Below are 72,089 nucleotides of genomic sequence, written 5' to 3' on the forward strand. Positions count from 1 at the left end.
GACAAGATGACGTTTTCAGCGGTACCATGGATATTTATATGCGTCTTTTTGATCTCGCGTTATTGCACTTTTTGTTTGGCGGTATGATAATAAATCATTATTTTTTGCTTCGTTTTTTATTTTTATTTTTTAAGGGGTTCGCTAAAGGGGTTAACTAATGGGACAGTTTTATAGGGCAGGTCGTTACGGACGCGGCGATACCAAATATGTGTACATTTATTGTTTGTTTTTTTTATTATTTTAAAAAAATGAATTTATTGGGGAATATTTTTTTTTTTTTTTACTAATTTATTTGGCGATTTTTTTTAATTTATTTTTACACTTTTTTTTAAATTTTTTTTTACTTTATTACATAGTCCCAGGTGGGACATCACTGTCCTGTGACAGATCGCTGATCTGTCACATCACAGATCACTGTGACAGATCAGCAATCTGTCACAGGCAGTGCACAAGGCTTCCTCATGCCTGCGCTTTGCAGGCACTGAGGAAGCCAGCTTCCCCAGGCCCCCGAAGGCCCCCGTCGCCATCTTGGATTCGGGGGCCTGGAGGATAGGAGTCCCCCGCAGCAGCGCTGCACATTGCGCTGCCGTGGGGGGCTCAGGGAAGCACGGAGGGAGCCCCCTCCCTGCCGATGCTTCCCTTTAACTCCCGGTACACCGCGATCGCGTTTGATCGCGGTGTGCAAGGGGTTAATGTGTCGGGGGCGGTCCGTGACCGCCCCTGACACATAGTGCCGGGTGTCAGCTGTGATAATCAGCTGACACCCGGCCGCGATCAGCGGCGCTCACCACGTAGGCGCCGCTGATCGCGGTAGACGTACTATCCCGTCCCCGGTCATACGGGCCCGGGTACCGTGGACGGGATAGTACGTCTCATGTCAGGAAGGGGTTAAACAAAGCACATGGACTGATCATGATCAAAAGGCCTAAAAATCTTAACTATCTACAGAAAACAAAATGTTAAAAATTTGAGAAACGGTAACTTTTTCCTTTTGAACACATGAATGTTTTTTAGTAATTTTTCCTCTATTTTGTTTTATTTCAGATTGACTTAGCTGTAAGAGGATTAAAAGGTAACCTGATAGCTGAAACAGACAGCACTTATCAGACACTAGCTGAATGATTATAGTCAGCTTGTTTGACTTTGAAACACTGAGGCATTACTGAGACAAATGTCCTTAAAAAATATGCTGTGGACAAAGTCAAAAAGGCAAAAAACACAAGCTCCACACAGGTCCGTCATCTTTAATTTGAAATATAGGAGGTTTCTACTTTAATGGTGAGACAAAGCATCTACATATTTGACATTGCTCCAGTGAGTAGAGCCCACTTAAAACTGTATGGGTTGCTTGTCTCTGCAAGCAAAAGCTGGGCACTAAACTGGCATACTTGCAATGCTGGATGGTTCAGAGTGAAAACACCTATAGGCTGACAATAGTAATTGCAGGTGTTGATTAACTCATTGTGCAAAATAATTTCTAAAATGTGGTCACTTTGGGAGATTTTCCGCTGTTTTGGTACTCTGCAAATTTCATCTGCAAGGTATTCCTGCAAAATCTGCATTGCAAAACCCAAATAGGGCTCTTCCTTTCAAAGCCCTGCTGTGTGGCCAAACAGTAGTTTCTGAAGAAATGTGGTGCATCACCGCATTTGTGAGAAATCTAACATTTCTAATATCCAAACAAAATAAATGGAGGTTTAAAAATTAATGCAGATGAAAAGTACGCAAATAAAAAATGTTATTTATTGACTTTTTTGGGGTGGTGTGACAAGTTAAGTTCCAGTTGCTTATCGAAGTCAGGACGGCCGAAAGGTCTAAGGCGCTGCGTTCAGGTCGCAGTCTCCCCTGGAGGCGTGGGTTCAAATTCCACTTCTGACATCAACATTTAATTTCAAGAAACTTTATCTTCATGTAATGTTGTTTTGAAAAATTTCCTGAGAGTCTTTGGAGTGAATCTGAATTTGTCCTCTCAAAAAAGAACTCTAGGAACATCAAACAGATTTTTTGTGCATATGTCTGTTGTTCTTTTGGCACTAGAAAAATCCTTTGGACAGTCAATGAGGAGGGACTATTTCACCTCTTTGTGTTCTCTGTCCCTATTAGGGTAGGGAATCAACCTTCTACAGTGCTGTCATGAAATATATCTAGAAACGGATTTGCTGGTAAGTCTACTTTCATAGTTTTCACCTCATACATCAATAGACCATAACGATACTTAATAAACAAAAACGTAACAAGTAGGTAATCATAGTTTAAAAAATGTGAAATGCCCATGTCATTCTGACATGTTTCAGCACATTTTGGGACAAATGGTCTCACTTTTAACATTAAAAATCAATAAAATATTTTCTCTAAATTTTTGTCTCTTTTTTGCTCCAATTGTTTGCATCTCATAAAAAATAAAACTTGATGTAACATTATGCATGCAAATTGTGTTTTATGTGCGACCATGACCTATTCTAGAAGCACAGGGTCAGAATTATACTGGTGCATGGAGACAAACTGAAAATGTAAAACTTCAATGGCAAAATTGCTGTCTTTTTCTACTCATTCACAAATAGTTAATGAATGTTATTAAATATGTACAGCTAAATGGAAGGTGTTTCAAATAGAAATCATGCTTCAAAAAACAGTCAAATGAAAAATTATAATATATCCCTCCAGGTGTGACACTTGACATTTGCAGAGTGTCAAACCCCCCAGAAAATGTATAGATATGGCTGAAATATCTCAGTTGGGAGAGCGTTAGACTGAAGATCTAAAGGTCCTTGGTCCAATCCCGGGTTTCGGCAAAATGCTTTTTCTTCACCGTTTACAAGTGGTTCAAATCCCACCTCTGACATCAACTTTTAATTTCAAGAAACTTTTTTCTTCATTTATTGATTAGATGAGGTCAAACAAAACTTAGTAATGTGGTTTTGAAAAATTTCCTGAGAGTCTTTGGAGTGAATCTGAATTTGTCCTCTCAAAAAAGAACTCTAGGAACATCAAACAGATTTTTTGTGCATATGTCTGTTGTTCTTTTGGCACTAGAAAAATCCTTTGGACAGTCAATGAGGAGGGACTATTTCACCTCTTTGTGTTCTCTGTCCCTATTAGGGTAGGGAATCAACCTTCTACAGTGCTGTCATGAAATATATCTAGAGACGGATTTGCTGGTAAGTCTACTTTCATAGTTTTCACCTCATACATCAATAGACCATAACGATACTTAATAAACAAAAACGTAACAAGTAGCTAATCATAGTTTAAAAAATGTGAAATGCCCATGTCATTCTGACATGTTTCAGCACATTTTGGGACAAATGGTCTCACTTTTAACATTAACAATCAATAAAATATTTTCTCTAAATTTTTGTCTCTTTTTTGATCCAATTGTTTGCATCTCATAAAAAATAAAACTTGATGTAACATTATGCATGCAAATTGTGTTTTATGTGCGACCATGACCTATTCTAGAAGCACGGGGTCAGAATTATACTGGTGCATGGAGACAAACTGAAAATGTAAAAATTCAATGGCAAAATTGCTGTCTTTTTCTACTCATTCACAAATAGTTAATGAATGTTATTAAATATGTGCAGCAAAATGGAAGGCGTTTCAAATAGAAATCATGCTTCAAAAAACAGTCAAATGAAAAATTATAATATATCCCTCCAGATGTGACACTTGACATTTGCAGAGTGTCAAACCCCTCAGAAAATGTATAGATATGGCCGAAATAGCTCAGTTGGGAGAGCGTTAGACTGAACATCTAAAGGTCCCTGGTCCAATCCCGGGTTTCGGCAAAATGCTTTTTCTTCACCGTTTACATTTTAAAGAGATATTAAACAAAGCACATGGACTGATCATGATCAAAAGGCCTAAAAATCTTAACTATCTACAGAAAACAAAATGTTAAAAATTTGAGAAACGGTAACTTTTTCCTTTTGAACACATGAATGTTTTTTAGTAATTTTTCCTCCATTTTGTTTTATTTCAGATTGACTTAGCTGTAAGAGGATTAAAAGGTAACCTGATAGCTGAAACAGTCAGCACTTATCAGACACTAGCTGAATGATTATAGTCAGCTTGTTTGACTTTGAAACACTGAGGCATTACTGAGACAAATGTCCTTAAAAAATATGCTGTGGACAAAGTCAAAAAGGCAAAAAACACAAGCTCCACAAAGGTCCGTCATCTTTAATTTGAAATATAGGAGGTTTCTACTTTAATGGTGAGACAAAGCATCTACATATTTGACATTGCTCCAGTGAGTAGAGCCCACTTAAAAATGTATGGGTTGCTTGTCTCTGCAAGCAAAAGCTGGGCACTAAACTGGCATACTTGCAATGCTGGATGGTTCAGAGTGAAAACACCTATAGGCTGACAATAGTAATTGCAGGTGTTGATTAACTCATTGTGCAAAATAATTTCTAAAATGTGGTCACTTTGGGAGGTTTTCTGCTGTTTTGGTACTCTGCAAATTTCATCTGCAAGGTATTCCTGCAAAATCTGCATTGCAAAACCCAAATAGGGCTCTTCCTTTCAAAGCCCTGCTGTGTGGCCAAACAGTAGTTTCTGAAGAAATGTGGCGCATCACCGCATTTGTGAGAAATCTAACATTTCTAATATCCAAACAAAATAAATGGAGATTTAAAAATTAATGCAGACGAAAAGTACGCATATAAAAAATGTTATTTATTGACTTTTTTGGGGTGGTGTGACAAGTTTTTAATCACAAGAAATGGTAACATTTCTGCTGACTAGCATGGAAGGAGTTAAGTTCCAATTGCATATCGAAGTCAGGATGGCCGAGCGGTCTAAGGCGCTGCGTTCAGGTTGCAGACTCCCACTTCTGACATCAACATTTAATTTCAAGAAACTTTATCTTCATTTATTGATTAGATGAGGTCAAACAAAACTTAGTAATGTGGTTTTGAAAAATTTCCTGAGAGTCTTTGGAGTGAATCTGAATTTGTCCTCTCAAAAAAGAACTCTAGGAACATCAAACAGACTTTTTGTGCATATGTCTGTTGTTCTTTTGGCACTAGAAAAATCCTTTGGACAGTCAATGAGGAGGGACTATTTCACCTCTTTGTGTTCTCTGTGCCTATTAGGGTAGGGAATCAACCTTCTACAGTGCTGTCATGAAATATATCTAGAAACGGATTTGCTGGTAAGTCTACTTTCATAGTTTTCACCTCATACATCAATAGACCATAACGATACTTAATAAACAAAAACTTAACAAGTAGGTAATCATAGTTTAAAAAATGTGAAATGCCCATGTCATTCTGACATGTTTCAGCACATTTTGGGACAAATGGTCTCACTTTTAACAATCAATAAAATATTTTCTCTAAATTTTTGTCTCTATTTTGCTCCAATTGTTTGCATCTCATAAAAAATAAAACTTGATGTAACATTATGCATGCAAATTGTGTTTTATGTGCGACCATGACCTATTTTAGAAGCACAGGATCAGAATTATACTGGTGCATGGAGACAAACTGAAAATGTAAAAATTCAATGGCAAAATTGCTGTCTTTTTCTACTCATTCACAAATAGTTAATGAATGTTATTAAATATGTACAGCAAAATGGAAGGTGTTTCAAATAGAAATCATGCTTCAAAAAACAGTCAAATGAAAAATTATAATATATCCCTCCAGGTGTGACACTTGACATTTGCAGAGTGTCAAACCCCCCAGAAAATGTATAGATATGGCCGAAATAGCGCAGTTGGGAGAGCGTTAGACTGAACATCTTAAAGGTCCCTGGTCCAATCCCGGGTTTCGGCAAAATGCTTTTTCTTCACCGTTTACAAGTGGTTCAAATCCCACCTCTGACATCAACTTTTAATTTCAAGAAACTTTTTTCTTCATTTATTGATTAGATGAGGTCAAACAAAACTTAGTAATGTGGTTTTGAAAAATTTCCTGAGAGTCTTTGGAGTGAATCTGAATTTGTCCTCTCAAAAAAGAACTCTAGGAACATCAAACAGATTTTTTGTGCATATGTCTGTTGTTCTTTTGGCACTAGAAAAATCCTTTGGACAGTCAATGAGGAGGGACTATTTCACCTCTTTGTGTTCTCTGTCCCTATTAGGGTAGGGAATCAACCTTCTACAGTGCTGTCATGAAATATATCTAGAAACGGATTTGCTGGTAAGTCTACTTTCATAGTTTTCACCTCATACATCAATAGACCATAACGATACTTAATAAACAAAAACGTAACAAGTAGCTAATCATAGTTTAAAAAATGTGAAATGCCCATGTCATTCTGACATGTTTCAGCACATTTTGGGACAAATGGTCTCACTTTTAACATTAACAATCAATATAATATTTTCTCTAAATTTTTGTCTCTTTTTTGCTCCAATTGTTTGCATCTCATAAAAAATAAAACTTGATGTAACATTATGCATGCAAATTGTGTTTTATGTGCGACCATGACCTATTCTAGAAGCACGGGGTCAGAATTATACTGGTGCATGGAGACAAACTGAAAATGTAAAAATTCAATGGCAAAATTGCTGTCTTTTTCTACTCATTCACAAATAGTTAATGAATGTTATTAAATATGTACAGCAAAATGGAAGGCGTTTCAAATAGAAATCATGCTTCAAAAAACAGTCAAATGAAAAATTATAATATATCCCTCCAGGTGTGACACTTGACATTTGCAGAGTGTCAAACCCCCAAGAAAATGTATAGATATGGCCGAAATAGCTCAGTTGGGAGAGCGTTAGACTGAAGATCTAAAGGTCCCTGGTCCAATCCTGGGTTTCGGCAAAATGCTTTTTCTTCACCGTTTACATTTTAAGGAGATATTAAACAAAGCACATGGACTGATCATGATCAAAAGGCCTAAAAATCTTAACTATTTACAGAAAACAAAATGTTAAAAATTTGAGAAACGGTAACTTTTTCCTTTTGAACACATGAATGTTTTTTAGTAATTTTTCCTCTATTTTGTTTTATTTCAGATTGACTTAGCTGTAAGAGGATTAAAAGGTAACCTGATAGCTGAAACAGACAGCACTTATCAGACACTAGCTGAATGATTATAGTCAGCTTGTTTGACTTTGAAACACTGAGGCATTACTGAGACAAATGTCCTTAAAAAATATGCTGTGGACAAAGTCAAAAAGGCAAAAAACACAAGCTCCACACAGGTCCGTCATCTTTAATTTGAAATATAGGAGGTTTCTACTTTAATGGTGAGACAAAGCATCTACATATTTGACATTGCTCCAGTGAGTAGAGCCCACTTAAAAATGTATGGGTTGCTTGTCTCTGCAAGCAAAAGCTGGGCACTAAACTGGCATACTTGCAATGCTGGATGGTTCAGAGTGAAAACACCTATAGGCTGACAATAGTAATTGCAGGTGTTGATTAACTCATTGTGCAAAATAATTTCTAAAATGTGGTCACTTTGGGAGGTTTTATGCTGTTTTGGTACTCTGCAAATTTCATCTGCAAGGTATTCCTGCAAAATCTGCATTGCAAAACCCAAATAGGGCTCTTCCTTTCAAAGCCCTGCTGTGTGGCCAAACAGTAGTTTCTGAAGAAATGTGGTGCATCACCCCATTTGTGAGAAATCTAACATTTCTAATATCCAAACAAAATAAATGGAGGTTTAAAAATTAATGCAGACGAAAAGTACGCATATAAAAAATGTTATTTATTGACTTTTTTGGGGTGGTGTGACAAGTTTGTAATCACAAAAAATGGTAACATTTCTGCTGACTAGCATGGAAGGAGTTAAGTTCCAATTGCATATCAAAGTCAGGATGGCCGAGCGGTCTAAGGCGCAGCGTTCAGGTCGGAGTCTCCCCTGGAGGCGTGGGTTCAAATCCCACTTCTTGACATCAACATTTAATTTTAAGAAACTTTATCTTCATTTATTGATTAGATGAGGTCAAACAAAACTTAGTAATGTGGTTTTGAAAAATTTCCTGAGAGTCTTTGGAGTGAATCTGAATTTGTCCTCTCAAAAAAGAACTCTAGGAACATCAAACAGATTTTTTGTGCATATGTCTGTTGTTCTTTTGGCACTAGAAAAATCCTTTGGACAGTCAATGAGGAGGGACTATTTCACCTCTTTGTGTTCTCTGTCCCTATTAGGGTAGGGAATCAACCTTCTACAGTGCTGTCATGAAATATATCTAGAAACGGATTTGCTGGTAAGTCTACTTTCATAGTTTTCACCTCATACATCAATAGACCATAACGATACTTAATAAACAAAAACTTAACAAGTAGGTAATCATAGTTTAAAAAATGTGAAATGCCCATGTCATTCTGACATGTTTCAGCACATTTTGGGACAAATGGTCTCACTTTTAACAATCAATAAAATATTTTCTCTAAATTTTTGTCTCTTTTTTGCTCCAATTGTTTGCATCTCATAAAAAATAAAACTTGATGTAACATTATGCATGCAAATTGTGTTTTATGTGCGACCATGACCTATTCTAGAAGCACAGGGTCAGAATTATACTGGTGCATGGAGACAAACTGAAAATGTAAAAATTCAATGGCAAAATTGCTGTCTTTTTCTACTCATTCACAAATAGTTAATGAATGTTATTAAATGTGTACAGCAAAATGGAAGGCGTTTCAAATAGAAATCATGCTTCAAAAAACAGTCAAATGAAAAATTATAATATATCCCTCCAGGTGTGACACTTGACATTTGCAGAGTGTCAAACCCCCCAGAAAATGTATAGCTATGGCCGAAATAGCTCAGTTGGGAGAGCGTTAAACTGAAGATCTAAAGGTCCCGGGTTTCGGCAAAATGCTTTTTCTTCACCATTTACATTTTAAGGAGATATTAAACAAAGCACATGGACTGATCATGATCAAAAGGCCTAAAAATCTTAACTATCTACAGAAAACAAAATGTTAAAAATTTGAGAAACGGTAACTTTTTCCTTTTGAACACATGAATGTTTTTTAGTAATTTTTCCTCTATTTTGTTTTATTTCAGATTGACTTAGCTGTAAGAGGATTAAAAGGTAACCTGATAGCTGAAACAGACAGCACTTATCAGACACTAGCTGAATGATTATAGTCAGCTTGTTTGACAATGAAACACTGAGGCATTACTGAGACAAATGTCCTTAAAAAATATGCTGTGGACAAAGTCAAAAAGGCAAAAAACACAAGCTCCACACAGGTCCGTCATCTTTAATTTGAAATATAGGAGGTTTCTACTTTAATGGTGAGACAAAGCATCTACATATTTGACATTGCTCCAGTGAGTAGAGCCCACTTAAAACTGTATGGGTTGCTTGTCTCTGCAAGCAAAAGCTGGGCACTAAACTGGCATACTTGCAATGCTGGATGGTTCAGAGTGAAAACACCTATAGGCTGACAATAGTAATTGCAGGTGTTGATTAACTCATTGTGCAAAATAATTTCTAAAATGTGGTCACTTTGGGAGATTTTCCGCTGTTTTGGTACTCTGCAAATTTCATCTGCAAGGTATTCCTGCAAAATCTGCATTGCAAAACCCAAATAGGGCTCTTCCTTTCAAAGCCCTGCTGTGTGGCCAAACAGTAGTTTCTGAAGAAATGTGGTGCATCACCGCATTTGTGAGAAATATAACATTTCTAATATCCAAACAAAATAAATGGAGGTTTAAAAATTAATGCAGATGAAAAGTACGCAAATAAAAAATGTTATTTATTGACTTTTTTGGGGTGGTGTGACAAGTTAAGTTCCAGTTGCTTATCGAAGTCAGGACGGCCGAAAGGTCTAAGGCGCTGCGTTCAGGTCGCAGTCTCCCCTGGAGGCGTGGGTTCAAATTCCACTTCTGACATCAACATTTAATTTCAAGAAACTTTATCTTCATGTAATGTTGTTTTGAAAAATTTCCTGAGAGTCTTTGGAGTGAATCTGAATTTGTCCTCTCAAAAAAGAACTCTAGGAACATCAAACAGATTTTTTGTGCATATGTCTGTTGTTCTTTTGGCACTAGAAAAATCCTTTGGACAGTCAATGAGGAGGGACTATTTCACCTCTTTGTGTTCTCTGTCCCTATTAGGGTAGGGAATCAACCTTCTACAGTGCTGTCATGAAATATATCTAGAAACGGATTTGCTGGTAAGTCTACTTTCATAGTTTTCACCTCATACATCAATAGACCATAACGATACTTAATAAACAAAAACGTAACAAGTAGGTAATCATAGTTTAAAAAATGTGAAATGCCCATGTCATTCTGACATGTTTCAGCACATTTTGGGACAAATGGTCTCACTTTTAACATTAAAAATCAATAAAATATTTTCTCTAAATTTTTGTCTCTTTTTTGCTCCAATTGTTTGCATCTCATAAAAAATAAAACTTGATGTAACATTATGCATGCAAATTGTGTTTTATGTGCGACCATGACCTATTCTAGAAGCACAGGGTCAGAATTATACTGGTGCATGGAGACAAACTGAAAATGTAAAACTTCAATGGCAAAATTGCTGTCTTTTTCTACTCATTCACAAATAGTTAATGAATGTTATTAAATATGTACAGCTAAATGGAAGGTGTTTCAAATAGAAATCATGCTTCAAAAAACAGTCAAATGAAAAATTATAATATATCCCTCCAGGTGTGACACTTGACATTTGCAGAGTGTCAAACCCCCCAGAAAATGTATAGATATGGCTGAAATATCTCAGTTGGGAGAGCGTTAGACTGAAGATCTAAAGGTCCTTGGTCCAATCCCGGGTTTCGGCAAAATGCTTTTTCTTCACCGTTTACAAGTGGTTCAAATCCCACCTCTGACATCAACTTTTAATTTCAAGAAACTTTTTTCTTCATTTATTGATTAGATGAGGTCAAACAAAACTTAGTAATGTGGTTTTGAAAAATTTCCTGAGAGTCTTTGGAGTGAATCTGAATTTGTCCTCTCAAAAAAGAACTCTAGGAACATCAAACAGATTTTTTGTGCATATGTCTGTTGTTCTTTTGGCACTAGAAAAATCCTTTGGACAGTCAATGAGGAGGGACTATTTCACCTCTTTGTGTTCTCTGTCCCTATTAGGGTAGGGAATCAACCTTCTACAGTGCTGTCATGAAATATATCTAGAAACGGATTTGCTGGTAAGTCTACTTTCATAGTTTTCACCTCATACATCAATAGACCATAACGATACTTAATAAACAAAAACGTAACAAGTAGGTAATCATAGTTTAAAAAATGTGAAATGCCCATGTCATTCTGACATGTTTCAGCACATTTTGGGACAAATGGTCTCACTTTTAACATTAAAAATCAATAAAATATTTTCTCTAAATTTTTGTCTCTTTTTTGCTCCAATTGTTTGCATCTCATAAAAAATAAAACTTGATGTAACATTATGCATGCAAATTGTGTTTTATGTGCGACCATGACCTATTCTAGAAGCACAGGGTCAGAATTATACTGGTGCATGGAGACAAACTGAAAATGTAAAAATTCAATGGCAAAATTGCTGTCTTTTTCTACTCATTCACAAATAGTTAATGAATGTTATTAAATATGTACAGCAAAATGGAAGGTGTTTCAAATAGAAATCATGCTTCAAAAAACAGTCAAATGAAAAATTATAATATATCCCTCCAGGTGTGACACTTGACATTTGCAGAGTGTCAAACCCCCCAGAAAATGTATAGATATGGCTGAAATAGCTCAGTTGGGAGAGCGTTAGACTGAAGATCTAAAGGTCCTTGGTCCAATCCCGGGTTTCGGCAAAATGCTTTTTCTTCAACGTTTACAAGTGGTTCAAATCCCACCTATGACATCAACTTTTAATTTCAAGAAACTTTTTTCTTCATTTATTGATTAGATGAGGTCAAACAAAACTTAGTAATGTGGTTTTGAAAAATTTCCTGAGAGTCTTTGGAGTGAATCTGAATTTGTCCTCTCAAAAAAGAACTCTAGGAACATCAAACAGATTTTTTGTGCATATGTCTGTTGTTCTTTTGGCACTAGAAAAATCCTTTGGACAGTCAATGAGGAGGGACTATTTCACCTCTTTGTGTTCTCTGTCCCTATTAGGGTAGGGAATCAACCTTCTACAGTGCTGTCATGAAATATATCTAGAAACGGATTTGCTGGTAAGTCTACTTTCATAGTTTTCACCTCATACATCAATAGACCATAACGATACTTAATAAACAAAAACGTAACAAGTAGCTAATCATAGTTTAAAAAATGTGAAATGCCCATGTCATTCTGACATGTTTCAGCACATTTTGGGACAAATGGTCTCACTTTTAACATTAACAATCAATAAAATATTTTCTCTAAATTTTTGTCTCTTTTTTGCTCCAATTGTTTGCATCTCATAAAAAATAAAACTTGATGTAACATTATGCATGCAAATTGTGTTTTATGTGCGACCATGACCTATTCTAGAAGCACGGGGTCAGAATTATACTGGTGCATGGAGACAAACTGAAAATGTAAAAATTCAATGGCAAAATTGCTGTCTTTTTCTACTCATTCACAAATAGTTAATGAATGTTATTAAATATGTGCAGCAAAATGGAAGGCGTTTCAAATAGAAATCATGCTTCAAAAAACAGTCAAATGAAAAATTATAATATATCCCTCCAGATGTGACACTTGACATTTGCAGAGTGTCAAACCCCTCAGAAAATGTATAGATACGGCCGAAATAGCTCAGTTGGGAGAGCGTTAGACTGAACATCTAAAGGTCCCTGGTCCAATCCCGGGTTTCGGCAAAATGCTTTTTCTTCACCGTTTACATTTTAAAGAGATATTAAACAAAGCACATGGACTGATCATGATCAAAAGGCCTAAAAATCTTAACTATCTACAGAAAACAAAATGTTAAAAATTTGAGAAACGGTAACTTTTTCCTTTTGAACACATGAATGTTTTTTAGTAATTTTTCCTCTATTTTGTTTTATTTCAGATTGACTTAGCTGTAAGAGGATTAAAAGGTAACCTGATAGCTGAAACAGTCAGCACTTATCAGACACTAGCTGAATGATTATAGTCAGCTTGTTTGACTTTGAAACACTGAGGCATTACTGAGACAAATGTCCTTAAAAAATATGCTGTGGACAAAGTCAAAAAGGCAAAAAACACAAGCTCCACAAAGGTCCGTCATCTTTAATTTGAAATATAGGAGGTTTCTACTTTAATGGTGAGACAAAGCATCTACATATTTGACATTGCTCCAGTGAGTAGAGCCCACTTAAAAATGTATGGGTTGCTTGTCTCTGCAAGCAAAAGCTGGGCACTAAACTGGCATACTTGCAATGCTGGATGGTTCAGAGTGAAAACACCTATAGGCTGACAATAGTAATTGCAGGTGTTGATTAACTCATTGTGCAAAATAATTTCTAAAATGTGGTCACTTTGGGAGGTTTTCTGCTGTTTTGGTACTCTGCAAATTTCATCTGCAAGGTATTCCTGCAAAATCTGCATTGCAAAACCCAAATAGGGCTCTTCCTTTCAAAGCCCTGCTGTGTGGCCAAACAGTAGTTTCTGAAGAAATGTGGCGCATCACCGCATTTGTGAGAAATCTAACATTTCTAATATCCAAACAAAATAAATGGAGATTTAAAAATTAATGCAGACGAAAAGTACGCATATAAAAAATGTTATTTATTGACTTTTTTGGGGTGGTGTGACAAGTTTTTAATCACAAGAAATGGTAACATTTCTGCTGACTAGCATGGAAGGAGTTAAGTTCCAATTGCATATCGAAGTCAGGATGGCCGAGCGGTCTAAGGCGCTGCGTTCAGGTTGCAGACTCCCACTTCTAACATCAACATTTAATTTCAAGAAACTTTATCTTCATTTATTGATTAGATGAGGTCAAACAAAACTTAGTAATGTGGTTTTGAAAAATTTCCTGAGAGTCTTTGGAGTGAATCTGAATTTGTCCTCTCAAAAAAGAACTCTAGGAACATCAAACAGACTTTTTGTGCATATGTCTGTTGTTCTTTTGGCACTAGAAAAATCCTTTGGACAGTCAATGAGGAGGGACTATTTCACCTCTTTGTGTTCTCTGTCCCTATTAGGGTAGGGAATCAACCTTCTACAGTGCTGTCATGAAATATATCTAGAAACGGATTTGCTGGTAAGTCTACTTTCATAGTTTTCACCTCATACATCAATAGACCATAACGATACTTAATAAACAAAAACTTAACAAGTAGGTAATCATAGTTTAAAAAATGTGAAATGCCCATGTCATTCTGACATGTTTCAGCACATTTTGGGACAAATGGTCTCACTTTTAACAATCAATAAAATATTTTCTCTAAATTTTTGTCTCTATTTTGCTCCAATTGTTTGCATCTCATAAAAAATAAAACTTGATGTAACATTATGCATGCAAATTGTGTTTTATGTGCGACCATGACCTATTTTAGAAGCACAGGATCAGAATTATACTGGTGCATGGAGACAAACTGAAAATGTAAAAATTCAATGGCAAAATTGCTGTCTTTTTCTACTCATTCACAAATAGTTAATGAATGTTATTAAATATGTACAGCAAAATGGAAGGTGTTTCAAATAGAAATCATGCTTCAAAAAACAGTCAAATGAAAAATTATAATATATCCCTCCAGGTGTGACACTTGACATTTGCAGAGTGTCAAACCCCCCAGAAAATGTATAGATATGGCCGAAATAGCGCAGTTGGGAGAGCGTTAGACTGAACATCTTAAAGGTCCCTGGTCCAATCCCGGGTTTCGGCAAAATGCTTTTTCTTCACCGTTTACAAGTGGTTCAAATCCCACCTCTGACATCAACTTTTAATTTCAAGAAACTTTTTTCTTCATTTATTGATTAGATGAGGTCAAACAAAACTTAGTAATGTGGTTTTGAAAAATTTCCTGAGAGTCTTTGGAGTGAATCTGAATTTGTCCTCTCAAAAAAGAACTCTAGGAACATCAAACAGATTTTTTGTGCATATGTCTGTTGTTCTTTTGGCACTAGAAAAATCCTTTGGACAGTCAATGAGGAGGGACTATTTCACCTCTTTGTGTTCTCTGTCCCTATTAGGGTAGGGAATCAACCTTCTACAGTGCTGTCATGAAATATATCTAGAAACGGATTTGCTGGTAAGTCTACTTTCATAGTTTTCACCTCATACATCAATAGACCATAACGATACTTAATAAACAAAAACGTAACAAGTAGCTAATCATAGTTTAAAAAATGTGAAATGCCCATGTCATTCTGACATGTTTCAGCACATTTTGGGACAAATGGTCTCACTTTTAACATTAACAATCAATATAATATTTTCTCTAAATTTTTGTCTCTTTTTTGCTCCAATTGTTTGCATCTCATAAAAAATAAAACTTGATGTAACATTATGCATGCAAATTGTGTTTTATGTGCGACCATGACCTATTCTAGAAGCACGGGGTCAGAATTATACTGGTGCATGGAGACAAACTGAAAATGTAAAAATTCAATGGCAAAATTGCTGTCTTTTTCTACTCATTCACAAATAGTTAATGAATGTTATTAAATATGTACAGCAAAATGGAAGGCGTTTCAAATAGAAATCATGCTTCAAAAAACAGTCAAATGAAAAATTATAATATATCCCTCCAGGTGTGACACTTGACATTTGCAGAGTGTCAAACCCCCCAGAAAATGTATAGATATGGCAGAAATAGCTCAGTTGGGAGAGCGTTAGACTGAAGATCTAAAGGTCCCTGGTTTCGGCAAAATGCTTTTTCTTCACCATTTACATTTTAAGGAGATATTAAACAAAGCACATGGACTGATCATGATCAAAAGGCCTAAAAATCTTAACTATCTACAGAAAACAAAATGTTAAAAATTTGAGAAACGGTAACTTTTTCCTTTTGAAAACATGAATGTTTTTTAGTAATTTTTCCTCTATTTTGTTTTATTTCAGATTGACTTAGCTGTAAGAGGATTAAAAGGTAACCTGATAGCTGAAACAGACAGCACTTATCAGACACTAGCTGAATGATTATAGTCAGCTTGTTTGACTTTGAAACACTGAGGCATTACTGAGACAAATGTCCTTAAAAAATATGCTGTGGACAAAGTCAAAAAGGCAAAAAACACAAGCTCCACACAGGTCCGTCATCTTTAATTTGAAATATAGGAGGTTTCTACTTTAATGGTGAGACAAAGCATCTACATATTTGACATTGCTCCAGTGAGTAGAGCCCACTTAAAAATGTATGGGTTGCTTGTCTCTGCAAGCAAAAGCTGGGCACTAAACTGGCATACTTGCAATGCTGGATGGTTCAGAGTGAAAACACCTATAGGCTGACAATAGTAATTGCAGGTGTTGATTAACTCATTGTGCAAAATAATTTCTAAAATGTGGTCACTTTGGGAGGTTTTCTGCTGTTTTGGTACTCTGCAAATTTCATCTGCAAGGTATTCCTGCAAAATCTGCATTGCAAAACCCAAATAGGGCTCTTCCATTCAAAGCCCTGCTGTGTGGCCAAACAGTAGTTTCTGAAGAAATGTGGTGCATCACCGCATTTGTGAGAAATCTAACATTTCTAATATCCAAACAAAATAAATGGAGGTTTAAAAATTAATGCAGACGAAAAGTACGCATATAAAAAATGTTATTTATTGACTTTTTTGGGGTGGTGTGACAAGTTTTTAATCACAAGAAATGGTAACATTTCTGCTGACTAGCATGGAAGGAGTTAAGTTCCAATTGCATATCGAAGTCAAGATTGCCGAGCGGTCTAAGGCGCTGCGTTCAGGTCGCAGTCTCCCCTGGAGGTGTGGTTTCAAATCCCACTTCTGACATCAACATTTAATTTCAAGAAACTTTATCTTCATGTAATGTGGTTTTGAAAAATTTCCTGAGAGTCTTTGGAGTGAATCTGAATTTGTCCTCTCAAAAAAGAACTCTAGAAACATCAAACAGACTTTTTGTGCATATGTTTGTTGTTCTTTTGGCACTAGAAAAATCCTTTGGACAGTCAATGAGGAGGGACTATTTCACCTCTTTGTGTTCTCTGTCCCTATTAGGGTAGGTAATCAACCTTCTACAGTGCTGTCATGAAATATATCTAGAAACGGATTTGCTGGTAAGTCTACTTTCATAGTTTTCACCTCATACATCAATAGACCATAACGATACTTAATAAACAAAAACTTAACAAGTAGGTAATCATAGTTTAAAAAATGTGAAATGCCCATGTCATTCTGACATGTTTCAGCACATTTTGGGACAAATGGTCTCACTTTTAACAATCAATAAAATATTTTCTCTAAATTTTTGTCTCTTTTTTGCTCCAATTGTTTGCATCTCATAAAAAATAAATCTTGATGTAACATTATGCATGCAAATTGTGTTTTATGTGCGACCATGACCTATTCTAGAAGCACAGGGTCAGAATTATACTGGTGCATGGAGACAAACTGAAAATGTAAAAATTCAATGGCAAAATTGCTGTCTTTTTCTACTCATTCACAAATAGTCAATGAATGTTATTAAATATGTACAGCAAAATGGAAGGCGTTTCAAATAGAAATCATGCTTCAAAAAACAGTCAAATGAAAAATTATAATATATCCCTCCAGGTGTGACACTTGACATTTGCAGAGTGTCAAACCCCCCAGAAAATGTATAGATATGGCCGAAATAGCTCAGTTGGGAGAGCGTTAGACTGAAGATCTAAAGGTCCCTGGTCCAATCCCGGGTTTCGGCAAAATGCTTTTTCTTCACCGTTTACATTTTAAGGAGATATTAAACAAAGCACATGGACTGATCATGATCAAAAGGCCTAAAAATCTTAACTATCTACAGAAAACAAAATGTTAAAAATTTGAGAAACGGTAACTTTTTCCTTTTGAACACATGAATGTTTTTTAGTAATTTTTCCTCTATTTTGTTTTATTTCAGATTGACTTAGCTGTAAGAGGATTAAAAGGTAACCTGATAGCTGAAACAGACAGCACTTATCAGACACTAGCTGAATGATTATAGTCAGCTTGTTTGACTTTGAAACACTGAGGCATTACTGAGACAAATGTCCTTAAAAAATATGCTGTGGACAAAGTCAAAAAGGCAAAAAACACAAGCTCCACACAGGTCCATCATCTTTAATTTGAAATATAGGAGGTTTCTACTTTAATGGTGAGACAAAGCATCTACATATTTGACATTGCTCCAGTGAGTAGAGCCCACTTAAAAATGTATGGGTTGCTTGCCTCTGCAAGCAAAAGCTGGGCACTAAACTGGCATACTTGCAATGCTGGATGGTTCAGAGTGAAAACACCTATAGGCTGACAATAGTAATTGCAGGTGTTGATTAACTCATTGTGCAAAATAATTTCTAAAATGTGGTCACTTTGGGAGGTTTTCTGCTGTTTTGGTACTCTGCAAATTTCATCTGCAAGGTATTCCTGCAAAATCTGCATTGCAAAACCCAAATAGGGCTCTTCCTTTCAAAGCCCTGCTGTGTGGCCAAACAGTAGTTTCTGAAGAAATGTGGTGCATCACCGTATTTGTGAGAAATCTAACATTTCTAATATCCAAACAAAATAAATGGAGGTTTAAAAATTAATGCAGACGAAAAGTACGCATATAAAAAATGTTATTTATTGACTTTTTTGGGGTGGTGTGACAAGTTTTTAATCACAAGAAATGGTAACATTTCTGCTGACTAGCATGGAAGGAGTTAAGTTCCAATTGCATATCGAAGTCAGGATGGCCGAGCGGTCTAAGGCGCTGCGTTCAGGTTGCAGACTCCCACTTCTGACATCAACATTTAATTTCAAGAAACTTTATCTTCATTTATTGATTAGATGAGGTCAAACAAAACTTAGTAATGTGGTTTTGAAAAATTTCCTGAGAGTCTTTGGAGTGAATCTGAATTTGTCCTCTCAAAAAAGAACTCTAGGAACATCAAACAGACTTTTTGTGCATATGTCTGTTGTTCTTTTGGCACTAGAAAAATCCTTTGGACAGTCAATGAGGAGGGACTATTTCACCTCTTTGTGTTCTCTGTCCCTATTAGGGTAGGGAATCAACCTTCTACAGTGCTGTCATGAAATATATCTAGAAACGGATTTGCTGGTAAGTCTACTTTCATAGTTTTCACCTCATACATCAATAGACCATAACGATACTTAATAAACAAAAACTTAACAAGTAGGTAATCATAGTTTAAAAAATGTGAAATGCCCATGTCATTCTGACATGTTTCAGCACATTTTGGGACAAATGGTCTCACTTTTAACAATCAATAAAATATTTTCTCTAAATTTTTGTCTCTATTTTGCTCCAATTGTTTGCATCTCATAAAAAATAAAACTTGATGTAACATTATGCATGCAAATTGTGTTTTATGTGCGACCATGACCTATTTTAGAAGCACAGGATCAGAATTATACTGGTGCATGGAGACAAACTGAAAATGTAAAAATTCAATGGCAAAATTGCTGTCTTTTTCTACTCATTCACAAATAGTTAATGAATGTTATTAAATATGTACAGCAAAATGGAAGGTGTTTCAAATAGAAATCATGCTTCAAAAAACAGTCAAATGAAAAATTATAATATATCCCTCCAGGTGTGACACTTGACATTTGCAGAGTGTCAAACCCCCCAGAAAATGTATAGATATGGCCGAAATAGCGCAGTTGGGAGAGCGTTAGACTGAACATCTTAAAGGTCCCTGGTCCAATCCCGGGTTTCGGCAAAATGCTTTTTCTTCACCGTTTACAAGTGGTTCAAATCCCACCTCTGACATCAACTTTTAATTTCAAGAAACTTTTTTCTTCATTTATTGATTAGATGAGGTCAAACAAAACTTAGTAATGTGGTTTTGAAAAATTTCCTGAGAGTCTTTGGAGTGAATCTGAATTTGTCCTCTCAAAAAAGAACTCTAGGAACATCAAACAGATTTTTTGTGCATATGTCTGTTGTTCTTTTGGCACTAGAAAAATCCTTTGGACAGTCAATGAGGAGGGACTATTTCACCTCTTTGTGTTCTCTGTCCCTATTAGGGTAGGGAATCAACCTTCTACAGTGCTGTCATGAAATATATCTAGAAACGGATTTGCTGGTAAGTCTACTTTCATAGTTTTCACCTCATACATCAATAGACCATAACGATACTTAATAAACAAAAACGTAACAAGTAGCTAATCATAGTTTAAAAAATGTGAAATGCCCATGTCATTCTGACATGTTTCAGCACATTTTGGGACAAATGGTCTCACTTTTAACATTAACAATCAATATAATATTTTCTCTAAATTTTTGTCTCTTTTTTGCTCCAATTGTTTGCATCTCATAAAAAATAAAACTTGATGTAACATTATGCATGCAAATTGTGTTTTATGTGCGACCATGACCTATTCTAGAAGCACGGGGTCAGAATTATACTGGTGCATGGAGACAAACTGAAAATGTAAAAATTCAATGGCAAAATTGCTGTCTTTTTCTACTCATTCACAAATAGTTAATGAATGTTATTAAATATGTACAGCAAAATGGAAGGCGTTTCAAATAGAAATCATGCTTCAAAAAACAGTCAAATGAAAAATTATAATATATCCCTCCAGGTGTGACACTTGACATTTGCAGAGTGTCAAACCCCCCAGAAAATGTATAGATATGGCAGAAATAGCTCAGTTGGGAGAGCGTTAGACTGAAGATCTAAAGGTCCCTGGTTTCGGCAAAATGCTTTTTCTTCACCATTTACATTTTAAGGAGATATTAAACAAAGCACATGGACTGATCATGATCAAAAGGCCTAAAAATCTTAACTATCTACAGAAAACAAAATGTTAAAAATTTGAGAAACGGTAACTTTTTCCTTTTGAAAACATGAATGTTTTTTAGTAATTTTTCCTCTATTTTGTTTTATTTCAGATTGACTTAGCTGTAAGAGGATTAAAAGGTAACCTGATAGCTGAAACAGACAGCACTTATCAGACACTAGCTGAATGATTATAGTCAGCTTGTTTGACTTTGAAACACTGAGGCATTACTGAGACAAATGTCCTTAAAAAATATGCTGTGGACAAAGTCAAAAAGGCAAAAAACACAAGCTCCACACAGGTCCGTCATCTTTAATTTGAAATATAGGAGGTTTCTACTTTAATGGTGAGACAAAGCATCTACATATTTGACATTGCTCCAGTGAGTAGAGCCCACTTAAAAATGTATGGGTTGCTTGTCTCTGCAAGCAAAAGCTGGGCACTAAACTGGCATACTTGCAATGCTGGATGGTTCAGAGTGAAAACACCTATAGGCTGACAATAGTAATTGCAGGTGTTGATTAACTCATTGTGCAAAATAATTTCTAAAATGTGGTCACTTTGGGAGGTTTTCTGCTGTTTTGGTACTCTGCAAATTTCATCTGCAAGGTATTCCTGCAAAATCTGCATTGCAAAACCCAAATAGGGCTCTTCCATTCAAAGCCCTGCTGTGTGGCCAAACAGTAGTTTCTGAAGAAATGTGGTGCATCACCGCATTTGTGAGAAATCTAACATTTCTAATATCCAAACAAAATAAATGGAGGTTTAAAAATTAATGCAGACGAAAAGTACGCATATAAAAAATGTTATTTATTGACTTTTTTGGGGTGGTGTGACAAGTTTTTAATCACAAGAAATGGTAACATTTCTGCTGACTAGCATGGAAGGAGTTAAGTTCCAATTGCATATCGAAGTCAAGATTGCCGAGCGGTCTAAGGCGCTGCGTTCAGGTCGCAGTCTCCCCTTGAGGTGTGGTTTCAAATCCCACTTCTGACATCAACATTTAATTTCAAGAAACTTTATCTTCATGTAATGTGGTTTTGAAAAATTTCCTGAGAGTCTTTGGAGTGAATCTGAATTTGTCCTCTCAAAAAAGAACTCTAGAAACATCAAACAGACTTTTTGTGCATATGTTTGTTGTTCTTTTGGCACTAGAAAAATCCTTTGGACAGTCAATGAGGAGGGACTATTTCACCTCTTTGTGTTCTCTGTCCCTATTAGGGTAGGTAATCAACCTTCTACAGTGCTGTCATGAAATATATCTAGAAACGGATTTGCTGGTAAGTCTACTTTCATAGTTTTCACCTCATACATCAATAGACCATAACGATACTTAATAAACAAAAACTTAACAAGTAGGTAATCATAGTTTAAAAAATGTGAAATGCCCATGTCATTCTGACATGTTTCAGCACATTTTGGGACAAATGGTCTCACTTTTAACAATCAATAAAATATTTTCTCTAAATTTTTGTCTCTTTTTTGCTCCAATTGTTTGCATCTCATAAAAAATAAATCTTGATGTAACATTATGCATGCAAATTGTGTTTTATGTGCGACCATGACCTATTCTAGAAGCACAGGGTCAGAATTATACTGGTGCATGGAGACAAACTGAAAATGTAAAAATTCAATGGCAAAATTGCTGTCTTTTTCTACTCATTCACAAATAGTCAATGAATGTTATTAAATATGTACAGCAAAATGGAAGGCGTTTCAAATAGAAATCATGCTTCAAAAAACAGTCAAATGAAAAATTATAATATATCCCTCCAGGTGTGACACTTGACATTTGCAGAGTGTCAAACCCCCCAGAAAATGTATAGATATGGCCGAAATAGCTCAGTTGGGAGAGCGTTAGACTGAAGATCTAAAGGTCCCTGGTCCAATCCCGGGTTTCGGCAAAATGCTTTTTCTTCACCGTTTACATTTTAAGGAGATATTAAACAAAGCACATGGACTGATCATGATCAAAAGGCCTAAAAATCTTAACTATCTACAGAAAACAAAATGTTAAAAATTTGAGAAACGGTAACTTTTTCCTTTTGAACACATGAATGTTTTTTAGTAATTTTTCCTCTATTTTGTTTTATTTCAGATTGACTTAGCTGTAAGAGGATTAAAAGGTAACCTGATAGCTGAAACAGACAGCACTTATCAGACACTAGCTGAATGATTATAGTCAGCTTGTTTGACTTTGAAACACTGAGGCATTACTGAGACAAATGTCCTTAAAAAATATGCTGTGGACAAAGTCAAAAAGGCAAAAAACACAAGCTCCACACAGGTCCATCATCTTTAATTTGAAATATAGGAGGTTTCTACTTTAATGGTGAGACAAAGCATCTACATATTTGACATTGCTCCAGTGAGTAGAGCCCACTTAAAAATGTATGGGTTGCTTGCCTCTGCAAGCAAAAGCTGGGCACTAAACTGGCATACTTGCAATGCTGGATGGTTCAGAGTGAAAACACCTATAGGCTGACAATAGTAATTGCAGGTGTTGATTAACTCATTGTGCAAAATAATTTCTAAAATGTGGTCACTTTGGGAGGTTTTCTGCTGTTTTGGTACTCTGCAAATTTCATCTGCAAGGTATTCCTGCAAAATCTGCATTGCAAAACCCAAATAGGGCTCTTCCTTTCAAAGCCCTGCTGTGTGGCCAAACAGTAGTTTCTGAAGAAATGTGGTGCATCACCGTATTTGTGAGAAATCTAACATTTCTAATATCCAAACAAAATAAATGGAGGTTTAAAAATTAATGCAGACGAAAAGTACGCATATAAAAAATGTTATTTATTGACTTTTTTGGGGTGGTGTGACAAGTTTTTAATCACAAGAAATGGTAACATTTCTGCTGACTAGCATGGAAGGAGTTAAGTTCCAATTGCATATCGAAGTCAGGATGGCCGAGCGGTCTAAGGCGCTGCGTTCAGGTTGCAGACTCCCACTTCTGACATCAACATTTAATTTCAAGAAACTTTATCTTCATTTATTGATTAGATGAGGTCAAACAAAACTTAGTAATGTGGTTTTGAAAAATTTCCTGAGAGTCTTTGGAGTGAATCTGAATTTGTCCTCTCAAAAAAGAACTCTAGGAACATCAAACAGACTTTTTGTGCATATGTCTGTTGTTCTTTTGGCACTAGAAAAATCCTTTGGACAGTCAATGAGGAGGGACTATTTCACCTCTTTGTGTTCTCTGTCCCTATTAGGGTAGGGAATCAACCTTCTACAGTGCTGTCATGAAATATATCTAGAAACGGATTTGCTGGTAAGTCTACTTTCATAGTTTTCACCTCATACATCAATAGACCATAACGATACTTAATAAACAAAAACTTAACAAGTAGGTAATCATAGTTTAAAAAATGTGAAATGCCCATGTCATTCTGACATGTTTCAGCACATTTTGGGACAAATGGTCTCACTTTTAACAATCAATAAAATATTTTCTCTAAATTTTTGTCTCTATTTTGCTCCAATTGTTTGCATCTCATAAAAAATAAAACTTGATGTAACATTATGCATGCAAATTGTGTTTTATGTGCGACCATGACCTATTTTAGAAGCACAGGATCAGAATTATACTGGTGCATGGAGACAAACTGAAAATGTAAAAATTCAATGGCAAAATTGCTGTCTTTTTCTACTCATTCACAAATAGTTAATGAATGTTATTAAATATGTACAGCAAAATGGAAGGTGTTTCAAATAGAAATCATGCTTCAAAAAACAGTCAAATGAAAAATTATAATATATCCCTCCAGGTGTGACACTTGACATTTGCAGAGTGTCAAACCCCCCAGAAAATGTATAGATATGGCCGAAATAGCGCAGTTGGGAGAGCGTTAGACTGAACATCTTAAAGGTCCCTGGTCCAATCCCGGGTTTCGGCAAAATGCTTTTTCTTCACCGTTTACAAGTGGTTCAAATCCCACCTCTGACATCAACTTTTAATTTCAAGAAACTTTTTTCTTCATTTATTGATTAGATGAGGTCAAACAAAACTTAGTAATGTGGTTTTGAAAAATTTCCTGAGAGTCTTTGGAGTGAATCTGAATTTGTCCTCTCAAAAAAGAACTCTAGGAACATCAAACAGATTTTTTGTGCATATGTCTGTTGTTCTTTTGGCACTAGAAAAATCCTTTGGACAGTCAATGAGGAGGGACTATTTCACCTCTTTGTGTTCTCTGTCCCTATTAGGGTAGGGAATCAACCTTCTACAGTGCTGTCATGAAATATATCTAGAAACGGATTTGCTGGTAAGTCTACTTTCATAGTTTTCACCTCATACATCAATAGACCATAACGATACTTAATAAACAAAAACGTAACAAGTAGCTAATCATAGTTTAAAAAATGTGAAATGCCCATGTCATTCTGACATGTTTCAGCACATTTTGGGACAAATGGTCTCACTTTTAACATTAACAATCAATATAATATTTTCTCTAAATTTTTGTCTCTTTTTTGCTCCAATTGTTTGCATCTCATAAAAAATAAAACTTGATGTAACATTATGCATGCAAATTGTGTTTTATGTGCGACCATGACCTATTCTAGAAGCACGGGGTCAGAATTATACTGGTGCATGGAGACAAACTGAAAATGTAAAAATTCAATGGCAAAATTGCTGTCTTTTTCTACTCATTCACAAATAGTTAATGAATGTTTTTAAATATGTACAGCAAAATGGAAGGCGTTTCAAATAGAAATCATGCTTCAAAAAACAGTCAAATGAAAAATTATAATATATCCCTCCAGGTGTGACACTTGACATTTGCAGAGTGTCAAACCCCCCAGAAAATGTATAGATATGGCAGAAATAGCTCAGTTGGGAGAGCGTTAGACTGAAGATCTAAAGGTCCCTGGTTTCGGCAAAATGCTTTTTCTTCACCATTTACATTTTAAGGAGATATTAAACAAAGCACATGGACTGATCATGATCAAAAGGCCTAAAAATCTTAACTATCTACAGAAAACAAAATGTTAAAAATTTGAGAAACGGTAACTTTTTCCTTTTGAAAACATGAATGTTTTTTAGTAATTTTTCCTCTATTTTGTTTTATTTCAGATTGACTTAGCTGTAAGAGGATTAAAAGGTAACCTGATAGCTGAAACAGACAGCACTTATCAGACACTAGCTGAATGATTATAGTCAGCTTGTTTGACTTTGAAACACTGAGGCATTACTGAGACAAATGTCCTTAAAAAATATGCTGTGGACAAAGTCAAAAAGGCAAAAAACACAAGCTCCACACAGGTCCGTCATCTTTAATTTGAAATATAGGAGGTTTCTACTTTAATGGTGAGACAAAGCATCTACATATTTGACATTGCTCCAGTGAGTAGAGCCCACTTAAAAATGTATGGGTTGCTTGTCTCTGCAAGCAAAAGCTGGGCACTAAACTGGCATACTTGCAATGCTGGATGGTTCAGAGTGAAAACACCTATAGGCTGACAATAGTAATTGCAGGTGTTGATTAACTCATTGTGCAAAATAATTTCTAAAATGTGGTCACTTTGGGAGGTTTTCTGCTGTTTTGGTACTCTGCAAATTTCATCTGCAAGGTATTCCTGCAAAATCTGCATTGCAAAACCCAAATAGGGCTCTTCCATTCAAAGCCCTGCTGTGTGGCCAAACAGTAGTTTCTGAAGAAATGTGGTGCATCACCGCATTTGTGAGAAATCTAACATTTCTAATATCCAAACAAAATAAATGGAGGTTTAAAAATTAATGCAGACGAAAAGTACGCATATAAAAAATGTTATTTATTGACTTTTTTGGGGTGGTGTGACAAGTTTTTAATCACAAGAAATGGTAACATTTCTGCTGACTAGCATGGAAGGAGTTAAGTTCCAATTGCATATCGAAGTCAAGATTGCCGAGCGGTCTAAGGCGCTGCGTTCAGGTCGCAGTCTCCCCTGGAGGTGTGGTTTCAAATCCCACTTCTGACATCAACATTTAATTTCAAGAAACTTTATCTTCATGTAATGTGGTTTTGAAAAATTTCCTGAGAGTCTTTGGAGTGAATCTGAATTTGTCCTCTCAAAAAAGAACTCTAGAAACATCAAACAGACTTTTTGTGCATATGTCTGTTGTTCTTTTGGCACTAGAAAAATCCTTTGGACAGTCAATGAGGAGGGACTATTTCACCTCTTTGTGTTCTCTGTCCCTATTAGGGTAGGTAATCAACCTTCTACAGTGCTGTCATGAAATATATCTAGAAACGGATTTGCTGGTAAGTCTACTTTCATAGTTTTCACCTCATACATCAATAGACCATAACGATACTTAATAAACAAAAACTTAACAAGTAGGTAATCATAGTTTAAAAAATGTGAAATGCCCATGTCATTCTGACATGTTTCAGCACATTTTGGGACAAATGGTCTCACTTTTAACAATCAATAAAATATTTTCTCTAAATTTTTGTCTCTTTTTTGCTCCAATTGTTTGCATCTCATAAAAAATAAATCTTGATGTAACATTATGCATGCAAATTGTGTTTTATGTGCGACCATGACCTATTCTAGAAGCACAGGGTCAGAATTATACTGGTGCATGGAGACAAACTGAAAATGTAAAAATTCAATGGCAAAATTGCTGTCTTTTTCTACTCATTCACAAATAGTCAATGAATGTTATTAAATATGTACAGCAAAATGGAAGGCGTTTCAAATAGAAATCATGCTTCAAAAAACAGTCAAATGAAAAATTATAATATATCCCTCCAGGTGTGACACTTGACATTTGCAGAGTGTCAAACCCCCCAGAAAATGTATAGATATGGCCGAAATAGCTCAGTTGGGAGAGCGTTAGACTGAAGATCTAAAGGTCCCTGGTCCAATCCCGGGTTTCGGCAAAATGCTTTTTCTTCACCGTTTACATTTTAAGGAGATATTAAACAAAGCACATGGACTGATCATGATCAAAAGGCCTAAAAATCTTAACTATCTACAGAAAACAAAATGTTAAAAATTTGAGAAACGGTAACTTTTTCCTTTTGAACACATGAATGTTTTTTAGTAATTTTTCCTCTATTTTGTTTTATTTCAGATTGACTTAGCTGTAAGAGGATTAAAAGGTAACCTGATAGCTGAAACAGACAGCACTTATCAGACACTAGCTGAATGATTATAGTCAGCTTGTTTGACTTTGAAACACTGAGGCATTACTGAGACAAATGTCCTTAAAAAATATGCTGTGGACAAAGTCAAAAAGGCAAAAAACACAAGCTCCACACAGGTCCATCATCTTTAATTTGAAATATAGGAGGTTTCTACTTTAATGGTGAGACAAAGCATCTACATATTTGACATTGCTCCAGTGAGTAGAGCCCACTTAAAAATGTATGGGTTGCTTGCCTCTGCAAGCAAAAGCTGGGCACTAAACTGGCATACTTGCAATGCTGGATGGTTCAGAGTGAAAACACCTATAGGCTGACAATAGTAATTGCAGGTGTTGATTAACTCATTGTGCAAAATAATTTCTAAAATGTGGTCACTTTGGGAGGTTTTCTGCTGTTTTGGTACTCTGCAAATTTCATCTGCAAGGTATTCCTGCAAAATCTGCATTGCAAAACCCAAATAGGGCTCTTCCTTTCAAAGCCCTGCTGTGTGGCCAAACAGTAGTTTCTGAAGAAATGTGGTGCATCACCGTATTTGTGAGAAATCTAACATTTCTAATATCCAAACAAAATAAATGGAGGTTTAAAAATTAATGCAGACGAAAAGTACGCATATAAAAAATGTTATTTATTGACTTTTTTGGGGTGGTGTGACAAGTTTGTAATCACAAGGAATGGTAACATTTCTGCTGACTAGCATGGAAGGAGTTAAGTTCCAATTGCATATCGAAGTCAGGATGGCCGAGCGGTCTAAGGCGCAGCGTTCAGGTCGCAGTCTCCCCTGGAGTCGTGGGTTCAGATCCCACTTCTGACATCAACATTTAATTTCAAGAAACTTTATCTTCATTTATTGATTTGATGAGGTCAAACAAAACTTAGTAATGTGGTTTTGAAAAATTTCCTGAGAGTCTTTGGAGTGAATCTGAATTTGTCCTCTCAAAAAAGAACTCTAGGAACATCAAACAGATTTTTTGTGCATATGTCTGTTGTTCTTTTGGCACTAGAAAAATCCTTTGGACAGTCAATGAGGAGGGACTATTTCACCTCTTTGTGTTCTCTGTCCCTATTAGGGTAGGGAATCAACCTTCTACAGTGCTGTCATGAAATATATCTAGAAACGGATTTGCTGGTAAGTCTACTTTCATAGTTTTCACCTCATACATCAATAGACCATAACGATACTTAATAAACAAAAACTTAACAAGTAGGTAATCATAGTTTAAAAAATGTGAAATGCCCATGTCATTCTGACATGTTTCAGCACATTTTGGGACAAATGGTCTCACTTTTAACAATCAATAAAATATTTTCTCTAAATTTTTGTCTCTTTTTTGCTCCAATTGTTTGCATCTCATAAAAAATAAAACTTGATGTAACATTATGCATGCAAATTGTGTTTTATGTGCGACCATGACCTATTCTAGAAGCACAGGGTCAGAATTATACTGGTGCATGGAGACAAACTGAAAATGTAAAAATTCAATGGCAAAATTGCTGTCTTTTTCTACTCATTCACAAATAGTCAATGAATGTTATTAAATATGTACAGCAAAATGGAAGGCGTTTCAAATAGAAATCATGCTTCAAAAAACAGTCAAATGAAAAATTATAATATATCCCTCCAGGTGTGACACTTGACATTTGCAGAGTGTCAAACCCCCCAGAAAATGTATAGATATGGCTGAAATAGCTCAGTTGGGAGAGCGTTAGACTGAAGATCTAAAGGTCCCTAGTCCAATCCCGGGTTTCGGCAAAATCCTTTTTCTTCACCGTTTACATTTTAAGGAGATATTAAACAAAGCACATGGACTGATCATGATCAAAAGGCCTAAAAATCTTAACTATCTACAGAAAACAAAATGTTAAAAATTTGAGAAACGGTAACTGTTTCCTTTTGAACACATGAATGTTTTTTAGTAATTTTTCCTCTATTTTGTTTTATTTCAGATTGACTTAGCTGTAAGAGGATTAAAAGGTAACCTGATAGCTGAAACAGACAGCACTTATCAGACACTAGCTGAATGATTATAGTCAGCTTGTTTGACTTTGAAACACTGAGGCATTACTGAGACAAATGTCCTTAAAAAATATGCTGTGGACAAAGTCAAAAAGGCAAAAAACACAAGCTCCACACAGGTCCGTCATCTTTAATTTGAAATATAGGAGGTTTCTACTTTAATGGTGAGACAAAGCATCTACATATTTGACATTGCTCCAGTGAGTAGAGCCCACTTAAAAATGTATGGGTTGCTTGTCTCTGCAAAATGTATGGGTCGCTTGTCTCTGCAAGCAAAAGCTGGGCACTAAACTGGCATACTTGCAATGCTGGATGGTTCAGAGTGAAAACACCTATAGGCTGACAATAGTAATTGCAGGTGTTGATTAACTCATTGTGCAAAATAATTTCTAAAATGTGGTCACTTTGGGAGGTTTTCTGCTGTTTTGGTACTCTGCAAATTTCATCTGCAAGGTATTCCTGCAAAATCTGCATTGCAAAACCCAAATAGGGCTCTTCCTTTCAAAGCCCTGCTGTGTGGCCAAACAGTAGTTTCTGAAGAAATGTGGTGCATCACCGCATTTGTGAGAAATCTAACATTTCTAATATCCAAACAAAATAAATGGAGGTTTAAAAATTAATGCAGACGAAAAGTATGCATATAAAAAATGATATTTATTGACTTTTTTGGGGTGGTGTGACAAGTTTTTAATCACAAGGAATGGTAACATTTCTGCTGACTAGCATGGAAGTAGTTAAGTTCCAATTTCATATCGATGTCAGGATGGCCGAGCGGTCTAAGGCGCTGCGTTCAGGTCGCAGTCTCCCCTGGAGGCGTGTGCGTGTGTTCAAATCCCACTTCTGACATCAACATTTAATTTCAAGAAACTTTATCTTCATGTAATGTGGTTTTGAAAAATTTCCCGAGAGTCTTTGGAGTGAATCTTAATTTGTCCTCTCAAAAAAGAACTCAAAAAGGAACATCAAACAGATTTTTTGTGCATATGTCTGTTGTTCTTTTGGCACTAGAAAAATCCTTTGGACAGTCAATGAGGAGGGACTATTTCACCTCTTTGTGTTCTCTGTCCCTATTAGGGTAGGGAATCAACCTTCTACAGTGCTGTCATGAAACATATCTAGAAACGGATTTGCTGGTAAGTCTACTTTCATAGTTTTCACCTCATACATCAATAGACCATAACGATACTTAATAAACAAAAACTTAACAAGTAGGTAATCATAGTTTAAAAAATGTGAAATGCCCATGTCATTCTGACATGTTTCAGCACATTTTGGGACAAATGGTCTCACTTTTAACAATCAATAAAATATTTTCTCTAAATTTTTGTCTCTTTTTTGCTCTAATTGTTTGCATCTCATAAAAAATAAAACTTGATGTAACATTATGCATGCAAATTGTGTTTTATGTGCGACCATGACCTATTCTAGAAGCACAGGGTCAGAATTATACTGGTGCATGGAGACAAACTGAAAATGTAAAAATTCAATGGCAAAATTGCTGTCTTTTTCTACTCATTCACAAATAGTCAATGAATGTTATTAAATATGTACAGCAAAATGGAAGGCGTTTCAAATAGAAATCATGCTTCAAACAACAGTCAAATGAAAAATTATAATATATCCCTCCAGGTGTGACACTTGACATTTGCAGAGTGTCAAACCCCCCAGAAAATGTATAGATATGGCCGAAATATCTCAGTTGGGAGAGCGTTAGACTGAATATCTAAAGGTCCCTGGTCCAATCCCGGGTTTCGGCAGATTGCTTTTTCTTCACCGTTTACATTTTAAGGAGATATTAAACAAAGCACATGGACTGATCATGATCAAAAGGCCTAAAAATCTTAACTATCTACAGAAAACAAAATGTTAAAAATTTGAGAAACGGTAACTTTTTCCTTTTGAACACATGAATGTTTTTTAGTAATTTTTCCTCTATTTTGTTTTATTTCAGATTGACTTAGCTGTAAGAGGATTAAAAGGTAACCTGATAGCTGAAACAGACAGCACTTATCAGACACTAGCTGAATGATTATAGTCAGCTTGTTTGACTTTGAAACACTGAGGCATTACTGAGACAAATGTCCTTAAAAAATATGCTATGGACAAAGTCAAAAAGGCAAAAAAACACAAGCTCCACACAGGTCCGTCATCTTTAATTTGAAATATAGGAGGTTTCTACTTTAATGGTGAGACAAAGCATCTACATATTTGACATTGCTCCAGTGAGTAGAGCCCACTTAAAAATGTATGGGTTGCTTGTCTCTGCAAGCAAAAGCTGGGCACTAAACTGGCATACTTGCAATGCTGGATGGTTCAGAGTGAAAACACCTATAGGCTGACAATAGTAATTGCAGGTGTTGATTAACTCATTGTGCAAAATAATTTCTAAAATGTGGTCACTTTGGGAGGTTTTCTGCTGTTTTGGTACTCTGCAAATTTCATCTGCAAGGTATTCCTGAAAAATCTGCATTGCAAAACCCAAATAGGGCTCTTCCTTTCAAAGCCCTGCTGTGTGGCCAAACAGTAGTTTCTGAAGAAATGTGGTGCATCACCGCATTTGTGAGAAATCTAACATTTCTAATATCCAAACAAAATAAATGGAGGTTTAAAAATTAATGCAGATGAAAAGTACGCATATAAAAAATGTTATTTATTGACTTTTTTGGGGTGGTGTGACAAGTTTTTAATCACAAGGAATGGTAACATTTCTGCTGACTAGCATGGAAGGAGTTAAGTTCCAATTGCATATCAAAGTCAGGATGGCCGAGTGGTCTAAGGCGCTGTGTTCAGGTCGCAGTTTTGGGTTCAAATCCCACTTCTGACATCAACATTTAATTTCAAGAAACTTTATCTTCATTTATTGATTAGATGAGGTCAAACAAAACTTAGTAATGTGGTTTTGAAAAATTTCCTGAGAGTCTTTGGAGTGAATCTGAATTTGTCCTCTCAAAAAAGAACTCTAGGAACATGAAACAGATTTTTTGTGCATATGTCTGTTGTTCTTTTGGCACTAGAAAAATCCTTTGGACAGTCAATGAGGAGGGACTATTTCACCTCTTTGTGTTCTCTGTCCCTATTAGGGTAGGGAATCAACCTTCTACAGTGCTGTCATGAAATATATCTAGAAATGGATTTGCTGGTAAGTCTACTTTCATAGTTTTCACCTCATACATAAATAGACCATAACGATACTTAATAAACAAAAACTTAACAAGTAGGTAATCATAGTTTAAAAAATGTGAAATGCCCATGTCATTCTGACATGTTTCAGCACATTTTGGGACAAATGGTCTCACTTTTAACAATCAATAAAATATTTTCTCTAAATTTTTGTCTCTTTTTTGCTCCAATTGTTTGCATCTCATAAAAAATAAAACTTGATGTAACATTATGCATGCAAATTGTGTTTTATGTGCGACCATGACCTATTCTAGAAGCACAGGGTCAGAATTATACTGGTGCATGGAGACAAACTGAAAACGTAAAAATTCAATGGCAAAATTGCTGTCTTTTTCTACTCATTCACAAATAGTCAATGAATGTTATTAAATATGTACAGCAAAATGGAAGGCGTTTCAAATAGAAATCATGCTTCAAAAAACAGTCAAATGAAAAATTATAATATATCCCTCCAGGTGTGACACTTGACATTTGCAGAGTGTCAAACCCCCCAGAAAATGTATAGATATGGCCGAAATAGCTCCGTTGGGAGAGTGTTAGACTGAAAATCTAAAGGTCCCGAGTCCAATCCCGGGTTTCGGCAAAATGCTTTTTCTTCACCGTTTACATTTTAAGGAGATATTAAACAAAGCACATGGACTGATCATGATCAAAAGGCCTAAAAATATTAACTATCTACAGAAAACAAAATGTTAAAAATTTGAGAAACGGTAACTTTTTCCTTTTGAACACATGAATGTTTTTTAGTAATTTTTCCTCTATTTTGTTTTATTTCAGATTGACTTAGCTGTAAGAGGATTAAAAGGTAACCTGATAGCTGAAACAGACAGCACTTATCAGACACTAGCTGAATGATTATAGTCAGCTTGTTTGACTTTGAAACACTGAGGCATTACTGAGACAAATGTCCTTAAAAAATATGCTGTGGACAAAGTCAAAAAGGCAAAAAACACAAGCTCCACACAGGTCCATCATCTTTAATTTGAAATATAGGAGGTTTCTACTTTAATGGTGAGACAAAGCATCTACATATTTGACATTGCTCCAGTGAGTAGAGCCCACTTAAAAATGTATGGGTTGCTTGTCTCTGCAAGCAAAAGCTGGGCACTAAACTGGCATACTTGCAATGCTGGATGGTTCAGAGTGAAAACACCTATAGGCTGACAATAGTAATTGCAGGTGTTGATTAACTCATTGTGCAAAATAATTTCTAAAATGTGGTCACTTTGGGAGGTTTTCTGCTGTTTTGGTACTCTGCAAATTTCATCTGCAAGGTATTCCTGCAAAATCTGCATTGCAAAACCCAAATAGGGCTCTTCCTTTCAAAGCCCTGCTGTGTGGCCAAACAGTAGTTTCTGAAGAAATGTGGTGCATCACCGCATTTGTGAGAAATCTAACATTTCTAATATCCAAACAAAATAAATGGAGGTTTAAAAATTAATGCAGACGAAAAGTACGCATATAAAAAATGTTATTTATTGACTTTTTTGGGGTGGTGTGACAAGTTTTTAATCACAAGGAATGGTTACATTTCTGCTGACTAGCATGGAAGGAGTTAAGTTCCAATTGCATATCGAAGTCAAGATGGCCGAGTGGTCTAAGGTGCTGCGTTTAGGTTGCAGTTTCCCCTGGAGGCGTGGGTTCAAATCCCACTTCTGACATCAACATTTAATTTCAAGAAACTTTATCTTCATGTAATGTCGTTTTGAAAAATTTCCTGAGAGTCTTTGGAGTGAATCTGAATTTGTCCTCTCAAAAAAGAACTCTAGGAACATCAAACAGATTTTTTGTGCATATGTCTGTTGTTCTTTTGGCACTAGAAAAATCCTTTGGACAGTCAATGAGGAGGGACTATTTCACCTCTTTGTGTTCTCTGTCCCTATTAGGGTAGGGAATCAACCTTCTACAGTGCTGTCATGAAATATATCTAGAAACGGATATGCTGGTAAGTCTACTTTCATAGTTTTCACCTCATACATCAATAGACCATAACGATATTTAATAAACAAAAACTTAACAAGTAGGTAATCATAGTTTAAAAAATGTGAAATGCCCATGTCATTCTGACATGTTTCAGCACATTTTGGGACAAATGGTCTCACTTTTAACAATCAATAAAATATTTTCTCTAAATTTTTGTCTCTTTTTTGCTCCAATTGTTTGCATCTCATAAAAAATAAAACTTGATGTAACATTATGCATGCAAATTGTGTTTTATGTGCGACCATGACCTATTCTAGAAGCACAGGGTCAGAATTATACTGGTGCATGGAGACAAACTGAAAATGTAAAAATTCAATGGCAAAATTGCTGTCTTTTTCTACTCATTCACAAATAGTTAATGAATGTTATTAAATATGTACAGCAAAATGGAAGGCGTTTCAAATAGAAATCATGCTTCAAAAAACAGTCAAATGAAAAATTATAATATATCCCTCCAGGTGTGACACTTGACATTTGCAGAGTGTCAAACCCCCCAGAAAATGTATAGATATGGCCAAAATAGCTCAGTTGGGAGAGCGTTAGACTGAAGATCTAAAGGTCCCTGGTCCAATCCCGGGTTTCGGCAAAATGCTTTTTCTTCACCGTTTACATTTTAAGGAGATATTAAACAAAGCACATGGACTGATCATGATCAAAAGGCCTAAAAATCTTAACTATCTACAGAAAACAAAATGTTAAAAATTTGAGAAACGGTAACTTTTTCCTTTTGAACACATGAATGTTTTTTAGTAATTTTTCCTCTATTTTGTTTTATTTCAGATTGACTTAGCTTTAAGAGGATTAAAAGGTAACCTGATAGCTGAAACAGACAGCACTTATCAGACACTAGCTGAATGATTATAGTCAGCTTGTTTGACTTTGAAACACTGAGGCATTACTGAGACAAATGTCCTTAAAAAATATGCTGTGGACAAAGTCAAAAAGGCAAAAAACACAAGCTCCACACAGGTCCGTCATCTTTAATTTGAAATATAGGAGGTTTCTACTTTAATGGTGAGACAAAGCATCTACATATTTGACATTGCTCCAGTGAGTAGAGCCCACTTAAAAATGTATGAGTTGCTTGTCTCTGCAAGCAAAAGCTGGGCACTAAACTGGCATACTTGCAATGCTGGATGGTTCAGAGTGAAAACACCTATAGGCTGACAATAGTAATTGCAGGTGTTGTTTAACTCATTGTGCAAAATAATTTCTAAAATGTGGTCACTTTGGGAGGTTTTCTGCTGTTTTGGTACTCTGCAAATTTCATCTGCAAGGTATTCCTGCAAAATCTGCATTGCAAAACCCAAATAGGGCTCTTCCTTTCAAAGCCCTGCTGTGTGGCCAAACAGTAGTTTCTGAAGAAATGTGGTGCATCACCGCATTTGTGAGAAATCTAACATTTCTAATATCCAAACAAAATAAATGGAGGTTTAAAAATTAATGCAGACGAAAAGTACGCATATAAAAAATGTTATTTATTGACTTTTTTGGGGTGTTGTGTTACAAGTTTTTAATCACAAGGAATGGTAACATTTCTGCTGACTAGCATGGAAGGAGTTAAGTTCCAATTGCATATCGAAGTCAAGATGGCAGAGTGGTCTAAGGTGCTGCGTTTAGGTTGCAGTTTCCCCTGGAGGGGTGGGTTCAAATCCCACTTCTGACATCAACATTTAATTTCAAGAAACTTTATCTTCATGTAATGTGGTTTTGAAAAATTTCCTGAGAGTCTTTGGAGTGAATCTGAATTTGTCCTCTCAAAAAAGAACTCTAGGAACATCAAACAGATTTTTGTGCATATGTCTGTTGTTCTTTTGGCACTAGAAAAATCCTTTGGACAGTCAATGAGGAGGGACTATTTCACCTCTTTGTGTTCTCTGTCCCTATTAGGGTAGGGAATCAACCTTCCACAGTGCTGTCATGAAATATATCTAGAAACGGATTTGCTGGTAAGTCTACTTTCATAGTTTTCACCTCATACATCAATAGACCATAACGATATTTAATAAACAAAAACTTAACAAGTAGGTAATCATAGTTTAAAAAATGTGAAATGCCCATGTCATTCTGACATGTTTCAGCACATTTTGGGACAAATGGTCTCACTTTTAACAATCAATAAAATATTTTCTCTAAATTTTTGTCTCTTTTTTGCTCCAATTGTTTGCATCTCATAAAAAATAAAACTTGATGTAACATTATGCATGCAAATTGTGTTTTATGTGCGACCATGACCTATTCTAGAAGCACAGGGTCAGAATTATACTGGTGCATGGAGACAAACTGAAAATGTAAAAATTCAATGGCAAAATTGCTGTCTTTTTCTACTCATTCACAAATAGTTAATGAATGTTATTAAATATGTACAGCAAAATGGAAGGCGTTTCAAATAGAAATCATGCTTCAAAAAACAGTCAAATGAAAAATTATAATATATCCCTCCAGGTGTGACACTTGACATTTGCAGAGTGTCAAACCCCCCAGAAAATGTATAGATATGGCCAAAATAGCAAAGTTGGGAGAGCGTTAGACTGAAGATCTAAAGGTCCCTGGTCCAATCCCGGGTTTCGGCAAAATGCTTTTTCTTCACCGTTTACATTTTAAGGAGATATTAAACAAAGCACATGGACTGATCATGATCAAAAGGCCTAAAAATCTTAACTATCTACAGAAAACAAAATGTTAAAAATTTGAGAAACGGTAACTTTTTCCTTTTGAACACATGAATGTTTTTTAGTAATTTTTCCTCTATTTTGTTTTATTTCAGATTGACTTAGCTGTAAGAGGATTAAAAGGTAACCTGATAGCTGAAACAGACAGCACTTATCAGACACTAGCTGAATGATTATAGTCAGCTTGTTTGACTTTGAAACACTGAGGCATTACTGAGACAAATGTCCTTAAAAAATATGCTGTGGACAAAGTCAAAAAGGCAAAAAACACAAGCTCCACACAGGTCCGTCATCTTTAATTTGAAATATAGGAGGTTTCTACTTTAATGGTGAGACAAAGCATCTACATATTTGACATTGCTCCAGTGAGTAGAGCCCACTTAAAAATGTATGGGTTGCTTGTCTCTGCAAGCAAAAGCTGGGCACTAAACTGGCATACTTGCAATGCTGGATGGTTCAGAGTGAAAACACCTATAGGCTGACAATAGTAATTGCAGATGTTGATTAACTCATTGTGCAAAATAATTTCTAAAATGTGGTCACTTTGGGAGGTTTTCTGCTGTTTTGGTACTCTGCAAATTTCATCTGCAAGGTATTCCTGCAAAATCTGCATTGCAAAACCCAAATAGGGCTCTTCCTTTCAAAGCCCTGCTGTGTGGCCAAACAGTAGTTTCTGAAGAAATGTGGTGCATCACCGCATTTGTGAGAAATCTAACATTTCTAATATCCAAACAAAATAAATGGAGGTTTAAAAATTAATGCAGACGAAAAGTATGCATATAAAAAATGTTATTTATTGACTTTTTTGGGGTGGTGTGACAAGTTTTTAATCACAAGGAATGGTAACATTTCTGCTGACTAGCATGGAAGGAGTTAAGTTCCAATTGCATTTCGAAGTCAGGATGGCTGAGTGGTCTAAGGCGCTGCGTTTAGGTTGCAGTTTCCCCTGTAGTTGTGGGTTCAAATCCCACTTCTGACATCAACATTTAATTTCAAGAAACTTTATCTTCATGTAATGTGGTTTTGAAAAATTTCCTGAGAGTCTTTGGAGTGAATCTGAATTTGTCCTCTCAAAAAAGAACTCTAGGAACATCAAACAGATTTTTTGTGCATATGTCTGTTGTTCTTTTGGCACTAGAAAAATCCTTTGGACAGTCAATGAGGAGGGACTATTTCACCTCTTTGTGTTCTCTGTCCCTATTAGGGTAGGGAATCAACCTTCTACAGTGCTGTCATGAAATATATCTAGAAATGGATTTGCTGGTAAGTCTACTTTCATAGATTTCACCTCATACATCAATAGACCATAACGATATTTAATAAACAAAAACTTAACAAGTAGGTAATCATAGTTTAAAAAATGTGAAATGCCCATGTCATTCTGACATGTTTCAGCACATTTTGGGACAAATGGTCTCACTTTTAACAATCAATAAAATATTTTCTCTAAATTTTTGTCTCTTTTTTGCTCCAATTGTTTGCATCTCATAAAAAATAAAACTTGATGTAACATTATGCATGCAAATTGTGTTTTATGTGCGACCATGACCTATTCTAGAAGCACAGGGTCAGAATTATACTGGTGCATGGAGACAAACTGAAAATGTAAAAATTCAATGGCAAAATTGCTGTCTTTTTCTACTCATTCACAAATAGTTAATGAATGTTATTAAATATGTACAGCAAAATGGAAGGCGTTTCAAATAGAAATCATGCTTCAAAAAACAGTCAAATGAAAAATTATAATATATCCCTCCAGGTGTGACACTTGACATTTGCAGAGTGTCAAACCCCCCAGAAAATGTATAGATATGGCCGAAATAGCTCAGTTGGGAGAGCGTTAGACTGAAGATCTAAAGGTCCCTGGTCCAATCCCGGGTTTCGGCAAAATGCTTTTTCTTCACCGTTTACATTTTAAGGAGATATTAAACAAAGCACATGGACTGATCATGATCAAAAGGCCTAAAAATCTTAACTATCTACAGAAAACAAAATGTTAAAAATTTGAGAAACGGTAACTTTTTCCTTTTGAACACATGAATGTTTTTTAGTAATTTTTCCTCTATTTTGTTTTATTTCAGATTGACTTAGCTGTAAGAGGATTAAAAGGTAACCTGATAGCTGAAACAGACAGCACTTATCAGACACTAGCTGAATGATTATAGTCAGCTTGTTTGACTTTGAAACACTGAGGCATTACTGAGACAAATGTCCTTAAAAAATATGCTGTGGACAAAGTCAAAAAGGCAAAAAACACAAGCTCCACACAGGTCCGTCATCTTTAATTTGAAATATAGGAGGTTTCTACTTTAATGGTGAGACAAAGCATCTACATATTTGACATTGCTCCAGTGAGTAGAGCCCACTTAAAAATGTATGGGTTGCTTGCCTCTGCAAGCAAAAGCTGGGCACTAAACTGGCATACTTGCAATGCTGGATGGTTCAGAGTGAAAACACCTATAGGCTGACAATAGTAATTGCAGGTGTTGATTAACTCATTGTGCAAAATAATTTCTAAAATGTGGTCACTTTGGGAGGTTTTCTGCTGTTTTGGTACTCTGCAAATTTCATCTGCAAGGTATTCCTGCAAAATCTGCATTGCAAAACCCAAAGAGGGCTCTTCCTTTCAAAGTCCTGCTGTGTGGCCAAACAGTAGTTTCTGAAGAAATGTGGTGCATCACCGCATTTGTGAGAAATCTAACATTTCTAATATCCAAACAAAATAAATGGAGGTTTAAAAATTAATGCAGACGAAAAGTACGCATATAAAAAATGTTATTTATTGACTTTTTTGGGGTGGTGTGACAAGTTTTTAATCACAAGGAATGGTAACATTTCTGCTGACTAGCATGGAAGGAGTTAAGTTCCAATTGCATATCAAAGTCAAGATGGCAGAGTGGTCTAAGGCGCTGCGTTTAGGTTGCAGTTTCCCCTGGAGGCGTGGGTTCAAATCCCACTTCTGACATCAACATTTAATTTCAAGAAACTTTATCTTCATGTAATGTGGTTTTGAAAAATTTCCTGAGAGTCTTTGGAGTGAATCTGAATTTGTCCTCTCAAAAAAGAACTCTAGGAACATCAAACAGATTTTTGTGCATATGTCTGTTGTTCTTTTGGCACTAGAAAAATCCTTTGGACAGTCAATGAGGAGGGACTATTTCACCTCTTTGTGTTCTCTGTCCCTATTAGGGTAGGGAATCAACCTTCTACAGTGCTGTCATGAAATATATCTAGAAACGGATTTGCTGGTAAGTCTACTTTCATAGTTTTCACCTCATACATCAATAGACCATAACGATACTTAATAAACAAAAACTTAACAAGTAGGTAATCATAGTTTAAAAAATGTGAAATGCCCATGTCATTCTGACATGTTTCAGCACATTTTGGGACAAATGGTCTCACTTTTAACAATCAATAAAATATTTTCTCTAAATTTTTGTCTCTTTTTTGCTCCAATTGTTTGCATCTCATAAAAAATAAAACTTGATGTAACATTATGCATGCAAATTGTGTTTTATGTGCGACCATGACCTATTCTAGAAGCACAGGGTCAGAATTATACTGGTGCATGGAGACAAACTGAAAATGTAAAAATTCAATGGCAAAATTGCTGTCTTTTTCTACTCATTCACAAATAGTTAATGAATGTTATTAAATATGTACAGCAAAATGGAAGGCGTTTCAAACAGAAATCATGCTTCAAAAAACAGTCAAATGAAAAATTATAATATATCCCTCCAGGTGTGACACTTGACATTTGCAGAGTGTCAAACCCCCGAGAAAATGTATAGATATGGCAGAAATAGCTCAGTTGGGAGAGCGTTAGACTGAAGATCTAAAGGTCCCTGGTCCAATCCCGGGTTTCGGCAAAATGCTTTTTCTTCACCGTTTACATTTTAAGGAGATATTAAACAAAGCACATGGACTGATCATGATCAAAAGGCCTAAAAATCTTAACTATCTACAGAAAACAAAATGTTAAAAATTTGAGAAACGGTAACTTTTTCCTTTTGAACACATGAATGTTTTTTAGTAATTTTTCCTCTATTTTGTTTTATTTCAGATTGACTTAGCTGTAAGAGGATTAAAAGGTAACCTGATAGCTGAAACAGACAGCACTTATCAGACACTAGCTGAATGATTATAGTCAGCTTGTTTGACTTTGAAACACTGAGGCATTACTGAGACAAATGTCCTTAAAAAATATGCTGTGGACAAAGTCAAAAAGGCAAAAAACACAAGTTGAACACAGGTCCGTCATCTTTAATTTGAAATATAGGAGGTTTCTACTTTAATGGTGAGACAAAGTATCTACATATTTGACATTGCTCCAGTGAGTAGAGCCCACTTAAAAATGTATGGGTTGCTTGTCTCTGCAAGCAAAAGCTGGGCACTAAACTGGCATACTTGCAATGCTGGATGGTTCAGAGTGAAAACACCTATAGGCTGACAATAGTAATTGCAGGTGTTGATTAACTCATTGTGCAAAATAATTTCTAAAATGTGGTCACTTTGGGAGGTTTTCTGCTGTTTTGGTACTCTGCAAATTTCATCTGCAAGGTATTCCTGCAAAATCTGCATTGCAAAACCCAAATAGGGCTCTTCCTTTCAAAGCCCTGCTGTGTGGCCAAACAGTAGTTTCTGAAGAAATGTGGTGCATCACCGCATTTGTGAGAAATCTAACATTTCTAATATCCAAACAAAATAAATGGAGGTTTAAAAATTAATGCAGACGAAAAGTACGCATATAAAAAATGTTATTTATTGACTTTTTTGGGGTGGTGTGACAAGTTTTTAATCACAAGGAATGGTAACATTTCTGCTGACTAGCATGGAAGGAGTTAAGTTCCAATTGCATATCGAAGCGGTCTAAGGCGAGCGGTCTAATACCGAGCCGTCTAAGGCGCTGCGTTCAGGTCGCAGTCTCCCCTGGAGGCGTGGGTTCAAATCCCACTTCTGACATCAATATTTAATTTCAAGAAACTTTATCTTCATTTATTGATTAGATGAGGTCAAACAAAACTTAGTAATGTGGTTTTGAAAAATTTCCTGAGAGTCTTTGGAGTGAATCTGAATTTGTCCTCTCAAAAAAGAACTCTAGGAACATCAAACAGATTTTTTGTGCATATGTCTGTTGTTCTTTTGGCACTAGAAAAATCCTTTGGACAGTCAATGAGGAGGGACTATTTCACCTCTTTGTGTTCTCTGTCCCTATTAGGGTAGGGAATCAACCTTCTACAGTGCTGTCATGAAATATATCTAGAAACGGATTTGCTGGTAAGTCTACTTTCATAGTTTTCACCTCATACATCAATAGACCATAACGATACTTAATAAACAAAAACTTAACAAGTAGGTAATCATAGTTTAAAAAATGTGAAATGCCCATGTCATTCTGACATGTTTCAGCACATTTTGGGACAAATGGTCTCACTTTTAACATTAACAATCAATAAAATATTTTCTCTAAATTTTTGTCTCTTTTTTGCTCCAATTGTTTGCATCTCATAAAAAATAAAACTTGATGTAACATTATGCATGCAAATTGTGTTTTATGTGCGACCATGACCTATTCTAGAAGCACAGGGTCAGAATTATACTGGTGCATGGAGACAAACTGAAAATGTAAAAATTCAATGGCAAAATTGCTGTCTTTTTCTACTCATTCACAAATAGTTAATGAATGTTATTAAATATGTACAGCAAAATGGAAGGCGTTTCAAATAGAAATCATGCTTCAAAAAACAGTCAAATGAAAAATTATAATATATCCCTCCAGGTGTGACACTTGACATTTGCAGAGTGTCAAACCCCCCAGAAAATGTATAGATAAGGCCGAAATAGCTCACTTGGGAGAGCGTTAGACTGAAGATCTAAAGGTCCCTGGTCCAATCCCGGGTTTCGGCAAAATGCTTTTTCTTCACCGTTTACATTTTAAGGAGATATTAAACAAAGCACATGGACTGATCATGATCAAAAGGCCTAAAAATCTTAACTATCTACAGAAAACAAAATGTTAAAAATTTGAGAAACGGTAACTTTTTCCTTTTGAACACATGAATTTTTTTTAGTAATTTTTCCTCTATTTTGTTTTATTTCATATTGACTTAGCTGTAAGAGGATTAAAAGGTAACCTGATAGCTGAAACAGACAGCACTTATCAGACACTAGCTGAATGATTATAGTCAGCTTGTTTGACTTTGAAACACTGAGGCATTACTGAGACAAATGTCCTTAAAAAATATGCTGTGGACAAAGTCAAAAAGGCAAAAAACACAAGCTCCACACAGGTCCGTCATCTTTAATTTGAAATATAGGAGGTTTCTACTTTAATGGTGAGACAAAGCATCTACATATTTGACATTGCTCCAGTGAGTAGAGCCCACTTAAAAATGTATGGGTTGCTTGTCTCTGCAAGCAAAAGCTGGGCACTAAACTGGCATACTTGCAATGCTGGATGGTTCAGAGTGAAAACACCTATAGGCTGACAATAGTAATTGCAGGTGTTGATTAACTCATTGTGCAAAATAATTTCTAAAATGTGGTCACTTTGGGAGGTTTTCTGCTGTTTTGGTACTCTGCAAATTTCATCTGCAAGGTATTCCTGCAAAATCTGCATTGCAAAACCCAAATAGGGCTCTTCCTTTCAAAGCCCTGCTGTGTGGCCAAACAGTAGTTTCTGAAGAAATGTGGTGCATCACCGCATTTGTGAGAAATCTAACATTTCTAATATCCAAACAAAATAAATGGAGGTTTAAAAATTAATGCAGACGAAAAGTACGCATATAAAAAATGTTATTTATTGACTTTTTTGGGGTGGTGTGACAAGTTTTTAATCACAAGGAATGGTAACATTTCTGCTGTCTAGCATGGAAGGAGTTAAGTTCCAATTGCATATCGAAGCGGTCTAAGGCGAGCGGTCTAATACCGAGCGGTCTAAGGTGCTGCGTTCAGGTCGCAGTCTCCCCTCGAGGCGTGGGTTCAAATCCCACTTCTGACATTTAATTTCAAGAAACTTTATCTTGATTTATTGATTAGATGAGGTCAAACAAAACTTAGTAATGTGGTTTTGAAAAATTTCCTGAGAGTCTTTGGAGTGAATCTGAATTTGTCCTCTCAAAAAAGAACTCTAGGAACATCAAACAGATTTTTTGTGCGTATGTCTGTTGTTCTTTTGGCACTAGAAAAATCCTTTGGACAGTCAATGAGGAGGGACTATTTCACCTCTTTGTGTTCTCTGTCCCTATTAGGGTAGGGAATCAACCTTCTACAGTGCTGTCATGAAATATATCTAGAAACGGATTTGCTGGTAAGTCTACTTTCATAGTTTTCACCTCATACATCAATAGACCATAACGATACTTAATAAACAAAAACTTAACAAGTAGGTAATCATAGTTTAAAAAATGTGAAATGCCCATGTCATTCTGACATGTTTCAGCACATTTTGGGACAAATGGTCTCACTTTTAACAATCAATAAAATATTTTCTCTAAATTTTTGTCTCTTTTTTGCTCCAATTGTTTGCATCTCATAAAAAATAAAACTTGATGTAACATTATGCATGCAAATTGTGTTTTATGTGCGACCATGACCTATTCTAGAAGCACAGGGTCAGAATTATACTGGTGCATGGAGACAAACTGAAAATGTAAAAATTCAATGGCAAAATTGCTGTCTTTTTCTACTCATTCACAAATAGTTAATGAATGTTATTAAATATGTACAGCAAAATGGAAGGCGTTTCAAATAGAAATCATGCTTCAAAAAACAGTCAAATGAAAAATTATAATATATCCCTCCAGGTGTGACACTTGACATTTGCAGAGTGTCAAACCCCCCAGAAAATGTATAGATATGGCAGAAATAGCTCAGTTGGGAGAGCGTTAGACTGAAGATCTAAAGGTCCCTGGTCCAATCCTGGGTTTCGGCAAAATGCTTTTTCTTCACCGTTTACATTTTAAGGAGATATTAAACAAAGCACATGGACTGATCATGATCAAAAGGCCTAAAAATCTTAACTATCTACAGAAAACAAAATGTTAAAAATTTGAGAAACTGTAACTTTTTCCTTTTGAACACATGAATGTTTTTTAGTAATTTTTCCTCTATTTTGTTTTATTTCAGATTGACTTAGCTGTAAGAGGATTAAAAGGTAACCTGATAGCTGAAACAGACAGCACTTATCAGACACTAGCTGAATGATTATAGTCAGCTTGTTTGACTTTGAAACACTGAGACATTACTGAGACAAATGTCCTTAAAAAATATGCTGTGGACAAAGTCAAAAAGGCAAAAAACACAAGCTCCACACAGGTCCGTCATCTTTAATTTGAAATATAGGAGGTTTCTACTTTAATGGTGAGACAAAGCATCTACATATTTGACATTGCTCCAGTGAGTAGAGCCCACTTAAAAATGTATGGGTTGCTTGTCTCTGCAAGCAAAAGCTGGCCACTAAACTGGCATACTTGCAATGCTGGATGGTTCAGAGTGAAAACACCTATAGGCTGACAATAGTAATTGCAGGTGTTGATTAACTCATTGTGCAAATAATTTCTAAAATGTGGTCACTTTGGGAGGTTTTCTGCTGTTTTGGTACTCTGCAAATTTCATCTGCAAGGTATTCCTGCAAAATCTGCATTGCAAAACCCAAATAGGGCTCTTCCTTTCAAAGCCCTGCTGTGTGGCCAAACAGTAGTTTCTGAAGAAATGTGGTGCATCACCGCATTTGTGAGAAATCTAACATTTCTAATATCCAAACAAAATAAATGGAGGTTTAAAAATTAATGCAGACGAAAAGTACGCATATAAAAAATGTTATTTATTGACTTTTTTGGGGTGGTGTGACAAGTTTTTAATCACAAGGAATGGTAACATTTCTGCTGACTAGCATGGAAGGAGTTAAGTTCCAATTGCATATCAAAGTCAAGATGGCAGAGTGGTCTAAGGCGCTGCGTTTAGGTTGCAGTTTCCCCTGGAGGCGTGGGTTCAAATCCCACTTCTGACATCAACATTTAATTTCAAGAAACTTTATCTTCATGTAATGTGGTTTTGAAAAATTTCCTGAGAGTCTTTGGAGTGAATCTGAATTTGTCCTCTCAAAAAAGAACTCTAGGAACATCAAACAGATTTTTGTGCATATGTCTGTTGTTCTTTTGGCACTAGAAAAATCCTTTGGACAGTCAATGAGGAGGGACTATTTCACCTCTTTGTGTTCTCTGTCCCTATTAGGGTAGGGAATCAACCTTCTACAGTGCTGTCATGAAATATATCTAGAAACGGATTTGCTGGTAAGTCTACTTTCATAGTTTTCACCTCATACATCAATAGACCATAACGATACTTAATAAACAAAAACTTAACAAGTAGGTAATCATAGTTTAAAAAATGTGAAATGCCCATGTCATTCTGACATGTTTCAGCACATTTTGGGACAAATGGTCTCACTTTTAACAATCAATAAAATATTTTCTCTAAATTTTTGTCTCTTTTTTGCTCCAATTGTTTGCATCTCATAAAAAATAAAACTTGATGTAACATTATGCATGCAAATTGTGTTTTATGTGCGACCATGACCTATTCTAGAAGCACAGGGTCAGAATTATACTGGTGCATGGAGACAAACTGAAAATGTAAAAATTCAATGGCAAAATTGCTGTCTTTTTCTACTCATTCACAAATAGTTAATGAATGTTATTAAATATGTACAGCAAAATGGAAGGCGTTTCAAACAGAAATCATGCTTCAAAAAACAGTCAAATGAAAAATTATAATATATCCCTCCAGGTGTGACACTTGACATTTGCAGAGTGTCAAACCCCCGAGAAAATGTATAGATATGGCAGAAATAGCTCAGTTGGGAGAGCGTTAGACTGAAGATCTAAAGGTCCCTGGTCCAATCCCGGGTTTCGGCAAAATGCTTTTTCTTCACCGTTTACATTTTAAGGAGATATTAAACAAAGCACATGGACTGATCATGATCAAAAGGCCTAAAAATCTTAACTATCTACAGAAAACAAAATGTTAAAAATTTGAGAAACGGTAACTTTTTCCTTTTGAACACATGAATGTTTTTTAGTAATTTTTCCTCTATTTTGTTTTATTTCAGATTGACTTAGCTGTAAGAGGATTAAAAGGTAACCTGATAGCTGAAACAGACAGCACTTATCAGACACTAGCTGAATGATTATAGTCAGCTTGTTTGACTTTGAAACACTGAGGCATTACTGAGACAAATGTCCTTAAAAAATATGCTGTGGACAAAGTCAAAAAGGCAAAAAACACAAGTTGAACACAGGTCCGTCATCTTTAATTTGAAATATAGGAGGTTTCTACTTTAATGGTGAGACAAAGTATCTACATATTTGACATTGCTCCAGTGAGTAGAGCCCACTTAAAAATGTATGGGTTGCTTGTCTCTGCAAGCAAAAGCTGGGCACTAAACTGGCATACTTGCAATGCTGGATGGTTCAGAGTGAAAACACCTATAGGCTGACAATAGTAATTGCAGGTGTTGATTAACTCATTGTGCAAAATAATTTCTAAAATGTGGTCACTTTGGGAGGTTTTCTGCTGTTTTGGTACTCTGCAAATTTCATCTGCAAGGTATTCCTGCAAAATCTGCATTGCAAAACCCAAATAGGGCTCTTCCTTTCAAAGCCCTGCTGTGTGGCCAAACAGTAGTTTCTGAAGAAATGTGGTGCATCACCGCATTTGTGAGAAATCTAACATTTCTAATATCCAAACAAAATAAATGGAGGTTTAAAAATTAATGCAGACGAAAAGTACGCATATAAAAAATGTTATTTATTGACTTTTTTGGGGTGGTGTGACAAGTTTTTAATCACAAGGAATGGTAACATTTCTGCTGACTAGCATGGAAGGAGTTAAGTTCCAATTGCATATCGAAGCGGTCTAAGGCGAGCGGTCTAATACCGAGCCGTCTAAGGCGCTGCGTTCAGGTCGCAGTCTCCCCTGGAGGCGTGGGTTCAAATCCCACTTCTGACATCAATATTTAATTTCAAGAAACTTTATCTTCATTTATTGATTAGATGAGGTCAAACAAAACTTAGTAATGTGGTTTTGAAAAATTTCCTGAGAGTCTTTGGAGTGAATCTGAATTTGTCCTCTCAAAAAAGAACTCTAGGAACATCAAACAGATTTTTTGTGCATATGTCTGTTGTTCTTTTGGCACTAGAAAAATCCTTTGGACAGTCAATGAGGAGGGACTATTTCACCTCTTTGTGTTCTCTGTCCCTATTAGGGTAGGGAATCAACCTTCTACAGTGCTGTCATGAAATATATCTAGAAACGGATTTGCTGGTAAGTCTACTTTCATAGTTTTCACCTCATACATCAATAGACCATAACGATACTTAATAAACAAAAACTTAACAAGTAGGTAATCATAGTTTAAAAAATGTGAAATGCCCATGTCATTCTGACATGTTTCAGCACATTTTGGGACAAATGGTCTCACTTTTAACATTAACAATCAATAAAATATTTTCTCTAAATTTTTGTCTCTTTTTTGCTCCAATTGTTTGCATCTCATAAAAAATAAAACTTGATGTAACATTATGCATGCAAATTGTGTTTTATGTGCGACCATGACCTATTCTAGAAGCACAGGGTCAGAATTATACTGGTGCATGGAGACAAACTGAAAATGTAAAAATTCAATGGCAAAATTGCTGTCTTTTTCTACTCATTCACAAATAGTTAATGAATGTTATTAAATATGTACAGCAAAATGGAAGGCGTTTCAAATAGAAATCATGCTTCAAAAAACAGTCAAATGAAAAATTATAATATATCCCTCCAGGTGTGACACTTGACATTTGCAGAGTGTCAAACCCCCCAGAAAATGTATAGATAAGGCCGAAATAGCTCACTTGGGAGAGCGTTAGACTGAAGATCTAAAGGTCCCTGGTCCAATCCCGGGTTTCGGCAAAATGCTTTTTCTTCACCGTTTACATTTTAAGGAGATATTAAACAAAGCACATGGACTGATCATGATCAAAAGGCCTAAAAATCTTAACTATCTACAGAAAACAAAATGTTAAAAATTTGAGAAACGGTAACTTTTTCCTTTTGAACACATGAATTTTTTTTAGTAATTTTTCCTCTATTTTGTTTTATTTCATATTGACTTAGCTGTAAGAGGATTAAAAGGTAACCTGATAGCTGAAACAGACAGCACTTATCAGACACTAGCTGAATGATTATAGTCAGCTTGTTTGACTTTGAAACACTGAGGCATTACTGAGACAAATGTCCTTAAAAAATATGCTGTGGACAAAGTCAAAAAGGCAAAAAACACAAGCTCCACACAGGTCCGTCATCTTTAATTTGAAATATAGGAGGTTTCTACTTTAATGGTGAGACAAAGCATCTACATATTTGACATTGCTCCAGTGAGTAGAGCCCACTTAAAAATGTATGGGTTGCTTGTCTCTGCAAGCAAAAGCTGGGCACTAAACTGGCATACTTGCAATGCTGGATGGTTCAGAGTGAAAACACCTATAGGCTGACAATAGTAATTGCAGGTGTTGATTAACTCATTGTGCAAAATAATTTCTAAAATGTGGTCACTTTGGGAGGTTTTCTGCTGTTTTGGTACTCTGCAAATTTCATCTGCAAGGTATTCCTGCAAAATCTGCATTGCAAAACCCAAATAGGGCTCTTCCTTTCAAAGCCCTGCTGTGTGGCCAAACAGTAGTTTCTGAAGAAATGTGGTGCATCACCGCATTTGTGAGAAATCTAACATTTCTAATATCCAAACAAAATAAATGGAGGTTTAAAAATTAATGCAGACGAAAAGTACGCATATAAAAAATGTTATTTATTGACTTTTTTGGGGTGGTGTGACAAGTTTTTAATCACAAGGAATGGTAACATTTCTGCTGTCTAGCATGGAAGGAGTTAAGTTCCAATTGCATATCGAAGCGGTCTAAGGCGAGCGGTCTAATACCGAGCGGTCTAAGGTGCTGCGTTCAGGTCGCAGTCTCCCCTCGAGGCGTGGGTTCAAATCCCACTTCTGACATTTAATTTCAAGAAACTTTATCTTCATTTATTGATTAGATGAGGTCAAACAAAACTTAGTAATGTGGTTTTGAAAAATTTCCTGAGAGTCTTTGGAGTGAATCTGAATTTGTCCTCTCAAAAAAGAACTCTAGGAACATCAAACAGATTTTTTGTGCGTATGTCTGTTGTTCTTTTGGCACTAGAAAAATCCTTTGGACAGTCAATGAGGAGGGACTATTTCACCTCTTTGTGTTCTCTGTCCCTATTAGGGTAGGGAATCAACCTTCTACAGTGCTGTCATGAAATATATCTAGAAACGGATTTGCTGGTAAGTCTACTTTCATAGTTTTCACCTCATACATCAATAGACCATAACGATACTTAATAAACAAAAACTTAACAAGTAGGTAATCATAGTTTAAAAAATGTGAAATGCCCATGTCATTCTGACATGTTTCAGCACATTTTGGGACAAATGGTCTCACTTTTAACAATCAATAAAATATTTTCTCTAAATTTTTGTCTCTTTTTTGCTCCAATTGTTTGCATCTCATAAAAAATAAAACTTGATGTAACATTATGCATGCAAATTGTGTTTTATGTGCGACCATGACCTATTCTAGAAGCACAGGGTCAGAATTATACTGGTGCATGGAGACAAACTGAAAATGTAAAAATTCAATGGCAAAATTGCTGTCTTTTTCTACTCATTCACAAATAGTTAATGAATGTTATTAAATATGTACAGCAAAATGGAAGGCGTTTCAAATAGAAATCATGCTTCAAAAAACAGTCAAATGAAAAATTATAATATATCCCTCCAGGTGTGACACTTGACATTTGCAGAGTGTCAAACCCCCCAGAAAATGTATAGATATGGCAGAAATAGCTCAGTTGGGAGAGCGTTAGACTGAAGATCTAAAGGTCCCTGGTCCAATCCTGGGTTTCGGCAAAATGCTTTTTCTTCACCGTTTACATTTTAAGGAGATATTAAACAAAGCACATGGACTGATCATGATCAAAAGGCCTAAAAATCTTAACTATCTACAGAAAACAAAATGTTAAAAATTTGAGAAACTGTAACTTTTTCCTTTTGAACACATGAATGTTTTTTAGTAATTTTTCCTCTATTTTGTTTTATTTCAGATTGACTTAGCTGTAAGAGGATTAAAAGGTAACCTGATAGCTGAAACAGACAGCACTTATCAGACACTAGCTGAATGATTATAGTCAGCTTGTTTGACTTTGAAACACTGAGACATTACTGAGACAAATGTCCTTAAAAAATATGCTGTGGACAAAGTCAAAAAGGCAAAAAACACAAGCTCCACACAGGTCCGTCATCTTTAATTTGAAATATAGGAGGTTTCTACTTTAATGGTGAGACAAAGCATCTACATATTTGACATTGCTCCAGTGAGTAGAGCCCACTTAAAAATGTATGGGTTGCTTGTCTCTGCAAGCAAAAGCTGGCCACTAAACTGGCATACTTGCAATGCTGGATGGTTCAGAGTGAAAACACCTATAGGCTGACAATAGTAATTGCAGGTGTTGATTAACTCATTGTGCAAATAATTTCTAAAATGTGGTCACTTTGGGAGGTTTTCTGCTGTTTTGGTACTCTGCAAATTTCATCTGCAAGGTATTCCTGCAAAATCTGCATTGCAAAACCCAAATAGGGCTCTTCCTTTCAAAGCCCTGCTGTGTGGCCAAACAGTAGTTTCTGAAGAAATGTGGTGCATCACCGCATTTGTGAGAAATCTAACATTTCTAATATCCAAACAAAATAAATGGAGGTTTAAAAATTAATGCAGACGAAAAGTACGCATATAAAAAATGTTATTTATTGACTTTTTTGGGGTGGTGTGACAAGTTTTTAATCACAAGGAATGGTAACATTTCTGCTGACTAGCATGGAAGGAGTTAAGTTCCAATTGCATATCGAAGCGGTCTAAGGCGAGCGGTCTAATACCGAGCGGTCTAAGGCGCTGCGTTCAGGTCGCAGTCTCCCCTGGAGGCGTGGGTTCAAATCCCACTTCTAACATCAACATTTAATTTCAAGTAACTTTATCTTCATTTATTGATTAGATGAGGTCAAACAAAACTTAGTAATGTGGTTTTGAAAAATTTCCTGAGAGTCTTTGGAGTGAATCTGAATTTGTCCTCTCAAAAAAGAACTCTAGGAACATCAAACATATTTTTTGTGCATATGTCTGTTGTTCTTTTGGCACTAGAAAAATCCTTTGGACAGTCAATGAGGAGGGACTATTTCACCTCTTTGTGTTCTCTGTCCCTATTAGGGTAGGGAATCAACCTTCTACAGTGCTGTCATGAAATATATCTAGAAACGGATTTGCTGGTAAGTCTACTTTCATAGTTTTCACCTCATACATCAATAGACCATAACGATACTTAATAAACAAAAACTTAACAAGTAGGTAATCATAGTTTAAAAAATGTGAAATGCCCATGTCATTCTGACATGTTTCAGCACATTTTGGGACAAATGGTCTCACTTTTAACATTAACAATCAATAAAATATTTTCTCTAAATTTTTGTCTCTTTTTAGCTCCAATTGTTTGCATCTCATAAAAAATAAAACTTGATGTAACATTATGCATGCAAATTGTGTTTTATGTGCGACCATGACCTATTCTAGAAGCACAGGGTCAGAATTATACTGGTGCATGGAGACAAACTGAAAATGTAAAAATTCAATGGCAAAATTGCTGTCTTTTTCTACTCATTCACAAATAGTTAATGAATGTTATTAAATATGTACAGCAAAATGGAAGGCGTTTCAAATAGAAATCATGCTTCAAAAAACAGTCAAATGAAAAATTATAATATATCCCTCCAGGTGTGACACTTGACATTTGCAGAGTGTCAAACCCCCCAGAAAATGTATAGATAAGGCAAAAATAACTCAGTTGGGAGAGCGTTAGACTGAAGATCTAAAGGTCCCTGGTCCAATCCCGGGTTTCGGCAAAATGCTTTTTCTTCACCGTTTACATTTTAAGGAGATATTAAACAAAGCACATGGACTGATCATGATCAAAAGGCCTAAAAATCTTAACTATCTACAGAAAACAAAATGTTAAAAATTTGAGAAACGGTAACTTTTTCCTTTTGAACACATGAATGTTTTTTAGTAATTTTTCCTCTATTTTGTTTTATTTCAGATTGACTTAGCTGTAAGAGGATTAAAAGGTAACCTGATAGCTGAAACAGACAGCACTTATCAGACACTAGCTGAATGATTATAGTCAGCTTGTTTGACTTTGAAACACTGAGGCATTACTGAGACAAATGTCCTTAAAAAATATGCTGTGGACAAAGTCAAAAAGGCAAAAAACACAAGCTGAACACAGGTCCGTCATCTTTAATTTGAAATATAGGAGGTTTCTACTTTAATGGTGAGACAAAGCATCTACATATTTGACATTGCTCCAGTGAGTAGAGCCCACTTAAAAATGTATGGGTTGCTTGTCTCTGCAAGCAAAAGCTGGGCACTAAACTGGCATACTTGCAATGCTGGATGGTTCAGAGTAAAAACACCTATAGGCTGACAATAGTAATTGCAGGTGTTGATTAACTCATTGTGCAAAATAATTTCTAAAATGTGGTCACTTTGGGAGGTTTTCTGCTGTTTTGGTACTCTGCAAATTTCATCTGCAAGGTATTCCTGCAAAATCTGCATTGCAAAACCCAAATAGGGCTCTTCCTTTCAAAGCCCTGCTGTGTGGCCAAACAGTAGTTTCTGAAGAAATGTGGTGCATCACCGCATTTGTGAGAAATCTAACATTTCTAATATCCAAACAAAATAAATGGAGGTTTAAAAATTAATGCAGACGAAAAGTACGCATATAAAAAATGTTATTTATTGACTTTTTTGGGGTGGTGTGACAAGTTTTTAATCACAAGGAATGGTAACATTTCTGCTGACTAGCATGGAAGGAGTTAAGTTCCAATTGCATATTGAAGCGGTCTAAGGCGAGCGGTCTAATACCAAGCGGTCTAAGGCGCTGCGTTCAGGTCGCAGTCTCCCCTGGAGGCGTGGGTTCAAATCCCACTTCTGACATCAACATTTAATTTCAAAAAACTTTATCTTCATTTATTGATTAGATGAGGTCAAACAAAACTTAGTAATGTGGTTTTTGAAAAATTTCCTGAGAGTCTTTGGAGTGAGTCTGAATTTGTCCTCTCAAAAAAGAACTCTAGGAACATCAAACAGGTTTTTTGTGCATATGTCTGTTGTTCTTTTGGCACTAGAAAAATCCTTTGGACAGTCAATGAGGAGGGACTATTTCACCTCTTTGTGTTCTCTGTCCCTATTAGGGTAGGGAATCAACCTTCTACAGTGCTGTCATGAAATATATCTAGAAACGGATTTGCTGGTAAGTCTACTTTCATAGTTTTCACCTCATACATCAATAGACCATAACGATACTTAATAAACAAAAACTTAACAAGTAGGTAATCATAGTTTAAAAAATGTGAAATGCCCATGTCATTCTGACATGTTTCAGCACATTTTGGGACAAATGGTCTCACTTTTAACAATCAATAAAATATTTTCTCTAAATTTTTGTCTCTTTTTTGCTCCAATTGTTTGCATCTCATAAAAAATAAAACTTGATGTAACATTATGCATGCAAATTGTGTTTTATGTGCGACCATGACCTATTCTAGAAGCACAGGGTCAGAATTATACTGGTGCATGGAGACAAACTGAAAATGTAAAAATTCAATGGCAAAATTGCTGTCTTTTTCTACTCATTCACAAATAGTTAATGAATGTTATTAAATATGTACAGCAAAATGGAAGGCGTTTCAAATAGAAATCATGCTTCAAAAAACAGTCAAATGAAAAATTATAATATATCCCTCCAGGTGTGACACTTGACATTTGCAGAGTGTCAAACCCCCCAGAAAATGTATAGAAATGGCCGAAATACCTCAGTTGGGAGAGCGTTAGACTGAAGATCTAAAGGTCCCTGGTCCAATCCCGGGTTTCGGCAAAATGCTTTTTCTTCACCGTTTACATTTTAAGGAGATATTAAACAAAGCACATGGACTGATAATGATCAAAAGGCCTAAAAATCTTAACTATCTACAGAAAACAAAATGTTAAAAATTTGAGAAACGGTAACTTTTTCCTTTTGAACACATGAATGTTTTTTAGTAATTTTTCCTCTATTTTGTTTTATTTCAGATTGACTTAGCTGTAAGAGGATTAAAAGGTAACCTGATAGCTGAAACAGACAGCACTTATCAGACACTAGCTGAATGATTATAGTCAGCTTGTTTGACTTTGAAACACTGAGGCATTACTGAGACAAATGTCCTTAAAAAATATGCTGTGGACAAAGTCAAAAGGCAAAAAACACAAGCTGAACACAGGTCCGTCATCTTTAATTTGAAATATAGGAGGTTTCTACTTTAATGGTGAGACAAAGCATCTACATATTTGACATTGCTCCAGTGAGTAGAGCCCACTTAAAAATGTATGGGTTGCTTGTCTCTGCAAGCAAAAGCTGGCCACTAAACTGGCATACTTGCAATGCTGGATGGTTCAGAGTGAAAGCACCTATAGGCTGACAATAGTAATTGCAGGTGTTGATTAACTCATTGTGCAAAATAATTTCTAAAATGTGATCACTTTGGGAGGTTTTCTGCTGTTTTGGTACTCTGCAAATTTCATCTGCAAGGTATTCCTGCAAAATCTGCATTGCAAAACCCAAATAGGGCTCTTCCTTTCAAAGACCTGCTGTGTGGCCAAACAGTAGTTTCTGAAGAAATGTGGTGCATCACCGCATTTGTGAGAAATCTAACATTTCTAATATCCAAACAAAATAAATGGAGGTTTAAAAATTAATGCAGACGAAAAGTACGCATATAAAAAATGTTATTTATTGACTTTTTTGGGGTGTGTGACAAGTTTTTAATCACAAGGAATGGTAACATTTCTGCTGACTAGCATGGAAGGAGTTAAGTTCCAATTGCATATCGAAGCGGTCTAAGGCGAGCGGTCTAAGGCGCTGCGTTCAGGTCGCAGTCTCCCCTGGAGGCTTGGGTTCCAATCCCACTTCTGACATCAACATTTAATTTCAAGAAACTTTATCTTCATTTATTGATTAGATGAGGTCAAACAAAACTTAGTAATGTGGTTTTGAAAAATTTCCTGAGAGTCTTTGGAGTGAATCTGAATTTGTCCTCTCAAAAAAGAACTCTAGGAACATCAAACAGATTTTTTGTGCATATGTCTGTTGTTCTTTTGGCACTAGAAAAATCCTTTGGACAGTCAATGAGGAGGGACTATTTCACCTCTTTGTGTTCTCTGTCCCTATTAGGGTAGGGAATCAACCTTCTACAGTGCTGTCATGAAATATATCTAGAAACGGATTTGCTGGTAAGTCTACTTTCATAGTTTTCACCTCATACATCAATAGACCATAACGATACTTAATAAACAAAAACTTAACAAGTAGGTAATCATAGTTTAAAAAATGTGAAATGCCCATGTCATTCTGACATGTTTCAGCACATTTTGGGACAAATGGTCTCACTTTTAACAATCAATAAAATATTTTCTCTAAATTTTTGTCTCTTTTTTGCTCCAATTGTTTGCATCTCATAAAAAATAAAACTTGATGTAACATTATGCATGCAAATTGTGTTTTATGTGCGACCATGACCTATTCTAGAAGCACAGGGTCAGAATTATACTGGTGCATGGAGACAAACTGAAAATGTAAAAATTCAATGGCAAAATTGCTGTCTTTTTCTACTCATTCACAAATAGTTAATGAATGTTATTAAATATGTACAGCAAAATGGAAGGCGTTTCAAATAGAAATCATGCTTCAAAAAACAGTCAAATGAAAAATTATAATATATCCCTCCAGGTGTGACACTTGACATTTGCAGAGTGTCAAACCCCCCAGAAAATGTATAGATATGGCCGAAATAGCTCAGTTGGGAGAGCGTAAGACTGAAGATCTAAAGATCCCGGGTTTCGGCAAAATGCTTTTTCTTCACCGTTTACATTTTAAGGAGATATTAAACAAAGCACATGGACTGATCATGATCAAAAGGCCTAAAAATCTTAACTATCTACAGAAAACAAAATGTTAAAAATTTGAGAAACGGTAACTTTTTCCTTTTGAACACATGAATGTTTTTTAGTAATTTTTCCTCTATTTTGTTTTATTTCAGATTGACTTAGCTGTAAGAGGATTAAAAGGTAACCTGATAGCTGAAACAGACAGCACTTATCAGACACTAGCTGAATGATTATAGTCAGCTTGTTTGACTTTGAAACACTGAGGCATTACTGAGACAAATGTCCTTAAAAAATATGCTGTGGACAAAGTCAAAAAGGCAAAAAAACACAAGCTCCACACAGGTCCGTCATCTTTAATTTGAAATATAGGAGGTTTCTACTTTAATGGTGAGACAAAGCATCTACATATTTGACATTGCTCCAGTGAGTAGAGCCCACTTAAAAATGTATGGGTTGCTTGTCTCTGCAAGCAAAAGCTGGGCACTAAACTGGCATACTTGCAATGCTGGATGGTTCAGAGTGAAAACACCTATAGGCTGACAATAGTAATTGCAGGTGTTGATTAACTCATTGTGCAAAATAATTTCTAAAATGTGGTCACTTTGGGAGGTTTTCTGCTGTTTTGGTACTCTGCAAATTTCATCTGCAAGGTATTCCTGCAAAATCTGCATTGCAAAACCCAAATAGGGCTCTTCCTTTCAAAGCCCTGCTGTGTGGCCAAACAGTAGTTTCTGAAGAAATGTGGTGCATCACCGCATTTGTGAGAAATCTAACATTTCTAATATCCAAACAAAATAAATGGAGGTTTAAAAATTAATGCAGACGAAAAGTACGCATATAAAAAATGTTATTTATTGACTTTTTTGGGGTGGTGTGACAAGTTTGTAATCACAAGGAATGGTAACATTTCTGCTGACTAGCATGGAAGGAGTTAAGTTCCAATTGCATATCGAAGTCAGGATGGCCGAGCGGTCAAAGGCCGAGCGGTCAAAAGCACAGCGTTCAGGTCGCAGTCTCCCCTGGAGGCGTGGGTTCAGATCCCACTTCTGACATCAACATTTAATTTCAAGAAACTTTATCTTCATTTATTGATTAGATGAGGTCAAACAAAACTTAGTAATGTGGTTTTGAAAAATTTCCTGAGAGTCTTTGGAGTGAATCTGAATTTGTCCTCTCAAAAAAGAACTCTAGGAACATCAAACAGATTTTTTGTGCATATGTCTGTTGTTCTTTTGGCACTAGAAAAATCCTTTGGACAGTCAATGAGGAGGGACTATTTCACCTCTTTGTGTTCTCTGTCCCTATTAGGGTAGGGAATCAACCTTCTACAGTGCTGTCATGAAATATATCTAGAAACGGATTTGCTGGTAAGTCTACTTTCATAGTTTTCACCTCATACATCAATAGACCATAACGATACTTAATAAACAAAAACTTAACAAGTAGGTAATCATAGTTTAAAAAATGTGAAATGCCCATGTCATTCTGACATGTTTCAGCACATTTTGGGACAAATGGTCTCACTTTTAACAATCAATAAAATATTTTCTCTAAATTTTTGTCTCTTTTTTGCTCCAATTGTTTGCATCTCATAAAAAATAAAACTTGATGTAACATTATGCATGCAAATTGTGTTTTATGTGCGACCATGACCTATTCTAGAAGCACAGGGTCAGAATTATACTGGTGCATGGAGACAAACTGAAAATGTAAAAATTCAATGGCAAAATTGCTGTCTTTTTCTACTCATTCACAAATAGTTAATGAATGTTATTAAATATGTACAGCAAAATGGAAGGCATTTCAAATAGAAATCATGCTTCAAAAAACAGTCAAATGAAAAATTATAATATATCCCTCCAGGTGTGACACTTGACATTTGCAGAGTGTCAAACCCCCCAGAAAATGTATAGTTATGGACGAAATAGCTCAGTTGGGAGAGCGTTAGACTGAAGATCTAAAGGTCCCGGGTTTCGGCAAAATGCTTTTTCTTCACCATTTACATTTTAAGGAGATATTAAACAAAGCACATGGACTGATCATGATCAAAAGGCCTAAAAATCTTAACTATCTACAGAAAACAAAATGTTAAAAATTTGAGAAACGGTAACTTTTTCCTTTTGAACACATGAATGTTTTTTAGTAATTTTTCCTCTATTTTGTTTTATTTCAGATTGACTTAGCTGTAAGAGGATTAAAAGGTAACCTGATAGCTGAAACAGACAGCACTTATCAGACACTAGCTGAATGATTATAGTCAGCTTGTTTGACTTTGAAACACTGAGGCATTACTGAGACAAATGTCCTTAAAAAATATGCTGTGGACAAAGTCAAAAAGGCAAAAAACACAAGCTCCACACAGGTCCGTCATCTTTAATTTGAAATATAGGAGGTTTCTACTTTAATGGTGAGACAAAGCATCTACATATTTGACATTGCTCCAGTGAGTAGAGCCCACTTAAAAATGTATGGGTTGCTTGCCTCTGCAAGCAAAAGCTGGGCACTAAACTGGCATACTTGCAATGCTGGATGGTTCAGAGTGAAAACACCTATAGGCTGACAATAGTAATTGCAGGTGTTGATTAACTCATTGTGCAAAATAATTTCTAAAATGTGGTCACTTTGGGAGGTTTTCTGCTGTTTTGGTACTCTGCAAATTTCATCTGCAAGGTATTCCTGCAAAATCTGCATTGCAAAACCCAAATAGGGCTCTTCCTTTCAAAGTCCTGCTGTGTGGCCAAACAGTAGTTTCTGAAGAAATGTGGTGCATCACCGTATTTGTGAGAAATCTAACATTTCTAATATCCAAACAAAATAAATGGAGGTTTAAAAATTAATGCAGACGAAAAGTACGCATATAAAAAATGTTATTTATTGACTTTTTTGGGGTGGTGTGACAAGTTTGTAATCACAAGGAATGGTAACATTTCTGCTGACTAGCATGGAAGGAGTTAAGTTCCAATTGCATATCGAAGTCAGGATGGCAGAGTGGTCTAAGGCGCAGCGTTCAGGTCGCAGTCTCCCTTGGAGGCGTGGGTTCAAATCCCACTTCTGACATCAACATTTAATTTCAAGAAACTTTATCTTCATTTATTGATTAGATGAGGTCAAACAAAACTTAGTAATGTGGTTTTGAAAAATTTCCTGAGAGTCTTTGGAGTGAATCTGAATTTGTCCTCTCAAAGAAGAACTCTAGGAACATCAAACAGATTTTTTGTGCATATGTCTGTTGTTCTTTTGGCACTAGAAAAATCCTTTGGACAGTCAATGAGGAGGGACTATTTCACCTCTTTGTGTTCTCTGTCCCTATTAGGGTAGGGAATCAACCTTCTACAGTGCTGTCATGAAATATATCTAGAAACGGATTTGCTGGTAAGTCTACTTTCATAGTTTTCACCTCATACATCAATAGACCATAACGATACTTAATTAACAAAAACTTAACAAGTAGGTAATCATAGTTTAAAAAATGTGAAATGCCCATGTCATTCTGACATGTTTCAGCACATTTTGGGACAAATGGACTCACTTTTAACAATCAATAAAATATTTTCTCTAAATTTTTGTCTCTTTTTTGCTCCAATTGTTTGCATCTCATAAAAAATAAAACTTGATGTAACATTATGCATGCAAATTGTGTTTTATGTGTGACCATGACCTATTCTAGAAGCACAGGGTCAGAATTATACTGGTGCATGGAGACAAACTGAAAATGTAAAAATTCAATGGCAAAATTGCTGTCTTTTTCTACTCATTCACAAATAGTTAATGAATGTTATTAAATATGTACAGCAAAATGGAAGGCGTTTCAAATAGAAATCATGCTTCAAAAAACAGTCAAATGAAAAATTATAATATATCCCTCCAGGTGTGACACTTGACATTTGCAGAGTGTCAAACCCCCCAGAAAATGTATAGATATGGCTGAAATAGCTCAGTTGGGAGAGCGTTAGACTGAAGATCTAAAGGTCCCTGGTCCAATCCCGGGTTTCGGCAAAATGCTTTTTCTTCACCGTTTACATTTTAAGGAGATATTAAACAAAGCACATGGACTGATCATGATCAAAAGGCCTAAAAATCTTAACTATCTACAGAAAACAAAATGTTAAAAATTTGAGAAACGGTAACTTTTTCCTTTTGAACACATGAATGTTTTTTAGTAATTTTTCCTCTATTTTGTTTTATTTCAGATTGACTTAGCTGTAAGAGGATTAAAAGGTAACCTGATAGCTGAAACAGACAGCACTTATCAGACACTAGCTGAATGATTATAGTCAGCTTGTTTGACTTTGAAACACTGAGGCATTACTGAGACAAATGTCCTTAAAAAATATGCTGTGGACAACGTCAAAAAGGCAAAAAACACAAGCTCCACACAGGTCCGTCATCTTTAATTTGAAATATAGGAGGTTTCTACTTTAATGGTGAGACAAAGCATCTACATATTTGACATTGCTCCAGTGAGTAGAGCCCACTTAAAAATGTATGGGTTGCTTGTCTCTGCAAGCAAAAGCTGGGCACTAAACTGGCATACTTGCAATGCTGGATGGTTCAGAGTGAAAACACCTATAGGCTGACAATAGTAATTGCAGGTGTTGATTAACTCATTGTGCAAAATAATTTCTAAAATGTGGTCACTTTGGGAGGTTTTCTGCTGTTTTGGTACTCTGCAAATTTCATCTGCAAGGTATTCCTGCAAAATCTGCATTGCAAAACCCAAATAGGGCTCTTCCTTTCAAAGCCCTGCTGTGTGGCCAAACAGTAGTTTCTGAAGAAATGTGGTGCATCACCGTATTTGTGAGAAATCTAACATTTCTAATATCCAAACAAAATAAATGGAGGTTTAAAAATTAATGCAGACGAAAAGTACGCATATAAAAAATGTTATTTATTGACTTTTTTGGGGTGGTGTGACAAGTTTTTAATCACAAGGAATGGTAACATTTCTGCTGACTAGCATGGAAGGAGTTAAGTTCCAATTGCATATCGAAGTCAGGATGGCCGAGCGGTCTAAGGCGCAGCGTTCAGGTCGCAGTCTCCCCTGGAGGCGTGGGTTCAAATCCCACTTCTGACATCAACATTTAATTTCAAGAAACTTTATCTTCATTTATTGATTAGATGAGGTCAAACAAAACTTAGTAATGTGGTTTTGAAAAATTTCCTGAGAGTCTTTGGAGTGAATCTGAATTTGTCCTCTCAAAGAAGAACTCTAGGAACATCAAACAGATTTTTTGTGCATATGTCTGTTGTTCTTTTGGCACTAGAAAAATCCTTTGGACAGTCAATGAGGAGGGACTATTTCACCTCTTTGTGTTCTCTGTCCCTATTAGGGTAGGGAATCAACCTTCTACAGTGCTGTCATGAAATATATCTAGAAACGGATTTGCTGGTAAGTCTACTTTCATAGTTTTCACCTCATACATCAATAGACCATAACGATACTTAATTAACAAAAACTTAACAAGTAGGTAATCATAGTTTAAAAAATGTGAAATGCCCATGTCATTCTGACATGTTTCAGCACATTTTGGGACAAATGGACTCACTTTTAACAATCAATAAAATATTTTCTCTAAATTTTTGTCTCTTTTTTGCTCCAATTGTTTGCATCTCATAAAAAATAAAACTTGATGTAACATTATGCATGCAAATTGTGTTTTATGTGTGACCATGACCTATTCTAGAAGCACAGGGTCAGAATTATACTGGTGCATGGAGACAAACTGAAAATGTAAAAATTCAATGGCAAAATTGCTGTCTTTTTCTACTCATTCACAAATAGTTAATGAATGTTATTAAATATGTACAGCAAAATGGAAGGCGTTTCAAATAGAAATCATGCTTCAAAAAACAGTCAAATGAAAAATTATAATATATCCCTCCAGGTGTGACACTTGACATTTGCAGAGTGTCAAACCCCCCAGAAAATGTATAGATATGGCTGAAATATCTCAGTTGGGAGAGCGTTAGACTGAAGATCTAAAGGTCCCTGGTCCAATCCCGGGTTTCGGCAAAATGCTTTTTCTTCACCGTTTACATTTTAAGGAGATATTAAACAAAGCACATGGACTGATCATGATCAAAAGGCCTAAAAATCTTAACTATCTACAGAAAACAAAATGTTAAAAATTTGAGAAACGGTAACTTTTTCCTTTTGAACACATGAATGTTTTTTAGTAATTTTTCCTCTATTTTGTTTTATTTCAGATTGACTTAGCTGTAAGAGGATTAAAAGGTAACCTGATAGCTGAAACAGACAGCACTTATCAGACACTAGCTGAATGATTATAGTCAGCTTGTTTGACTTTGAAACACTGAGGCATTACTGAGACAAATGTCCTTAAAAAATATGCTGTGGACAACGTCAAAAAGGCAAAAAACACAAGCTCCACACAGGTCCGTCATCTTTAATTTGAAATATAGGAGGTTTCTACTTTAATGGTGAGACAAAGCATCTACATATTTGACATTGCTCCAGTGAGTAGAGCCCACTTAAAAATGTATGGGTTGCTTGTCTCTGCAAGCAAAAGCTGGGCACTAAACTGGCATACTTGCAATGCTGGATGGTTCAGAGTGAAAACACCTATAGGCTGACAATAGTAATTGCAGGTGTTGATTAACTCATTGTGCAAAATAATTTCTAAAATGTGGTCACTTTGGGAGGTTTTCTGCTGTTTTGGTACTCTGCAAATTTCATCTGCAAGGTATTCCTGCAAAATCTGCATTGCAAAACCCAAATAGGGCTCTTCCTTTCAAAGCCCTGCTGTGTGGCCAAACAGTAGTTTCTGAAGAAATGTGGTGCATCACCGTATTTGTGAGAAATCTAACATTTCTAATATCCAAACAAAATAAATGGAGGTTTAAAAATTAATGCAGACGAAAAGTACGCATATAAAAAATGTTATTTATTGACTTTTTTGGGGTGGTGTGACAAGTTTTTAATCACAAGGAATGGTAACATTTCTGCTGACTAGCATGGAAGGAGTTAAGTTCCAATTGCATATCGAAGTCAGGATGGCCGAGCGGTCTAAGGCGCAGCGTTCAGGTCGCAGTCTCCCCTGGAGGCGTGGGTTCAAATCCCACTTCTGACATCAACATTTAATTTCAAGAAACTTTATCTTCATTTATTGATTAGATGAGGTCAAACAAAACTTAGTAATGTGGTTTTGAAAAATTTCCTGAGAGTCTTTGGAGTGAATCTGAATTTGTCCTCTCAAAGAAGAACTCTAGGAACATCAAACAGATTTTTTGTGCATATGTCTGTTGTTGGCACTAGAAAAATCCTTTGGACAGTCAATGAGGAGGGACTATTTCACCTCTTTGTGTTCTCTGTCCCTATTAGGGTAGGGAATCAACCTTCTACAGTGCTGTCATGAAATATATCTAGAAACGGATTTGCTGGTAAGTCTACTTTCATAGTTTTCACCTCATACATCAATAGACCATAACGATACTTAATTAACAAAAACTTAACAAGTAGGTAATCATAGTTTAAAAAATGTGAAATGCCCATGTCATTCTGACATGTTTCAGCACATTTTGGGACAAATGGTCTCACTTTTAACAATCAATAAAATATTTTCTCTAAATTTTTGTCTCTTTTTTGCTCCAATTGTTTGCATCTCATAAAAAATAAAACTTGATGTAACATTATGCATGCAAATTGTGTTTTATGTGTGACCATGACCTATTCTAGAAGCACAGGGTCAGAATTATACTGGTGCATGGAGACAAACTGAAAATGTAAAAATTCAATGGCAAAATTGCTGTCTTTTTCTACTCATTCACAAATAGTTAATGAATGTTATTAAATATGTACAGCAAAATGGAAGGCGTTTCAAATAGAAATCATGCTTCAAAAAACAGTCAAATGAAAAATTATAATATATCCCTCCAGGTGTGACACTTGACATTTGCAGAGTGTCAAACCCCCCAGAAAATGTATAGATATGGCTGAAATAGCTCAGTTGGGAGAGCGTTAGACTCAAGATCTAAAGGTCCTTGGTCCAATCCCGGGTTTTGGCAAAATGCTTTTTCTTCACCGTTTACATTTTAAGGAGATATTAAACAAAGCACATGGACTGATCATGATCAAAAGGCCTAAAAATCTTAACTATCTACAGAAAACAAAATGTTAAAAATTTGAGAAACGGTAACTTTTTCCTTTTGAACACATGAATGTTTTTTAGTAATTTTTCCTCTATTTTGTTTTATTTCAGATTGACTTAGCTGTAAGAGGATTAAAAGGTAACCTGATAGCTGAAACAGACAGCACTTATCAGACACTAGCTGAATGATTATAGTCAGCTTGTTTGACTTTGAAACACTGAGGCATTACTGAGACAAATGTCCTTAAAAAATATGCTGTGGACAACGTCAAAAAGGCAAAAAACACAAGCTCCACACAGGTCCGTCATCTTTAATTTGAAATATAGGAGGTTTCTACTTTAATGGTGAGACAAAGCATCTACATATTTGACATTGCTCCAGTGAGTAGAGCCCACTTAAAAATGTATGGGTTGCTTGTCTCTGCAAGCAAAAGCTGGGCACTAAACTGGCATACTTGCAATGCTGGATGGTTCAGAGTAAAAACACCTATAGGCTGACAATAGTAATTGCAGGTGTTGATTAACTCATTGTGCAAAATAATTTCTAAAATGTGGTCACTTTGGGAGGTTTTCTGCTGTTTTGGTACTCTGCAAATTTCATCTGCAAGGTATTCCTGCAAAATCTGCATTGCAAAACCCAAATAGGGCTCTTCCTTTCAAAGCCCTGCTGTGTGGCCAAACAGTAGTTTCTGAAGAAATGTGGTGCATCACCGTATTTGTGAGAAATCTAACATTTCTAATATCCAAACAAAATAAATGGAGGTTTAAAAATTAATGCAGACGAAAAGTACGCATATAAAAAATGTTATTTATTGACTTTTTTGGGGTGGTGTGACAAGTTTTTAATCACAAGGAATGGTAACATTTCTGCTGACTAGCATGGAAGGAGTTAAGTTCCAATTGCATATCGAAGTCAGGATGGGCGAGCGGTCTAAGGCGCTGCGTTCAGGTCGCAGTCTCCCCTGGAGGCGTGGGTTCAAATCCCACTTCTGACATCAACATTTAATTTCAAGTAACTTTATCTTCATGTAATGTGGTTTTGAAAAATTTCCTGAGAGTCTTTGGAGTGAATCTGAATTTGTCCTCTCAAAAAAGAACTCTAGGAACATCAAACAGATTTTTTGTGCATATGTCTGTTGTTCTTTTGGCACTAGAAAAATCCTTTGGACAGTCAATGAGGAGGGACTATTTCACCTCTTTGTGTTCTCTGTCCCTATTAGGGTAGGGAATCAACCTTCTACAGTGCTGTCATGAAATATATCTAGAAACGGATTTGCTGGTAAGTCTACTTTCATAGTTTTCACCTCATACATCAATAGACCATAACGATACTTAATAAACAAAAACTTAACAAGTAGGTAATCATAGTTTAAAAAATGTGAAATGCCCATGTCATTCTGACATGTTTCAGCACATTTTGGGACAAATGGTCTCACTTTTAACAATCAATAAAATATTTTCTCTAAATTTTTGTCTCTTTTTTGCTCCAATTGTTTGCATCTCATAAAAAATAAAACTTGATGTAACATTATGCATGCAAATTGTGTTTTATGTGCGACCATGACCTATTCTAGAAGCACAGGGTCAGAATTATACTGGTGCATGGAGACAAACTGAAAATGTAAAAATTCAATGGCAAAATTGCTGTCTTTTTCTACTCATTCACAAATAGTTAATGAATGTTATTAAATATGTACAGCAAAATGGAAGGCGTTTCAAATAGAAATCATGCTTCAAAAAACAGTCAAATGAAAAATTATAATATATCCCTCCAGGTGTGACACTTGACATTTGCAGAGTGTCAAACCCCCCAGAAAATGTATAGATATGGCAGAAATAGCTCAGTTGGGAGAGTGTTAGACTGAAGATCTAAAGGTCCTTGGTCCAATCCCGGGTTTCGGCAAAATGCTTTTTCTTCACCATTTACATTTTAAGGAGATATTAAACAAAGCACATGGACTGATCATGATCAAAAGGCCTAAAAATCTTAACTATCTACAGAAAACAAAATGTTAAAAATTTGAGAAACGGTAACTTTTTCCTTTTGAACACATGAATGTTTTTTAGTAATTTTTCCTCTATTTTGTTTTATTTCAGATTGACTTAGCTGTAAGAGGATTAAAAGGTAACCTGATAGCTGAAACAGACAGCACTTATCAGACACTAGCTGAATGATTATAGTCAGCTTGTTTGACTTTGAAACACTGAGGCATTACTGAGACAAATGTCCTTAAAAAATATGCTGTGGACAACGTCAAAAAGGCAAAAAACACAAGCTCCACACAGGTCCGTCATCTTTAATTTGAAATATAGGAGGTTTCTACTTTAATGGTGAGACAAAGCATCTACATATTTGACATTGCTCCAGTGAGTAGAGCCCACTTAAAAATGTATGGGTTGCTTGCCTCTGCAAGCAAAAGCTGGGCACTAAGCTGGCATACTTGCAATGCTGGATGGTTCAGAGTGAAAACACCTATAGGCTGACAATAGTAATTGCAGGTGTTGATTAACTCATTGTGCAAAATAATTTCTAAAATGTGGTCACTTTGGGAGGTTTTCTGCTGTTTTGGTACTCTGCAAATTTCATCTGCAAGGTATTCCTGCAAAATCTGCATTGCAAAACCCAAATAGGGCTCTTCCTTTCAAAGCCCTGCTGTGTGGCCAAACAGTAGTTTCTGAAGAAATGTGGTGCATCACCGTATTTGTGAGAAATCTAACATTTCTAATATCCAAACAAAATAAATGGAGGTTTAAAAATTAATGCAGACGAAAAGTACGCATATAAAAAATGTTATTTATTGACTTTTTTGGGGTGGTGTGACAAGTTTGTAATCACAAGGAATGGTAACATTTCTGCTGACTAGCATGGAAGGAGTTAAGTTCCAATTGCATATCAAAGTCAGGATGGCCGAGCGGTCTAAGGCGCTGCGTTCAGGTCGCAGTCTCCCCTGGAGGCGTGGGTTCAAATCCCACTTCTGACATCAACATTTAATTTCAAGTAACTTTATCTTCATGTAATGTGGTTTTGAAAAATTTCCTGAGAGTCTTTGGAGTGAATCTGAATTTGTCCTCTCAAAAAAGAACTCTAGGAACATCAAACAGATTTTTTGTGCATATGTCTGTTGTTCTTTTGGCACTAGAAAAATCCTTTGGACAGTCAATGAGGAGGGACTATTTCACCTCTTTGTGTTCTCTGTCCCTATTAGGGTAGGGAATCAACCTTCTACAGTGCTGTCATGAAATATATCTAGAAACGGATTTGCTGGTAAGTCTACTTTCATAGTTTTCACCTCATACATCAATAGACCATAACGATACTTAATAAACAAAAACTTAACAAGTTGGTAATCATAGTTTAAAAAATGTGAAATGCCCATGTCATTCTGACATGTTTCAGCACATTTTGGGACAAATGGTCTCACTTTTAACAATCAATAAAATATTTTCTCTAAATTTTTGTCTCTTTTTTGCTCCAATTGTTTGCATCTCATAAAAAATAAAACTTGATGTAACATTATGCATACAAATTGTGTTTTATGTGTGACCATGACCTATTCTAGAAGCACAGGGTCAGAATTATACTGGTGCATGGAGACAAACTGAAAATGTAAAAATTCAATGGCAAAATTGCTGTCTTTTTCTACTCATTCACAAATAGTTAATGAATGTTATTAAATATGTACAGCAAAATGGAAGGCGTTTCAAATAGAAATCATGCTTCAAAAATCAGTCAAATGAAAAATTATAATATATCCCTCCAGGTGTGACACTTGACATTTGCAGAGTGTCAAACCCCCCAGAAAATGTATAGATATGGCTGAAATAGCTCAGTTGGGAGAGCGTTAGACTGAAGATCTAAAGGTCCCTGGTCCAATCCCGGGTTTCGGCAAAATGCTTTTTCTTCACCGTTTACATTTTAAGGAGATATTAAACAAAGCACATGGACTGATCATGATCAAAAGGCCTAAAAATCTTAACTATCTACAGAAAACAAAATGTTAAAAATTTGAGAAACGGTAACTTTTTCCTTTTGAACACATGAATGTTTTTTAGTAATTTTTCCTCTATTTTGTTTTATTTCAGATTGACTTAGCTGTAAGAGGATTAAAAGGTAACCTGATAGCTGAAACAGACAGCACTTATCAGACACTAGCTGAATGATTATAGTCAGCTTGTTTGACTTTGAAACACTGAGGCATTACTGAGACAAATGTCCTTAAAAAATATGCTGTGGACAACGTCAAAAAGGCAAAAAACACAAGCTCCACACAGGTCCGTCATCTTTAATTTGAAATATAGGAGGTTTCTACTTTAATGGTGAGACAAAGCATCTACATATTTGACATTGCTCCAGTGAGTAGAGCCCACTTAAAAATGTATGGGTTGCTTGCCTCTGCAAGCAAAAGCTGGGCACTAAACTGGCATACTTGCAATGCTGGATGGTTCAGAGTGAAAACACCTATAGGCTGACAATAGTAATTGCAGGTGTTGATTAACTCATTGTGCAAAATAATTTCTAAAATGTGGTCACTTTGGGAGGTTTTCTGCTGTTTTGGTACTCTGCAAATTTCATCTGCAAGGTATTCCTGCAAAATCTGCATTGCAAAACCCAAATAGGGCTCTTCCTTTCAAAGCCCTGCTGTGTGGCCAAACAGTAGTTTCTGAAGAAATGTGGTGCATCACCGTATTTGTGAGAAATCTAACATTTCTAATATCCAAACAAAATAAATGGAGGTTTAAAAATTAATGCAGACGAAAAGTACGAATGTAAAAAATGTTATTTATTGACTTTTTTGGGGTGGTGTGACAAGTTTGTAATCACAAGGAATGGTAACATTTCTGCTGACTAGCATGGAAGGAGTTAAGTTCCAATTGCATATCGAAGTCAGGATGGCAGAGCGGTCTAAGGCGCTGCGTTCAGGTCGCAGTCTCCCCTGGAGGCGTGGGTTCAAATCCCACTTCTGACATCAACATTTAATTTCAAGTAACTTTATCTTCATGTAATGTGGTTTTGAAAAATTTCCTGAGAGTCTTTGGAGTGAATCTGAATTTGTCCTCTCAAAAAAGAACTCTAGGAACATCAAACAGATTTTTTGTGCATATGTCTGTTGTTCTTTTGGCACTAGAAAAATCCTTTGGACAGTCAATGAGGAGGGACTATTTCACCTCTTTGTGTTCTCTGTCCCTATTAGGGTAGGGAATCAACCTTCTACAGTGCTGTCATGAAATATATCTAGAAACGGATTTGCTGGTAAGTCTACTTTCATAGTTTTCACCTCATACATCAATAGACCATAACGATACTTAATAAACAAAAACTTAACAAGTAGGTAATCATAGTTTAAAAAATGTGAAATGCCCATGTCATTCTGACATGTTTCAGCACATTTTGGGACAAATGGTCTCACTTTTAACAATCAATAAAATATTTTCTCTAAATTTTTGTCTCTTTTTTGCTCCAATTGTTTGCATCTCATAAAAAATAAAACTTGATGTAACATTATGCATGCAAATTGTGTTTTATGTGTGACCATGACCTATTCTAGAAGCACAGGGTCAGAATTATACTGGTGCATGGAGACAAACTGAAAATGTAAAAATTCAATGGCAAAATTGCTGTCTTTTTCTACTCATTCACAAATAGTTAATGAATGTTATTAAATATGTACAGCAAAATGGAAGGCGTTTCAAATAGAAATCATGCTTCAAAAAACAGTCAAATGAAAAATTATAATATATCCCTCCAGGTGTGACACTTGACATTTGCAGAGTGTCAAACCCCCCAGAAAATGTATAGATATGGCTGAAATAGCTCAGTTGGGAGAGCGTTAGACTGAAGATCTAAAGGTCCTTGGTCCAATCCCGGGTTTTGGCAAAATGCTTTTTCTTCACCGTTTACATTTTAAGGAGATATTAAACAAAGCACATGGACTGATCATGATCAAAAGGCCTAAAAATCTTAACTATCTACAGAAAACAAAATGTTAAAAATTTGAGAAACGGTAACTTTTTCCTTTTGAACACATGAATGTTTTTTAGTAATTTTTCCTCTATTTTGTTTTATTTCAGATTGACTTAGCTGTAAGAGGATTAAAAGGTAACCTGATAGCTGAAACAGACAGCACTTATCAGACACTAGCTGAATGATTATA

General features: G+C 35.8%; 11 non-coding genes across 11 annotated transcripts; all 11 read left to right on the top strand.

Moving 5' to 3' along the window:
* Positions 1-17,611: 17,611 nt before the first annotated feature.
* Positions 17,612-17,684, top strand: TRNAF-GAA (transfer RNA phenylalanine (anticodon GAA)). The gene has a single exon. It is a non-coding gene; the product is annotated as a tRNA-Phe (tRNA).
* A 4,892-nt stretch (positions 17,685-22,576) lies between these two features.
* TRNAF-GAA (transfer RNA phenylalanine (anticodon GAA)) lies at positions 22,577-22,649 on the top strand. The gene has a single exon. It is a non-coding gene; the product is annotated as a tRNA-Phe (tRNA).
* Positions 22,650-27,541: 4,892 nt separating this feature from the next.
* On the top strand, positions 27,542-27,614 carry TRNAF-GAA (transfer RNA phenylalanine (anticodon GAA)). The gene has a single exon. It is a non-coding gene; the product is annotated as a tRNA-Phe (tRNA).
* A 7,039-nt stretch (positions 27,615-34,653) lies between these two features.
* TRNAL-UAG (transfer RNA leucine (anticodon UAG)) lies at positions 34,654-34,736 on the top strand. Its single transcript has one exon. It is a non-coding gene; the product is annotated as a tRNA-Leu (tRNA).
* Positions 34,737-38,626: 3,890 nt separating this feature from the next.
* TRNAL-UAG (transfer RNA leucine (anticodon UAG)) lies at positions 38,627-38,709 on the top strand. The gene has a single exon. It is a non-coding gene; the product is annotated as a tRNA-Leu (tRNA).
* Positions 38,710-39,544: 835 nt separating this feature from the next.
* On the top strand, positions 39,545-39,617 carry TRNAF-GAA (transfer RNA phenylalanine (anticodon GAA)). Its single transcript has one exon. It is a non-coding gene; the product is annotated as a tRNA-Phe (tRNA).
* A 995-nt stretch (positions 39,618-40,612) lies between these two features.
* On the top strand, positions 40,613-40,695 carry TRNAL-UAG (transfer RNA leucine (anticodon UAG)). Its single transcript has one exon. It is a non-coding gene; the product is annotated as a tRNA-Leu (tRNA).
* A 5,965-nt stretch (positions 40,696-46,660) lies between these two features.
* On the top strand, positions 46,661-46,743 carry TRNAL-UAG (transfer RNA leucine (anticodon UAG)). The gene has a single exon. It is a non-coding gene; the product is annotated as a tRNA-Leu (tRNA).
* Positions 46,744-65,781: 19,038 nt separating this feature from the next.
* TRNAL-CAA (transfer RNA leucine (anticodon CAA)) lies at positions 65,782-65,854 on the top strand. The gene has a single exon. It is a non-coding gene; the product is annotated as a tRNA-Leu (tRNA).
* Positions 65,855-68,835: 2,981 nt separating this feature from the next.
* On the top strand, positions 68,836-68,918 carry TRNAL-CAG (transfer RNA leucine (anticodon CAG)). Its single transcript has one exon. It is a non-coding gene; the product is annotated as a tRNA-Leu (tRNA).
* Positions 68,919-70,821: 1,903 nt separating this feature from the next.
* TRNAL-CAG (transfer RNA leucine (anticodon CAG)) lies at positions 70,822-70,904 on the top strand. Its single transcript has one exon. It is a non-coding gene; the product is annotated as a tRNA-Leu (tRNA).
* Positions 70,905-72,089: the final 1,185 nt, after the last annotated feature.

This window comes from Dendrobates tinctorius, unplaced genomic scaffold (assembly GCF_039654945.1).
Source record: "Dendrobates tinctorius isolate UK_male_01 unplaced genomic scaffold, ASM3965494v1 ptg000350l, whole genome shotgun sequence".
NCBI classification, from domain to species: domain Eukaryota; kingdom Metazoa; phylum Chordata; class Amphibia; order Anura; family Dendrobatidae; genus Dendrobates; species Dendrobates tinctorius.